Source organism: Parambassis ranga, chromosome 12, assembly GCF_900634625.1.
Source record: "Parambassis ranga chromosome 12, fParRan2.1, whole genome shotgun sequence".
In the NCBI taxonomy this organism is placed as follows: Eukaryota; Metazoa; Chordata; class Actinopteri; family Ambassidae; genus Parambassis; species Parambassis ranga.
This window is the reverse complement of record NC_041032.1, coordinates 11,390,435-11,452,353: the sequence shown is the minus strand read 5'-3', so window position 1 is coordinate 11,452,353 and position 61,919 is coordinate 11,390,435. Positions and strand designations below refer to the sequence as shown.

At 41.1% G+C, this 61,919-nt stretch overlaps 4 protein-coding genes and 1 long non-coding RNA gene across 11 annotated transcripts in view; 2 read left to right on the top strand and 3 right to left on the bottom strand.

The window, feature by feature from the left end:
* The window catches only part of LOC114444248 (uncharacterized), a 5,335-nt gene extending 5,103 nt beyond the window's left edge, over nucleotides 1–232 (bottom strand). The window contains exon 1 of the long non-coding RNA XR_003671531.1: nucleotides 107–232. This is a non-coding gene — a long non-coding RNA (uncharacterized LOC114444248). The remainder of the gene's footprint in view (nucleotides 1–106) is intronic.
* An 11,428-nt stretch (nucleotides 233–11,660) lies between these two features.
* On the bottom strand, nucleotides 11,661–43,824 carry arhgef28a (Rho guanine nucleotide exchange factor (GEF) 28a). Of its 6 annotated transcripts, none has more exons than XM_028418616.1 (37): nucleotides 43,502–43,824; nucleotides 41,555–41,609; nucleotides 37,547–37,685; nucleotides 37,109–37,471; nucleotides 33,830–34,019; nucleotides 33,132–33,321; nucleotides 32,842–32,902; nucleotides 31,529–31,566; nucleotides 31,281–31,356; nucleotides 29,252–29,335; nucleotides 28,696–28,802; nucleotides 28,365–28,621; nucleotides 28,110–28,290; nucleotides 27,904–28,018; nucleotides 27,189–27,275; nucleotides 26,408–26,453; nucleotides 25,614–25,715; nucleotides 24,821–24,944; nucleotides 24,126–24,261; nucleotides 23,999–24,054; nucleotides 23,858–23,918; nucleotides 23,614–23,743; nucleotides 23,398–23,513; nucleotides 22,695–22,835; nucleotides 22,316–22,566; nucleotides 22,120–22,245; nucleotides 21,924–22,041; nucleotides 21,600–21,854; nucleotides 21,428–21,504; nucleotides 21,144–21,322; nucleotides 20,979–21,070; nucleotides 20,722–20,907; nucleotides 20,377–20,594; nucleotides 19,717–19,764; nucleotides 18,587–19,105; nucleotides 16,580–16,862; nucleotides 11,661–13,201 (listed from the first exon to the last, which is right to left on the bottom strand). In XM_028418616.1, exons 2-37 carry the CDS (start codon nucleotides 41,585–41,587, stop codon nucleotides 13,035–13,037), a joined length of 5,352 nt encoding a protein of 1,783 aa, XP_028274417.1. In that variant the 5' UTR covers nucleotides 41,588–41,609; nucleotides 43,502–43,824; the 3' UTR covers nucleotides 11,661–13,034. The 6 variants fall into 6 exon arrangements, with proteins under 6 accessions (XP_028274417.1, XP_028274418.1, XP_028274420.1 ...); XM_028418617.1 differs by lacking the exon at nucleotides 43,502–43,824 and adding an exon at nucleotides 42,621–42,717; XM_028418619.1 differs by lacking the exon at nucleotides 27,189–27,275 and having other exon boundaries at nucleotides 43,502–43,823.
* Nucleotides 43,825–46,440: 2,616 nt separating this feature from the next.
* Nucleotides 46,441–49,380, top strand: ankra2 (ankyrin repeat, family A (RFXANK-like), 2). The gene is made up of 9 exons (XM_028418622.1): nucleotides 46,441–46,533; nucleotides 46,795–47,150; nucleotides 47,235–47,393; nucleotides 47,477–47,542; nucleotides 47,642–47,739; nucleotides 47,832–47,957; nucleotides 48,032–48,098; nucleotides 48,228–48,308; nucleotides 48,502–49,380. The coding sequence occupies exons 2-9, from the start codon at nucleotides 46,850–46,852 to the stop codon at nucleotides 48,555–48,557; spliced, it is 954 nt and encodes a 317-aa protein (XP_028274423.1). The 5' UTR covers nucleotides 46,441–46,533; nucleotides 46,795–46,849; the 3' UTR covers nucleotides 48,558–49,380.
* Nucleotides 49,381–49,597: 217 nt separating this feature from the next.
* Nucleotides 49,598–53,125, bottom strand: btf3 (basic transcription factor 3). Of its 2 annotated transcripts, none has more exons than XM_028418624.1 (6): nucleotides 53,037–53,125; nucleotides 51,967–52,035; nucleotides 51,418–51,531; nucleotides 51,131–51,332; nucleotides 50,924–50,980; nucleotides 49,598–50,124 (listed from the first exon to the last, which is right to left on the bottom strand). In XM_028418624.1, exons 2-6 carry the CDS (start codon nucleotides 52,033–52,035, stop codon nucleotides 50,078–50,080), a joined length of 489 nt encoding a protein of 162 aa, XP_028274425.1. In that variant the 5' UTR covers nucleotides 53,037–53,125; the 3' UTR covers nucleotides 49,598–50,077. The 2 variants fall into 2 exon arrangements, with proteins under 2 accessions (XP_028274425.1, XP_028274424.1); XM_028418623.1 differs by having other exon boundaries at nucleotides 52,974–53,113.
* Nucleotides 53,126–57,132: 4,007 nt separating this feature from the next.
* foxd1 (forkhead box D1) lies at nucleotides 57,133–58,725 on the top strand. Its single transcript, XM_028418129.1, has one exon. It carries the CDS (start codon nucleotides 57,363–57,365, stop codon nucleotides 58,413–58,415), a length of 1,053 nt encoding a protein of 350 aa, XP_028273930.1. The 5' UTR covers nucleotides 57,133–57,362; the 3' UTR covers nucleotides 58,416–58,725.
* The last annotated feature ends 3,194 nt before the right edge of the window (nucleotides 58,726–61,919 follow it).

Below are 61,919 nucleotides of genomic sequence, written 5' to 3'. Positions count from 1 at the left end.
TTTTCTTCACATGCACAAGAAGCAGAAACATGTAATGTGTGCCAGGTGTGGCACGTCCACACACAAACACACCCTCAAAGGCACAAATGCTATTGGATTTCCATACCTTCCTCTGGTGTAATGAAATGCAGATGCTCTTTTGTGCTCCAGACAGTGTTGCTTTCTAGCATGCAATCACCGGATTACCATGCCCTGCATGACGCCGCTGCATAACTGGGTTGTCTCAGCTGGGACTGTTGAACAACAACAACATTTGATGCAATTATAACTTGTGACTCAAAATTCCTGCCTCTGAGAAAGACAATTTTACTTATTCTTTACATGACTGTTAGGAATAAAACCCAAAATATCAGCTGTTAATCACTCAAGTGCTTTTATTCCTGCAGGAAGTAGCAGTCACACAAACAGACAGTAGCCTCTGTAGGAGTGCTCAAGGTCTTTTCAGAGCAGCTCCCTTCTTCTGATTCTCTGTTATCTAACAGACACAGCTTCTCAGAATACACACATCTTAGAATAGGTACAAGCATAATCATATATGACAGTAACATATCATGTATGAGATCATAGGAGTAACATCACGTATATTTCCATAGTAAGACATATGGATAGACTGTCTCCACAAAGTCCAGCAGACCATGCTGCTGACACAGGTTAGGTTGTTTCCAGAATTCTTCCAACAATGACTTTACTGACAATGCTCAGATCAAGCAATTATCTTTTTTCTTTGTTTCTTCTGGGGATGAACTTGTCTTTTAAGAAGCCAGAAATAAGCCATCCATGACTAAGTGGGTGTCCACTTGTTATTAAATGAGGATCTTATGTAAGTGAACCTTAATAGGCTACAACTAGAGCATCAAAGTTACTTCTGTGGTAGTTAAATGCTTTTCCCTCATTAAATGTCAAAAGTTAAGCGTGCATATGCGTCATGCTGGGAGGGTTTCCATCACGTGGGTGTTAAAGTGTTTCAGGCCCTCTTGCGGTAAACACATCTATTTAGAGTCTTAGCTCATTGCCATTAAAAATTCATTAGGAGTCCTGACTCGTACTTTTATAAAATATATGTTATAGAAACAGTGCAGAAATCCGTATCACAGTTCAACTGGCAGATTAATTATCCAAAAAAGAGTGCATTGCAAGCTCTTTCACCTTTGTCACACGCCACTTGTTAGCAAAGAAAAGCCTAACAAGATACTCTTCCACTCCTCTTTCTACAACTAATTGGGCCCCTAAAACCACTGCTTCCCTGGTAATTGTGGCATTGTGTCTGAATTTGCACTTCACTGCTTTACCCCTCTTGAATTAAAATGGATAAAGGGCTCTGGGGTTAGTGGTGTGTCGCACATCCATGTGAGAGGCTGTTCCCTCCCTCTTTCCATCTCACTTGCAGAAAAGCATGCATATGCCTTTTTCCATTCATTACTGGTAAACAGACCGCTCTTACATTCCCCATTTCTGTCTTATTTACCCATTCATGCTACAGCGGTGATGGAGCTTCCATGACACAGGCCTAGCCATCAAGAGTAAATTGGGAATAGTGTCAAATACAAAATGTGCGAAGAGGACCCAGGAAACACACCACTATTCACTACATTTTCCTCAATATAATGTCTGATAAAATTGTAGATAAATCTCTCCTTTAGGGAAAAAGTGTGAACTGGTAACTGTAGCAGTTACTATCTACTTCTTTAATTACCCACTAAGATTTAAATGTTTTTCCACAAGTGTCGGAGGCTGCAGATAAACAAAATGCCAATGCAGAGTGATACGAGTTACATCTGTGCAAACATGTAAATTCATCAGCAGGTGTATTCACAATGATGCCTCAAGATACACATCCTTACACCCACTCCAAACACAACAGATGGATGTTTTTGCAGGGTGGTTATAGAACACATCACATCGCAACAAAGGCACCTAAAATCTGCAGTGGTAGGTGGAGGGGTGGCTCTAACATTTCCATAGTGTTATTTTAAGCATTAAAACTGGTTGATTAGGGGTAAGTTAAGACAGACATGTTTATAACACTAAAGGACCGTCATACTGCAAATGATGATACACCTGGAAATCAAAAACATGCTCTCACAATGTACAGCAAAAGTCCCTAACTGTTTAAAGTACAATAAATATACATTTTTGGACCAATTTATTTAATTCAACTCGCTGTGTCTGCCTTTGTAGGATTTAGTTACACTGCTATCAGCCACTGGCTTACTTCTCACAGTGACCCTGACTGAGAAGGATTCCCACACTTCTTTGGTCATTTGAGTAATGCTCATATCCTGTTAGCTGCTCATCTACTTCTGAAGCCAAAGCTCAGGTTGAGTGTTTATTTTGGCATCCCGCTTGTTGGGAAACAAAGCCAAGCATTGTAAATTCTTCCCTCCCCCACTGTTGCAGGGCAGATTTTTGGAGTGTCTGATTTGCAGCCCTGTAACACAACATTTTGTTTTGATTAAGGACAAGGTTTTCAATCAAAATGCTGCAGGCATTTATAAAGTTGGCCTTGTACATTCAATAAGAGTTGGAACTGTATGGAACAGTGTTCTAAACACTCCATTCACCTAAGGCCAGTAATCCACTGAATTTAAACATTCAGCGTGAAGTGTTCCTCACACATCTGCATTCTATATACTATAATGTTCATCAAAGTGCCAAAAAAATGGGGCCAGCAACTGTAATATTTTGTGTTAGCGAGTGCAGTTACACTCTATGCAGTGGACTTTCACTCAGGAGTCCGAGCTTCAAGTACCCCAGGGTTAGTCTTACCTGTGATTAAGATTCGGTCACTTTGCCTGATTAAGGGTGGGTATTAAAAGCAGAGTAAGTGGATAGTAAAGATCATCTTTGCACACAAATTCATTAAATACATTTTACGCTTACTACTTTACCTATTTATATTTCTAACCTGTCTTTTTTGAGTATACATGGAGCACCTGGAATGAAAGCAATTTCCCCCTGGGATCAATAAAGTATTTCTGATTCTGATTCTGATTTACAAGGAAACACTCCCATTGTGCTGTCAACATTTTCAGCTACCATCATGGTCAACCCCATGAACACAGAGACAAGCAGCTAGGGGAAAAAAAACACGTTCTGTTTTTAAGGGCTTAAATATCATCCTCATGTTACGCTTTCCTGGTTTCATGGTTTCTTCCTGGTCTTATTCACAAGACCAGCAATGGGTGCTGGTCTTTGCAGTCTCTTTCGAAAAAACACTTTCCTGTTCTGATAAGATTAAATGTTCTGCATGACATGTGTCACTTGATAAAGAATATATATGATGATTTATTCATCATAAGATTAAAAAAAAAACAACCAAACGATTGTATTTAATAAATATTTTCAATAATCCAGTGTTGAAAGTACGTGTATATGGAACCTAAAAGAATTTTAAACCTTTGAAACCATAAAGCTAAATGACAGATGATGTAAATCATCACTGCTGAGTGCATGACAACAACTGCTGCCAGCTGACTGACTTATAAATACCAGTCTCAGTACTATATAGCTCCGAAATCTGTTTTTAATTTAAGAGAAATAACATTTGATTATGGCCTCACAGCGCAACACACCAACATCAATCATAAATAGCAGTGTGAACAACAAACACACATTGCGCCTCAGTAGTTCAACTGAGGGGAGGGGAAGGCAAACAGAGAAGCTGTGATTTTAAAGCAATTGTTCTGTGATTGAAGTACTCTGCTCTGCAGCTCCAGGCTATCAAATAAAGTCTGATCCCTCTTCCTCTATATCCTCCAAAATGTTTTAATGAGACCAAATCCTTTTAACTCATGCCCTAACTGCCAGAGTTATGGATATAACTGTGTTTGTATGTGTGTGAGTGTGTGTGTGTGTGTGTGTGGATGAGTTCTGAGCAGTTTTCCTCTGCTGTCAGGGTAGAAAGAGAAGAGCAGCAGTTTCCTTTAGAGGAGAAATCACATTAAAGACATCAAAAGGCCGCCAACGTGCAGCATCAATATCATGCCAAATGTGTATTATCTCACATGACCAACCATGGTCTGTGAACTACTGGCTAGAATAAACCCAACACTGACCATACACTGAGATTATTAATGCTGAACTGCAGTTGAACTCCAAATAAGAAGAAAACCGCATAAGCCACCTGACGGACCTTGGATACAAAACCATGACTGCAATGGGACCATAATATAAAATCTGAGTGTGTTTTATATGAGTTTCCATGCCTATAAGCTTCATTAATAACAAGCAATGCAATTTAACTGCAACAGTAAATTAAGTGCCAGCAACTAAATATATCCTCAGTAAAAGTGTCCGGAATTACCAAGCCACAACATGAACACACATTGATCTGTGTACAAATATGGCTATATAACAAGGAAATGTTTGACCTTTGCCAGATTTAAGTTGGAATTTTCCAAGGAACTGTTGCTGAGCAGGAACTGCAAAGAGGAAGCACATATTTACTGATAGTAAAAATACTTCTGTTATCCAGGATGATAACATGATGATATCATTATCCCAACTTCACTGTCTTGCACTATACATCTTTTGCACTCTTACTGCATTGTGCCTTCATTATGTGCCTTGTATTTTGTGTGTGCCTCATTGTAGGTACATTTTTTTACACTTTATATTTATCTTTAGTTTTTAGTTACATGTTATATGTTGCGGAGTGAAGAGTAATGCAATTTCGATTCTCTGTATGTCCAGCACATATAGCAGAGTTGACAATAAAGCTGACTTTGACTTTTTTTTTTTTAAACATGATGTGCTAAGATCAATGCACTTAACTCAGGCCTCCTTGGGTTCAGACTAAAATGTGTCAACGAGTATCAAATAGATTTTCATGAGGTTGACAATATTAGTTCAGACAGCTGTTTGATATTCAAAATATGAAGACACAAAAACTTTTATGAATACATGTATAATTAAACATCTTTATGTCTGCTATTGACATTTTTATTTTTCAATAAAGTTTGAGCATGATAACTGAAAGGTTAAAAATATTTGAGATGACGATTTGTGCCATATTATTTGAGTAGTTCAGTGTTTAAAGACATCCAAACACACATCATCTTTGCATCCTCATTTTATATGCATGTTAGGAAGAGTTAAGTCAAAACACCATTTGCTTAAACACTAAGCCTTACATCATTCCACTTGCTTTGAAATGCAAACAACATGCAAGCTATCTGTTTAGCATTGACTGCTACTATGAGGTCGTAAAAAATTGTGGACGGTGATTTTTCTGCACGTCACATCTAAATAAGAATGTATTTTATTGTTTCCTACTCCTGTAAGCAATCAAGCAAACAAAACCTGCAGTTTTGCTGTAACTTCTAAAAAAGATCTTTCCATATATTAACAGTTCTGAGAACCATCATTTCCTCCCTGTCACACTTAGGTTGCATGACTACCAGGAAAAGGGAAAGAAAAATGCATGATGACCCCTTTCAGCCATGGGTGTCTAAGCCGTTTAATCTGCTGCTCTTGTAATGAGCATCACTAACTCTAGCCTTCTCCGCTGATCACAAAGATGCTGTCCTTGTGACTAAGAGCCCCTGAAAGCTGTAATTGTCTGTCCTTCTTTCTACACGGGCGGATGGAGGTGTGTACTGACCTTGTTTTCACCTATTTTAATGACTCATTTTGGTTTTCATCTAGGAGAGCCGACATGGTATCCTTTCAAAATACCACCAAATCTGATTCAGGAAGAAGATGATTAAAGGGAAGCAGACCGATTCTGAAGAGTTCCTGGTTGGGTCTCCTTTACAGATGGAAAATACTGAACACATTCCTGTGCACCATCCTGTCTGATCTCAAAATACAAAAACATGCTCACATATGAACACCATAGTAGGTTGATTTTTGACTAGATAAAACCTGGGCATGAGGCTTATATTAAAATTCCAAAAAAGAAGGTTTAGGTTAGATGGTGGACCTACAATCCAATTTTTCCTTTTCCTTGGTTACCAAGGCAACAATTCACAGCAGATACAACAGAGAGGACTTGACATAAACTTATTCATATGACCCCAAGAGGTCACCTCTCTGCTGAATTGATAATAATGGACCTTCTAGTAGAGGTAGAGGAGAGGTGCCTATTAGCCATTATAGCAGAGATAACAACTGACAATGGCTACACAATAAGGAAAAAGATCAGCACTAGTTTTATTTTAAAAAATGACATTATGTCTGCTATAAGTTTATAACCACAGCTTGAGTTACATTAACTCACCCTATGGGTTACAACCCCCACAACACCCTACTTATCAATTATACATATTAGTCAGAATTACACTGCTTCCTGCTCAGACTCACGGCACAGGGACATGAGACAGTTCTCTATAATTTAGAAGGACAAAGGAAGAAAATGAGGGTCCTGCTGAAAAGACTGTGGGTGGGTGTGCACTAATGAGTGAATCTATTGTTAGGGATTTACCGACTGTCACGGTAAAAGATCACAGCGAACAGCTCATCCCCATGCTCTCACGAAGAGCAATGCATGAATGTCTCAGACTCAAATTCTGACAGGTATGGGCCTTTGGCTTGTGTTAGTATGCCACAAAGATCTCTCACCTCCTCCCAGTGCAAAACACAGTGCCATGTCACTATTACAAAAACTCTCTTTCTCTGTCTCTCTGTCTTTTGTGTTTTTTTTTTTATCTGTAAGATGACCAAACCACACAACAAGCTTTCCTCTTCTGGCAAACAGACACATGTTTCTTTTACACTGTTAAGCCAACAACATCACAGAAACAACTGATGACACTGATGACAGAAAGAATGGAGCAGTGCTGACAGGACGGCAGGAGGTGAATACACTTGTATGGAAACAACGCACGATGAAAAATGATACACCATTCATGGCAGAGACGCCTCCAACAGGTGGCATGACAGATGCCGCATGCGTTTGTGTTGGATCTTAGCCCGTGTTCCTTCCTATTCCATCAATGTGGAAATACATTTTAAGGACAAATCATAAAGGACATCACAGCATTAATACAGAGTGTTTCTAAAGCTAAGAGAGATGCTCCTTTTTGTTTGTGACACCTCCCGCATTAATAGGGGAAAGCAGTTACAGATGTGACTTAAATGTACCGCAAAACTGCTCCGTCAGTATTTATCAGATAATTATTACCATGCATTCAATCAGAATGGGTAAAGTTGTTTACTTAAGAGTGCAGATGAGACTTGCTGTGTGTAGACAGCAAAGTCCCATAATAACAATGCTGGCAAGCCTGTTGCATTCACATCACACAGAAGGAACATATTTGACATTTTCCAGCTTATAAAACCAACATCCAAGTCGTAACTCTGACCAGCTCCTTCCCAAAAGTTCTGATATATTCAACTTGGCTTTTCTTAATATGGAAATGAATAAAAAATAATCACAAATGGCTTGTATTAATGAAGCTGGACCATGAGACTTTCTTCCACTGCAGGAACTCAAGGGAAAAGCGAGGTCACAATTTTTTTTACAGTAAGCCTTTCAGCCTTTTGTGTTTCCACTCTTCCACCAATCAAAGGGGTGTTCTAATAAACAGAAATCTCTCTGGACTTCATAAAGAGCCTAATGGGCCAACAAAGCCTGTTTCCTCATCAGCGGATTCCTTCATTTTCCTTTCCATCTCTTTCCTAAGATGCAGAAGTCTCCAGCTGTTTGGTAAAGCAGTCCTATTCATTAGACTTCTTGCAGAGCTTCCAGGAGCATTTCCTGGCCACCAGTGTTGATAAAGGACACTACAGTTGAACTAAAAAAAAACTAAAATTAAACAAAGAAAGACAGAAACAGTGAAAATGGACCATCGATGAGTAAGGACTGAACAGCTTATTATGATGCAGGTCAGTTATTCAGAAGTAACTGAGGTGCTTTTTTGCTCCTATGAAAACAGTCCTACATGAGTGCCAGCTGGGCATCTTCCTGCAGATACAATACACACAAAAGCATGAGCCACCCACAATTTCCTGAGGTATAAAAACTCAACTGAAAACTAATAATTTCCTATTTATGAACTATGATAGTATTCTTTTTAGTCAGACCAGTGTATCATAGTATTCAGACCAGACACTGGTCTGACTAAAAAGAATACTATCATAGTTCATAAATAGGTGAAGACCAAATGAACCTTGTCGTAATAATTTCCTAGTTTTTCAACAAATTCCACAAATGTAAATGTATTAGCATTTCGATATTAAGACTAAATAAGATCAGCAAAGGGTTGAGCTTCTAATTTTCATGTAATAGCCATCAAGAAATGGATCTAAGGTTTTCAATAACAATGGATGCCTAGAAACACTGTAGCCTTTTGCTGCCATAATGCCTAAAGTGGAAGCATTAAAAACAATGGCAGACCTGACCCGCATGCCTTTGTTTTGAGGCTTGGAAGTAGTGGCTGTGACACTGAAGCTGTCTAATGTGTAAGTGCTGTAATTAGCATTTATTTTGGGGTAAACAGCTCTGCACTTGGCTTTGACACAGCCGCAGGACATGACCGTGACTTTAAAGGGACGTCATGAGTGAGACCAATTAAAAGCAGGGTCAGAAGTAAAGATCAAGGCATGTGTCACTTAAAATGTCACTTCGAAAACAACTCTGCATTCTCCGCAGAGAGATCTGCTTCCAACAAATTCACTGATAAGAAAACGCAGGAACCTAATGAAAGTCAAATACACATTAGGCTGTTACAGCCATAGATTTTACCCTCTAGGCACATACTTGTGAATGGTCTATATATATATATATAAATATATACACTGAGTCAAGCCTGTCACTGTATTTCACCCTAAGAGAAATCTAATAACCTGTACTGTATATATGCTGTATATTGTTCAGGTTTCTCATAAAAGCATCCCTCACTGGGATAAGCTTTAATGGCTGTTATTTATATTTGGGCCAGGCAGGTTTACTCTGCACAGCTACAGAAATCATTACACCCTCTCTTGGGAAAAGCTGCAGCAACGCGTGTTTCACCCTGGCAGACGACTCAGCGATAATACATTTCCCCTTTAACGTGTTTTTTTTTCCCCTTTGGTGTTATTGGTTACCTTCCACAGGGGTCATTAAAAAACAAGTAGGGGGGAAACAGACAAAGGCCATGTTACTGGGGTTTCTTCACAGTGTAATGAGAAAAGGAGCAACTTTTAATTATTGAATCCACACAAGCGAGGGAAGCCAGAGGAGCAAGGCACTTAAGACCTATTAGGAATTTAACACAATTTCAGGTGAATGTTTGAGAGGAAATTTCACTTTGTTCAAAGGCTTCCAAAGACTCCTCGGAAATGAAAAGCCTTTGTAATGTTATTAGGGAATAATATCAGACACCGTTAGCTGAATGAGAAATGGCCAGATGGCTGATTGACACTTATATCACAGTGCAAGCACACGTGGCTGTATACAATAACACCAAGTACATTCACGGGCACATCTCCATGACATGCACAGAAAATACATAAAAATACACCATTCCTTGTCACTATCACAAACAGTCAACAACAACTGCTCAAGCCACCTTCAACAATAACACTAAAAGCTGCCGAAGCATATGAAACATCTGGATTACATACCTATATGGTCCATAAAATGATTGGAGAAGCTACTGCTCACTGAAGCGCGCAAAGTGTTTTCAAAACTAATTAGGTGAGGTATTTCAATAAGGAAGTGAGCGTGACCTGCGTTTCAAAAGCTAAAAGGTAGACATTAAAAGGAATGACATGTTCAGAAAACAAACATAATGGTTTGAAAATATTTAAAAACATATAAACATAGCCAAAGGAGGTAAGAGTTATAGTGTGGTTTCAGTGCAAAAATAGCCTAGAATTGAGTAAGGCTGTGGTAAAAAAGCAAAACATTGATTTAGAGGAGGTTAGATTTGGAGCAGACCTCAGATCCTCCAGTAGCTTGTTCCAGATTTGCGGTGCAGAGAAACTACAGCCTGATGCTCTATTAGATTTTGTTTTTAAAACTGGGAGGCAAAACTGTCCCAGGTGACCTGAAAGACCTGGAGGGTTATTTATTCGGGAGTGTTTCTGCTCTTAAAACAGATCAATCTGTTTACTCAAAAGAACAAAGAAGCAGCATGGGGGAGGAAAAAAACTAGCTTGGAAAGATACAAGAAAGTCTGATACATCAGTCAGATGTTTTCTTTTCAAGCTGCTGCCTTTTTGGTGAGATATATTCACTGACCAAAGGACGTTTGTTGTGTTCACATTATTCCAACATCTTTTGTGATCTCAGAAAGAGGACCCTGAACGCGTCTCATGGACCAGGTGGTAAAACGTGGCTTGTTAGCAGTTTGCCGTTTAGAAAACGTAAATACAGACTTTATAGTCATGACGCTGCTCATGATGGCTCATGTGCACTTACTTTTATTACTTGTGATGGTAGCTGCTCCGCTCTTTTCTGGCGAATGCTAGGCACCACCTGTCACGGTGCTAATCATTAAAACGCCTGTGCGCATGCGTGCCATCGTATCCCGCATGCGCACTTCACATTGCTAGCTTATTTTTTTTAATTTATTTACAACCAATTAATTAAAACTTAAACTGTCAAAAAATACGATTTAAATGAAGCATTCGTAAATTATAAATAATGATAATAAATATAAAAAAAATTAATGAAACAACTTACTTACACAAAGTAGAAGATAGAGCTGTGCCCACATGCAGGAAATAAACCTTCACTGTCGTTTTGTTTTATTTTGTTTGTTTATATGTTCTGACAACTCTATAAGCTGTCAGCAAGCTTATATAACCGAGCCGGAGGTGATCTCTAAGCGTTTTACAACTGTCAAATAAATCTTAAAAATAAAAACAAATCTCTGTTGTTGTTTTGACTTCTGCAGCCCTTACTTGTAGCTTTTGCATCAAAGAGGGAAAACGTTTTAAATAATTATAAAGGAAAATTACATTTGTTTCTCAGAACAGCTTGTTCATCAACTCTAACCTCCTTAATTGTACTGAAGTTGCAAAGGGGCTGATTAAATCAGAAGCACTAATCAAGTTTAATTCTTCATAGAGGGCAATTAATATGCATCATGACTTATGATTTCCCCGAAAACAATCTTTAGTAAAGAAATGTAATAAGGCAGACAATGGCTGCAGCTGCCGCAAGGAGGGATGAAGTGGGGTTTTTTTTTAATGCAGCACTGTGAGTGAAATAAAAAATAAGGTGTATAAATTGAGGGTAGAGCAGGGACCCTGTGGATCTCAGATGTCAGCTCTTCTGTCTAAAATGAAGACAGTAGCATAGGCGGAGCATGTGAAACCACATGCTCCCTGTTGCCAGGGAAAATCTGGAAGCTCTGGGTAAAGGGGGGTTCTGTTCCATATTTACATTAATTAAAAATGAGACATTTTGCTCACTGAAATATATTGTTTGCTGAACATTTTCAGTTTATCCAGCGCTGATGGGGTTTCTATATGTTTGTAATTCGGAGGGTGCACTCATACAGAAAATCATTGGCACACATACACATGGTCTGCCACCTGTCACTGCTGGCAACTGAACGGGGAGCTCACTTGCTCACTCACTCACACATCTGTTTGTACTGCTGGAAAAAAAACTGCAAGGACATAAAAGTGAAGTGATGCTTATACCCACGGTTAGGTGTGCCACCAAACAGAAAACACAAGCTTCAGGTTCATTAAAGGTAATTTTTATGTCATGAATACAACACAAGCTTCAAACACATCTATGTACAACAGGACCCTTCACAAAACAAAATAAAACATGAAATCTCTTCTGTAATAAATAAATAAAAGCACAAATATGCTGTATATACATGATACTAATATCATCATCAAAATACTGCCATTGCATTTCGTCCTAATAGAAAATCACAATAAACGAATTTATCTTTTATGGTGTCTGTTTTTTATGGTGTCTGTAAAAAAAAAAAAAGGAGACAGATAAAGCATTGGCACAGGGAGTCTTTTATATAAAAATGCTCATGAGAGAAACAGCATGCTATTTGATATGCATGTAGCATATTTATGAATATACATATGAATGTATGTTTGCTGTGTCAGATCAGCATTAAACAGAACATTCAGGCAAAGAGGATGAGCTGAGGGATTGAACAAAATCAAATGTGACAGATGACAAGTTAAAGGATCACCACACTTACTACAACATCTCCTGAGGGGGTTTATTAATGTTTTAGTTTTAATTTCATTCAAAACCACAAATATCAAACAGGTTTTATCCTCAGGGGGACCATAAGTCTTTTTTATTTTTCAAAATTGAATGTCAATCCATTCAATTTTGACTTTTTTTCTTAAAGATATTTCAGTCAAAGACAAAGTGTTGTACTGATCAACCACTGAATAAACAAGAGCTTGAGGCAGCGTGCCTTTCACTCTTAAATTATACTGATAAAACTGACATTTTACCATGAACATCCCTCTTTAAAAATATATCTGTGCTTGTTTTTTGTGCTCCAGAGAAAAACAAATTGCTACAGGCAGAAGTCTGAAAAACATGGGATTGACGCTGTCTCGCCTCATCTTTCAATTCCATCTCTTTGTGCTCCACATTATGCTCAGCTTGTAAATATACAGCGCCCATCTGATAAATTGAAAGAGGGACAGTTTACTCCTCTGCAAGACAATCACCCGCTGGAGAGAGATGGAGGCTGATGTTGCACTGATATGGGGTATATGCTTTTTCACCCTCAGTGCAAATTCAATAAATATAGAGCTTGAAGGACGAGATATGTAGGAGCCCAGGAATGCAAGGAGGGAGAGACAGTAAAAAGCAGAGAGAGAGAGAGATGGAGAGAGGGAGGAAAAGTTGTGGCTGCAGGGGATGAGGCAGTCAATATGTGACCACACACACAGAAAAATAAAGCAGAAAAGAAGGACATTGAACACCCAGTGGTGCCTCGAGCTAAGGTGCATGACAGTCTGTTTCTTTATCTCTGTTTCCAGTAACTTAAAAAAGTTTGACAAATGTAAGAAAAAAAAACAAGAAATGCTTTTTGAAGGCGACTTCATGATCGTCTCTCACCAAGTGCTGCAGCTTTTCAGAGTCTCAAATTTTATATCAACATTCAGAGGTACACAATGGTTTCCTCCCTGCCATCCTCCCCATCACTGTCAGTCTCCAAGGAAACTAGCGCACTGAGGTCCAGCTGAGGGTCACTGGGATGCGGGAGCATCGGATACGGGTCGGCTCCGCTTGCTGTTGACGACCAGGTCTCCCCATTGTAAGTGTGATCTGAGTGGGCACAGATAAATAAATACATAACAGAGTATTAAGTGTACAAATAAAAAGGAAACACACTTCACTTCATGAGACTTCATCATTTAGTAACCACTGATAAATAATCACCAGGATGGGACATGTAGCCACATGTTTAATGAGCTCAGTCTAATTGTTCAGGCCACTTATCTAATCACCAACAGCATACAGATCAACCACAGCTGCTGCAGCTCAGCCTGCTGCTCCTTCCTATGCCTGAGCATGGGACTGAAAATTAAAAACAAAAAGGATTTTCTAGCTATCCATCACTCCCCCTCAACTCAAGAGTTGTCATTTTTATCATTATCTTTGTCAACATAATCAATCGCCAGGATTCAGTGACACCTGCTTTCTTACACGTGACAGCTGACAAGGAGAAATGAGGAATGGAAATGATGAACAACCAGACTGGGGATGACAAGATTTTAACAAGCATTCAAACCCTTTAGATGGCAAACATAGTGTCTGTTGAAGTTTGAAATAAGATATTGTATCTCTACATTCCTGTACCACCTGATATTGAAGGGTAATATAATTATTAATATTACTCTATTATTGGTGGTATGTATCTAGACGTGTGTCTGCGTCCATTCTTACATTTGTGTGCACTGTGGGTGCTGTCTAGCATTAGGGCAGGTGTGCTGTCATGGTAACAGATGGCGTGAACTATAAATTGCCTCATTGTGTCCCTGTAGGAAAGTGTCTCTGTTTGATTAATTATATAAGAGTCTGTTGGAGTAGCTCTGTTAGCCACCATATAGGCGCAGCCTCTGATAGATGAGACATGAGCAGTGCAGTCAGACCCCGAAAACAGTCCATCTCTGTCTTAGAGCTTTAATAATATGTTACTGCACAGACAGCAACTGCATGCAATTTAAAGAAAGTAACAGATTTATTATTTTTGGGGGTGTCTGCATAATATTTTTTATTGTATTAATATTATCTGTCTATATCAGACAGGTTAGAAAAGCTAATGGTGGCATTTTATGGATAGAATACATATGATTATTGTGATGTTGTGGAGGTACATACAAATACATTTACTCATTCACTTTAACTTTATTTGGTGGAGTGTTTTGTGATTATTTTTCCAAGTTAGAACTGTGTAAATCTAGCTGCATGCTAATCAATGTCAATAAACTAGTTTTATGTGTTTTTAAATCACACAGATAAATTGCCATCTCTTGCACCATGTAATCAATCTGGGGTCGTAAAAAGAGAACTCCGCTGCTTGTGCATGGCACTGCTTTAACACTGTTGGACAGTTTACTGAAAATAAATGAAGCAGAACCTGAAAGTTTGCCTTTCTTTTTTTTAGACTGCCAACAACTGGCAGGCTCCAGAAAAAAAATCATTATAAGTGTCTAGAAACATTCACTCACAACTGACTGAATTTCTTAGGTACTGGTAATGTTGTTAACCAGTGAAACACTCCTTCCCGTTAGAAGGTGAATATGTGTGTATAAAGTAATAGTTTATTTGCAATGAAGCTCCATCAACACCAGACTACACTGACAAAACCATGTCTATTGATACTTTAATCGGTTAATATAGTGTTATAGGGTAATATTGGTGTGTTAGCCTGGATCCAAATTAACCCACTGAAATAAAAGACAGGAGTCAATGGAGTCTTGCAGCCTTATGAACAGAGATATAACAGGTTCAGTTACCTGTTAGAAAAGGCTGTCTGACAGCGAGTGCCCAGCATTTGAATAAATTATGTATAACTCATACAATATTACTTCAAAGAAGCTGATCTGTCTCTTTGATCCTTTAATTCTACACCTTTGACAAACAAAAAATGACAACATAATGTTCACATGAATCGTAAAAAAAAAAGTTGTCCCTTAAAGGGAAGAAATTAGATCTCACTAAAAAAGGTAGTCAAGCCTTTACAGTACACCCGGATGCTTTGTTGTGAAGCCACAAAGCAGGTTTGTGCATCACGCAGCATACTATACAAGGTCTGACTCAATCTACATGCTATACAGTGCACCAGTGTCATCTTCCTTTCTTCCTTAACTGACTCACAATGTTCTCATCCTTTGTATGAAAAAGGTGAGCGACAAAAACGCGATACGACTCATCAGATGAAATGTCACTTCAAAGAATTCCATCCAACTGGTTCCACGAGATATTATTGTGCAGAAACAAATTATGAAAATCCACGGGAATAAAGAGGGTGTGCATGAGGAGAAATCTTCACACGCTCAGGTGAGGAGGAGAAGGAAGACATATTTGGATCCATGTGACTGACAGCACAATGGAGAATTTGCATTTGAAAGACACATTACAAAAAGAGACACCAGGTTCTTCCACATACCAGGTATGGCGTGTGATCCGCATAAAACCGAAGCTCTTAAAATATGACACTGAAAAACAAAGTGAAGATTTGAAACTGTATCCAATGTCGAAGAATATTTGACTTCAGGCCATTATGGGACCCGCTGAAGACCCACACTGTGACTCAATGTCATCTTGAATGCAGCACCCCGTAGACTGTGGCCAAGCATCCACCCCAGGCTTGTTAACAAGTGACTCAGGTTTCACCGGGGCTAGTGTGTGCTCAATAATGAGGAAAGGTTAATAAGCTGATCAATGTGGGAGAGACTGTGCGGCCTGCTATTTTCTGGTAAACAACACTAGCCACAGTTAACACTGACCCCATCATTATACGGGCTGAGGGACAGGTTGAACATAAACTGTAATTTCCCCTGCCTCCTGTGAATATTACAGCGTGCATTAATGGATTAGGAATGGGGATAGGCTAAAGGGAGAGTGTAACCGACACCTCCCGAGCTAAACGCAGATTAATTTGTGCCTGAATCTCTGATTCCTTCGCTCGCACCTCCTCCCCTTTTTGCCTGATGCGATGACAAGTCATGCTGTAATGAGTTTTGTAAAGATTTTTTTTTAGATCGATGTCCCAATCAGTCAGCCATCGCCTGTGAACTGTGATTCACATGCTGTTGTCTGCGCTGCCAGTCAATAGATAGAAAAACTATTGATTTTCTTTTCTTTCAGCAGGCGAGGGGCCTGGCCTGGCTTCTGGTGGAGGTGGACGTGCAGGTGCTGGAGATGAAGGACAGACACAGCCTCACCAGGCAAACAGCCTTGAGAGCATAGTGTGCTTGTGTGCTCTCACACAGATGAGTGAAACCAGTGCAAGCAGAGGGCTTGTTTACATTCACACAGGTAGCAAATTTCTCATTTATGTTGACGGTATGATAACACAGCCCACTGCAGTTTGATACAAGACCTGTGTAATATTACACCATTGGCACTTATTATGTAACATCTGATTCTTTAGTCTGCAGCTTACACTATATAAGAGACAAAAAAGAATGTTCTTACCACTTGTTGTGTGCTGTAGGCCGAGCCTTGCTGCAGGGTTGTAGAGGTACCCTGTCCCCATCACCCATCCCTGGGAGTGTTGCAAGCCGTGGGGAGTTTTCGCCACAGGAGGCTGTCTGCTGTTGGATCGGGCCAGCAGGGTGTTGAGGCAATTGTGCGTACTGGGGTCATTTCTTTTGTGGTGGACGTGCCGGTTGTTGATGCTACCGCCGGCCAATGCAGCCTCATTCACAAACACTGAGCCGTTGCCAGCGTGGTCTCTGGGCTGACTTGGTGCTGAGTCCTGAAGGAAAGAGGACATGTCAAGGTTACTTTCAGAGCAGAGATGAATACGAAGAAGAACATAAAAGTGCACTCTAATCATGCTGACTAATGGATCTAAAAACATATAAAACACACACAACCACAACACCCTTTAATTTCTAATTTAAGTTCTTCTTCTATACAGTGAATACATGGTTAAAATAAACTTGCAAGGTAATGGCAAAATAATAGCCTTTATAAATCTTCTTTGTTCAAAGTGATTACTTGTTTGTAAGATTTACGTGTTATATGCTTTGAGAAACTAATTTCTCTCCAGAGATCATCGGCTCAATCTGCCCAGCTGAAAACTTCTAAAAAAGAACAACAAGGACGGTGATGGTTGGGTGGCGTCCCGTCCACACCTGTAAAATCTTTCAACAATGCTTCTTTTGAAATGCAGTCATGCATTTGCATGAGGGATCAGGAAGCACATTTGATAATATAACTGACAAATTCGACTATAAAAACAACCTGAGAACAATTTCTGAAGAACTGAACGACGATTAAAAAAAAAAAACGTAATCTTTATACTTATCTGTTCTTTATCAGGTAGTCAGCTGTAAATTTTAAGGAGCTTTGATTACCACTGAATGACTGACTGAATGTACAATAACCTGAGTGGACACAATTAGGGTAATTTACGTGACCTGACCCTTGAATATCTGTTTGAGAGGGACACTGCTGGTTGCTTCATGCTGCTGTCCTCGCCTACCCCTCCTCTCTCTCTCGTCCCTTCTTCACATCAACATGGCCTTTCCTTTGCTGAGTGGTGGCAGTGCAGCTAATTAGATGTGACCTGTGAGCAGATGTGTGTATGTGTGTGTGTGTGTCTGTGTGTGTACGTCATTTGATCTGTGTCTGACCCTGTGAACTGCTCTGGCTAAAACATTAACAGGAGAACATTAGGAACTCAACTGCCTATGCACGCATTTATCAGACCAATGTTAATGTTAAAGGTAGCCACTGCACAGACTAAAATAAATGAATGGAAATAAATATGTCTGCAAAAAAATAAAGCCAGGGGAGCTTTATCACATGGAGCCTGCAGGAGCCCGGGGTGGCTTGCAAATTAATGAGGGAGAGAGGGAATATTGTAACCGACTCTGCTCATTTGTCTGTCCATTCGGGCGCTCTTTGAAATAGTCACACCTGCTGAACTGAGCAGAGGCTTACATAGTTATATGTGCTCCATTAGCTTCACCAATGCTTCAGTTCCATGTGAGCTACATGTAGACTTACTGGAAACAGTGCACTCTTTATCCTGTGTGCCTTCCAGCTGTGGGGCACATTTCCCTGTAGTGCTTTTCAAACAAAGTGTCAATAGTTAAAAGTCCTTTTGGTCACAATTGATTGGTTTCTTGGGTTTCTTGCCTCTGGTTTTAATTATTTTGTCGGAGCTTTTATTTGCAACGGTTTAATTATCATCAATCATTGGGATGTTTATTGGTTAGTGGAGCTGGTGGAGCACTAAGACAAACGATGCTGAAATTGCTCTCATTATTGCAGGTCGTACATCAGGAGGAGATTGAGCTGCTGTGTAAATGTAACTCAGGCTGATAGCTGTCCGAGAAACACTTCCCATTAATGATCTCAGCTGAGAAATACTCCATAAACGTTGCATATCTACCTCACACTCCTGTCAGGGTCAAGTGCTTTAGTGAGGAAGCCTCGGCTGCTGCCTCACATTCAACAACAGATGCCTACCTGCTGCCCATCTAGAGGGATGACCATGTGAGGCATCACAGTGGGCAGGCTGCTCTGCCTCCCATGGTTCCAGGTCTGGAGCAGCTTTTGCTGGTTTTCCAGACGCTCGCGCTCCTTCTCCACACTTCTCTGGCCCTCGCGGAGACGCTCCAGGCTCTGCTGATATTCCTCCAGCTGTTCATCCAGCTCTTCCCTCTCCTTCCTAAGCCTCTCAGCCTCCAGCTGGCACTGCCTCTCCCTCTCCTCCAGCCTGCTCTCCTGCTCCCCCTGCTGGCATTCCCTTGCCTGACACTCGCGCTCCCAACGTTCCTTCTCCTGTCGCAGTCGGTCCTGAAGCCGCTGAGTCGCTGCCACCTCCTCTTTGCGCTTCTCCAGGTTGCGCTGCTTTTCCTGTTCCTGCAGGGTGTTGGCACGCATGCTTGGAAGGTGCAGGCGCTGAGTACGGGGAGAGGGGCGCCCACTTTCTTGGAGGATGAGCTTCTGGACCTCATAGCAGCTGTCCTGGATAGTCACTGCAGCCTGGCACAAAGAGGGAGATAGGGATCATGAAAATGCATTTTGCATTTTAAACATCCTCACAACAGGCAGCCCATGATTTGAATGGCAAAATTCAACGGAAATCAGGATAGGGCCTAACATATGTTGCGGCCACAGCATCTCCTTGCACTGGGGACAGGATCCCACTGCTACTGGCAAAACTGTGGTTTTCAAGTTCATACACAAGAAGGGATATAAAACTTTGAATATGAAAATTCACATTGCGATCAAAACCTCAAACCTAAACAAAGAGTGCAGGAGAGTGCAGATACACAAGAAAACATGCAAATATACACACACATGCTCTCTCTAAACAAATTTCCATCTTTTACCAGCAAGCAGAAACAAAAGACCCTGCTATGTCTCTGAGCAGAAAAAAGATCAGTGGGACGAGCACCTGCAGCTTGCTACCTTTGGCTTCAAACAGTGCTTTGGTTCTGTGTACTGAGTGCCACAGGCATATTAAAGCCTGTGGCACTAATATAGAATCTGTTCATGTTGACTGCAGCAGAGGTTTGTTTGCTTGTTGACTTAATATAGATGTGAGCTGTGAGAAAGAAGAAAGAAAAACTGCCATGGATTGATGCTCTTACCTGCAAACTATACAGTAACCGGGTCAGGTATTGGACACTCTGTGCAACCTGTTAATAGACACAAAATGATCCCATGTAAATGTCTCTTCTTTAAACCAAATTACTTTCTTTCATTGTGGACAGACTGAATTTTAAGTTACTTCCATGCAGCGCTTGCGCCCCCTTGAGGCTGCATGGTGCACTATTCACTATCACACAGTCTTATTGGTGTAATTTACCTCACAGGTCACGAAAAGCTGCAAACAGTAGCACAAACGTGGCACAGTAATTGGAATAAGTCTCGATATCCATTTTTAATGCCGCAATACCTTTCAGAACTAAATGGACTTCCTTTATTATTGGCTTATCAATGATTCATTACATTAAGACTGAAATGTAATTCTAATAGACTGTACTGAATTATTAACACAACTGTTGGCAATCTTGAGACACACATCTGTAAAGACATGGAAAGAGGTGACGTTCAGAGTCCGCCTGTAGGAGACCATAATGACCTATAATACCTCTGTCCCTTCACCATCTTAGCTACAGTAATGGGAAAGCATTACACCTATATGGTGCAATTCTGCATCAATATTTAACCCATTTAATATGTAATCTCTTTTTATACCATACAAGATTTGTACGAGCTAAATGCATTATAGATACCAGGGTTAGTACCTTGAAGTCAATGTCATTCATAGTGTCAGGGGGAGACTGAAGAGCGAAGGAGTCAGACCAGCTCCCCTCGCTGCCCTCAGGGTTTTCAGGTGAGGGCTCAGAGGAGGAGGTGGCTTCTACAGCAGGGCTCACAGGAAACACAGAGTCTATGTCCGAGTCTTGGCTGGAACTCAGTGGAGAACAGGCCTTGGAGGACAATGTGGTTTTCAGGTTTTCAGCTGCAAAAGGAACACAATAAGAGGTTCTATTCCAATTTCACATGTTAGAAAACAACATTATCTGACATATAACTTGTCAAAAAATAAAAAAATAAATAAAGCATACAGTGTAAAAAGTGTTTGTCACCTTCTTGCAGAGCTGCAGCAAGCAGCACAGCTGCCTGTGGCGGCTCCTCTGAGTGCGGCTGGACCAGCAGGCGCGGTTCGACCAGAGAAGGATCCGTCCTCCCACTCAGAGCAGAGAGATCTGCATAGATCTGCAGCTTCTCCTCCAGGCTGGAGCAGATCTGCTGGTCGTGGCTCATCAGACTCTCTGATACACAAGTACATATGGTTCAAGAATTGCAAAACCTCAGGAGTTATATTGGTTAGGTTTCCATATACCTTGCAGTTTGTGTATCTTCTGGAAACGAGCCTCAGCGGCTCGCTTCTCCTCCTCAGATTCACTTGTGTATTCCTCTTCTTCCTCCGGACAGCTGAGCAGAGGTGACAGTGAATCACTATTGATCTTTCCCTTAATTTATACATGAAGAATAAACAGATACACACCTTTCCACAGCTTCTCTAATGAGCCTCATCCAGGTGTTGCGTTCCTCTTTGGATGATGTATGAACCTCGTACATTTCTGGGCCGGCAGCAGAGGCACTGATCAAAAACATCCCTCTCTCCTCATTTGCTACTTCTCGAACTATTAACTTCTGCAGTGCAATGACTGGAGGCTTCTGGTCCTGAAGCACATTCAAGGTGGGGAAACATATTGTTTTAGCTCATGTAGTTATAAAGACCGGCCTACTTTCATCTGTGTATTTGTATGGTTCATTTTTTGTGCTTACCACAGTGGCAAATGTGTACTTCTGGTCCTTCTCTTGCAGGAAGATGAGTGTGTCAGTGAGAAGAAGAGCCAGAATATCTGTGGAATACCAAACCAGAAGGAACATCAATCAGTTACTTATTTCATTTAGAAAGGATGAATTAACACCACACTAAACAGTACAGAAACCTCACCTTTAAGTCGACCGGTGGCAGTCTTTAAGAGGAGCAGGCCCTGGTGTTTGAGTGTTTGCCCTGGCCTCATCATGTCCTGCTTGCGGAATGTGTGCCCGTTCTTTAGCTTGGCTGTGCTGCGGTTCTCCATGCGGTTCCACACTTCCTGTAACCTCTGGTGCCGCTCATATTCACTGACCCTCAGGTCCACAGCTGCTAACACCTCTCGAATCTGGGCCAGGGCTTTTGAGAGGTCTGCATGCTCCTCTGTTTCCTCTGAAAGATATTTTTGGTTTGCTTTCTGCAGGCAACCATTTAGCCAGCAGAGGGCAGCAGATTACTCACCTTGAGTATATTGTAGGATCCTCTCAAGCAGCACTGGGTACTTTGTGATCCTTTGGGTTACAAGCAAGATGCACTCTGGGATCTCCCTCCGTCGCACCAAAGAGTTATTTCCTTGTAGCTTTAAAGAGTATTATAAATATTATGATATAGATTGACAATCTTGATGTCGTTTCATTTTAAAGGTCATGTTAAATACCTTAATGAAGCTCTGAAATCTCTTGTTATGCTGCTGGAGCTCTTTGAAAATGTTCACTGCTTCATTGTGATGACTGCAAAATTCTCCATATATTTGCTTCATTTTCTCTCCATTCTCATCTGAAAACTGAATAAAATACCATGAGTGACTTGTTCTTAGTCCTCAGACAAAGGAGGTCCAAATAGGCCCAGCTTACCTGCTGGAGCAGTACATCTCCTATTTGCTGGATGAGGTAGTTTCTATGTCCCTGGGGTTGGGCGGAGCTATGTCGCCGTTCCTTCATGGCAGCAAAGAAGGCGTGGTGGAAAGTAAGCAGCTGATCCAAACAGGGGAAGACCCGCTCCACCGCTTCACCGTCTAGCTGCACTTCTTCCCTCATACCTCGCCGGAAGACCTCGGCCATGATGTGCAGAGTCTGCAGGTGGTGAAGCTCGGTCTGCATCAGCTCTGCAAAAGAATGATGTACATTAAAATCACCAACAAATAAACAAGTGGTTACTGCAGTTTTACATGTGAAATACTGCAGAAATGACGCATCCCAGTGGCCCTCTTTCACAACACAAACATCTGCTTACCATAGATAACATCCTGCCTCTTCACAGCGCGTTTGTCCTGCTTCTTGCAGAACTTGTGCTCTACTATGAGACTCCACGACTCTGCCTCGTAATCCACAGAATCAGATGAGATATCAGGGTGGACATACGAGTCCATGCAGTCTGTTGAGAAAAAGATGTTCAGCTTCATGTTTTCTCTCTGCTTTTACCCATCTCATCTTCCAAGTTACATTGTGTGAGGAAAAACTGGAGAAACAAATTCCCTGAACTTTCAACACATGCAAGAGAATTTCACAAATAAATGCTCACTACTTGATAAATATCAGTATTGTGAATCATCTATCTAAATGCAGTTGCCTTTGAAAAGCTACATGCGCACATGAAAGTCTAAAATTAAGCAGAATCAATAAATTGATCTTTCTTTCAAATGCAGGCTGAAAACAAGTTTTTTGTTTTACATTAAAGTTCAATGACATGCTGCTTCATCAATATTTATGTTAAATCCTCAGACCAGCATGAAGGAATGTGTGGGGGGAAGGAGGGGGTGAATGACCATCATTCCTTATTTGTCACTACTTTTATGACTTCTTTCAAAATCAAGCCAAACTTTCCGAAACATTTCCTGTCGCAGCGCCTTGAGGGTGGATCATCATGTTCTCACAACAGAAAGGTCAACACTGGGACTTAAAATCCAATGTAAAAATAGTCCCTATTATTCTCATACCCTCTCCGAAAGATGAGTCAGTGGAAGTGGAGGACACTGGAGTTGGCAGGAGTTCTTCTGATTGGCTGGCCAGCTTCAGGGCCTCAGATTCTGTTTCTGAACTCTCGCTGAGCCGACTGTCACAGATCAAAAACAAGCAAACATTAATACCTTTTATATGTTTACTAATGTCACTGTATCATGTTATACAACTTATAAAGGTATGTGATTATTAACCTGTCGCTGTTGGGAAAACCTCCTGAGGGAGAGCACGACCGTGATTCCTTCTTATCCTTGGGGGCCATGACAGGAAGAGACGTTGAAACGGGGATCACAGACAATGGAGAACTGTCTCTCACTGTGAAGTCTGAGGAAAAATACAAAGAAAACAAACAACTAATTCTCTCACACTGAAATGTAATATACGTAAAATTTAATGTGGCTACAGTCGTTGGCGTTGACCTGAGGGTCATGAACTCACTCTGTGGGAGGGATGCTGTTCTGTTCTTCACCACGCTCACTGCATATTTATCGTGAAGTTTCTAAGTAATACAAATGACAGAGTTAGAGAGTATAAACAATAGGAAGCGGCTGCAGTGGAGACACAATGTTCTGATCTCACCTTCAAACATGGGGGGAGAGATTCCTTACATCCCTTATGGACAATAGCAGTACAACCTGGGAAAGAGAGATATGATATTTTATTTGTCGCAGGAACCAAATGTACAAAAATGTAAACTTTTACCCACCAGAGCAATGCAGGAGGTCCTTTCCAGAAGCTGGTTTGTCACACACCACGCAGACTGTGGGGCCTAAACAGTTGCCCGTGGCAAAGCGATGTCCATTCAGCTGCCTGTCCTTGGCTTCTTTGTCCTTCCCTTTCGCCTTAGAAAACCATGCCAGAGACACAGGCGTCAACAAGGACGCCATGTAGACAACTACACCGACAATCTCAAAACAATGCAGGCTTTAAGTGAGGTTTCTATAAACCAGGATGAGGATCTTTCAAAGTTTCTATTTGCTGAGTAAACTCTCCCGCATGTGAGTAGATAACTGAGAAGCTGGAAGGAAACCCTGCCCGCGTTTTTTCCAAACCGCAAGAAAGTCCACTGACATGAAAACGTAACCTAGCATAAACAACAGCAAGACTGAGAGGGCTTCCAGTCTCTGTGCTGACTTAACAACAGGGGATTAATCATTAAAAGGAAAAGGGCCAATCACCATGTTTGGTCTGTCACTCCGACCTTGAGTTATTCCCAGAAACGTTTCCTGGTTGTGTCTCCCACAGAGGAGAAAGGCACATATTGCATACCTAAGTCTGGACCTGGAAATTTCACACTACCAAAAAATAATAGTAAAATGCATCCTTCCATTTCAAAAGGCTGGCTTTAATGAACACATACAACAAACAAAACTTCCTGGTCTGTTTGTGGTTTGGGTTTACCTTTGTCTTGTTGCGTGTGCTGGACATCCGGCTCTTGAGGAAACTAAAAGTGCGAATGACTTTGTACTTCTCAGACTCTGCCTTGGTTGGGATGTTGTATTTATCCAGCTCCTCCTCTTCGATTCTTCAGAAAAACAAATGTTAGAATTCAATGCAATGTATCGTTAAAAAATAATAATGCTATAATATAATGCTAATTCACTTCCTACAGAGGCAACATGACAACAAAAACAAGCATGACAGACTTGTGGAGTTGCAGGAGGTGGCTGGTGTAAGATGTGCAATTGATAAGTTCATGGTCTTAGGTAAAAGCAGGAAATATCAGGGCACACTATATTGCCATATTTAACTCCTTAATGTTCCACTGACCAACTGAATATAATTCATCTCCTTCTACCAAAGGCCAGAATTGCATCAATCACCTCATACACAGCTGAATATTCACATAAACATCAACATAAATAACTGTTTGACATGCTCTGTGGTTACAAATGGCAACATCCAGAAATAAAATATCATCTGCAACTGGAATGAATCACAAAAATATTAGTTAAGTTAGTCACTAAAATGTGTTCTATCACTGCGACCTTGTGCTGTGAAAGCAATTAAAAATTAGTAGAACTGTTACAGACATGCAAAAAATTTCCAAAAAGACAGGTTTTTGGTGCATATTGTTAAAAGACAATACAAGTTAATTATTGCTCTGCTGTTAAAGAGAGGTGGTTTGTTGGAGGGGAGGGTAAGGAAGCTCAAATTGGCTGACGGAGGTCCATCCCTTCCCCCTCACACGTACTCTTTGAGAAACTCAGACAGGGTGAGATGTTGGAGGGACTCAGCCAGCTCCATGCTGCCCTCATCGTCAGCAGACTGGGCACGTTTACGGAACCTAATCTCCCTGTAATCAACAGCCCACACACACGGAAATACACACACACACGCACACACAGACTGTGATGTTTTATTGCTGATCAGAATCCAGGTTAAAGGAGACATGCAACAATTAAGTATTGCAAATCTGCTTGTTCATACCTGCGTCAAAGCACACAATCATAAATAATATAGGTCTACCTTACAGCATTTTTTTGCCCGGAGTCTGACTTCCACTAGAGGGAGCTACTGAGATGTAGCAGTACAATTAGGAAATAAAAGTGAAATCCTTTTTTCAGTTAAATCATGGACCATAATTTAACATACATCCATGTCAACAATGAGGCCTGTCTTGTTTAAAAATGTAACATATATGTAAATATATGTAACATATAACATGTAAACAACATGTAATACAAAATCAGAGTGAACGCAGAGTCATACTGATATCTGAACATCACCACCTCTGTTAAAAGGGTCAAAAAACATCAGACGCACACACACAGCATAGGGACAAAGGAGCTTCAGCAAACTTCACAGAGTGCCGTGCTGCGGTCACCGAGCAACCTGGTTGTCATGGATACCCACATGTTACCCTTGGCAGTGGTGGTGGTTACATATTTGATGAAACATTTCAATTAGAGAGCCCAGTGAGGCAGGCTGAGTCATCAGAAATGAAATGCATCATTAAAAAAAAAATAAGACTCGAAGAGTAAATACCTTTTTTCGTGTGACTGTTGTTCGGATATACTGGAGGCTCTTTGTTCTGTTGACATAAAAAACGAGAAGAAGCTGTTCAAGTAAATGTACACAAATATGTCTAAAATTTATTTGATTTAATTTGTAATTTCAGACAATTTCAGAGTGAAAGCATTGAAGAAAAAACACCATGCTGGCGGAGCTGTCAAAGAGTCATACATGATCCGCGACTTTGACAGACACACACACATAAAGCAGACGGACATAAGGTGCTGACCCCTCTGAGACCTCGATGTGTCTCACAGGGCTGCAAAGAAATCCGTCATCTTTTGATTTCATCGCTGCAAACCTGATTTCCTCGTGCACACCCGAAACCATACACAGACACAACATAACCCAGTGCTGTGACTCTAATTTGGTTTCTTTTTAGGTTTTATTGAATTATTTCAGATAAAGAGGAGTGAAAATGGCTCTTAGCCTTCAACTTTCTTTTGTTTTTCAGCACAAAAAATGAGCCTGCCTCAGAAAAATAAGATTAAAGTGGACCAAAACATGAATAACCAACTATAAAAGAAGCTGAAACATGCATAAAGCTGCAGAGCTGGCTGAGCTATGGACAACACGTTTCACAGCCATGCAATATTTTGAGCTAATTTTCATGTTCAACAGTTTACCATAACAACATTGATCCATTGCCCACACACACAAACAAAAGCACACAGAGGCGCTGACAGCGACAGTGGCATGGCAGCTATGCTGGGCCTTAAGCGCAGTGTGACGGCTGCGGGTGTCCAGTACTTACTACCAGGGTGGAGCAGAGACAGAGATTTAGACAGAGAGAGGGCCAGAAGGAGAGATCGGCTGTGGCTGACACTGTGGAGCACGGCATCTACAGGGCACAGTGGACAGGGTGCTGCTCACACATCAGCTACAGAGAGGATCACCACGAACAGTCAACTCTGAGTGAGAGCTGTTTAAAAAAAATTCTGTCGACTTATTGTGATTTTTTTTTCCCTCTCCGTTAAAGGAATGGTTGATTTTAGCTTCCTTGATTGATGCCACTCTCTAACTGTGCAGACAGCATGAAGCTGTAGCCACTGTAAATAGCTAGCTTGTGTCTGTTGTGAATTATTCAGTATGTGTCTGTCTGTTCTAGGCTTTTCTAAACCACCAAAATACATCAAACTCTATTGGTGTATAACAAAGAGAGACTGAGAAAGTGCAGTGTTGAGTTTCTGTGTGTGTTGCACCAGTGTCTGCTGTGTAAGGGTCTAAATGCTACGTCTGGGCCTGAGATGGCTGACCACACAAACACTATCCTCCAAACTTTCTTTCTTTATGCTATGCTAACCAATAGCAAAAAAAGGAGAGCATATTTCCCTGTATGTCAAACTATTGTTTTCCTCATCATGTGAGGCTACCCCACTGGTGTTGGACAAAACTGGTGAAGTTAGTAGGAAATATTGTTAGTTATATGTTAGGCTGAACTGTGTGTGTGGCTGCAGAGCTTTACTGACCAGGGCTGATATCTGCAGGATTGTCTCGAGCAAAACGAGCAGGACGTAAACTACTGATTTTTGGAGAAGAGTAGGAATAGGAGCGCAATCGAATCCCCTGGTCACCACCCATGCCCTACAGAGGGAGAAAAAAAATAACATAAGACTTCAAAAAACTGCAAATAAATGTAAATATTTGAGGAAGTTGTGTGTAACAGCTGTTTTACTTTTGTTGAGGCTTCACACGCTGAGGCAGACTGGCTGCGAGTGCAAGTAAGATCAGGAGAGGGACGAATGGTTTCTGTTTTGTCTTCATTTTTCTCCACATCTGATGAAAGCGGGGAAAGTGGAGACTTTCGCTCAGTGCTCTCTTCTTCACTGTCCACTTCCAAAGCCACTAAACTAGGACTGGAGGAGTAGATGATGCATTAGTTATACACAGAGGCATGTGAAATACAGAAGAATATAATCATATTTAGTACCTGAGGTCACAGGTGTCCATTGGCGGACTGTCTCTTTGACTGTTCTGCTCAGAGGAGGCAGGACGGTTCAGCCTGTCCAGGGCCTGGTCAACAGGTGAGAGAACAGGAGAGCCTGGCGCAGAGGGAGGGTATAAGTCCTCTGAAAAGGGTGGAGGGGTGTCGGTAGCTAAAAGAAGATCCTCTGAACCACATAAACCACCATCTGTCCCAGTGCTGTCCCTCGTCACTCCACTGAGTGTGTACTTAATGTCATCCACCTGAGGTGAAAAATAAATAATCTAAATGCAGGAAACCAAAAAGAGTAGGTTTAAAGAGACAAGATGACTCCTACCTGCGTCCACTGTGTGAGGGTCTGATCATCACTGAAGGGCAGAGGGTCTGGAGCATGCTGGGTGAACTGGTTCTGGACTTCACTGTACTGCACGGGAGGCTCATTCACTGTGATAAACACACAGCACCATCTCAGGATAGCTTCACTATGGTTTATAATAATTCAAACGGATTGCTTCTCCTCGTCTCCCTCTTCATTTCCCTGCGCGACACTTTTATTTTTACAGTGCAGAATGTCTTATCATCAGCCAACACAGCGAGACACTTTCGATTACCATAATTCATCAGCTACATACTGAAGTGTCTAGTTGAATAAAGATAGCAGTACAAAATCATTTACTAATCTAGACAACAGCTTTCATAACAAAAAAAACATATTACCCAAACTTTACAGTGGCTTGCCAAATATGTCATAATATTGGACCGTTCAGTCATATTTATTCACTCCTGCGTCAGTTGGAATTTTTTTTTTTTTTTTCCGTAATGCATTCATCTTCCATTGCTTTAATGTCAAGGCTTAGAGTGAAGAAAGGAAAATGCGATGAGACACTGCATACCTACTCCTGTGTGACCTTTAGAGGGGCTGTTTTCATAGAAACCTCCACTTTTCATCATTGTCTGCAGGCTGTCTGTTTTGTTTTCTGGGGAAAAAGTGGATTATTGACTGATTGATTTTTAAGTCACACTCCTGTTTGTGTGCCATGTTGGCTCAGGGTCTTATTTTTCTATATGATGATCCATCTATTAGTTTTTCAATCTGCTTTAACCGTGTTTACAGCCAGCTTATATTAGCAGATTAAAGCAAGATGTGACCTTTTGAGATTATGCTAATGTTAGCATTTAACTTTAAATAAAAAAACAAGCTTGATGTGTTGCTAGTTAGTTGTTTAATACACTGAATATAATATTCCTCCCCAAAACATACAGTGCCTGAGTAAAGTAAATGTGTGCTGTGTAACCACTGCTGTGTATTATAGGAGTGGTGGATGGTATTTGCACTATAACAATGTGGAAAATTGCCTCCCTTGATGAAGGGGCTCTCCACCCAGACTTTGATGTCTGGAGCAGCCACGGCTGCACTAATGTAAGGGAAATCCTGGGCATCACAGAGGCATTTCCTCTTTGCTGCTCTCACACAGTGAAGACATTAACATCGAGCCCAAACATACAAAGGCAGACCTTTTATGTCCAACCATCTCTTTTTCTCTATACATTTCTATCTGCCTGCACTTGTGTCTTCACATCAAACTTCATCCACAGACACAGACGTTAACTAACTTAGAAAAAATGGTGGCAGATGGAGGCAATACCAATAGCAGCCGGTAGACTAATTGTCAGGTCGACTAGCTCCAACAATAACTGACACTGCTGAGTTATGTGACAGTGAAACCAGAGTTGTGATCATTTCAGCAGATCTGGAAAAAAAACAATAACTCTGGATGACAATTTTGCACCACAGCAGCCTCAAGGTGCGGCCATCACAACAGAAGCATTCAGCTCAACTGTGAGTCTGATAACTAGAGCAACACAGAAGAGGTCTGCCCATGTGTTTTCACTCAACACTACTTCGCAATGACACACTATCTTATACACGCTTCAGTTTATGGATACAGCGTTTACAAGCTCCCATCCCAATCTTCCACAGCAACACACAGGAAATTAGCATTTACAGTAACCGGGGTAACACCAGAAACACTCCTCAAACTTTTTACTAGGCAGCACTCGTTTACGCTTGCTAAGCTTAAACAACCTCATGTGTTTAAAGGGAATTCAAGGTTAATGCATGTGTCTCGTCCAAAATGTCAGCTTTTGTAAGCTGAGGACATTTTAGCTTGTTAACATTCCACCTCTTGTCTCAAGTACACAGCTCTGCTGTTCGACCCAGGAGAGTCGGGGGGAGGGATAACAGGGCGACAAGCCAGAGGGGGGGCATCTCCCGCTTAGACAAAGTTTGAGTGACCCCATTCCTGTCTTTGTTCCAATGACAGGGCAGATTCCTGGACTGAGTCATTGTGGTGGCAAAGGCAGATTCCTGAAGGGATAATTTATCAGTTTAATGAAAGAAAACTGCTCCTATACTTCAAACAGAAGTGAAGCAGTAATAGTATTGATTTCCAATGATGTGATTCAAAACAGAGATTTGAATCTAGTGCCAGCACCACAACAGAAACAATTCATCCTTCAGGCCTCTCAACCAACTTATTGTGTGTTGTTCCCACACCCTGCTGTTCAGTGTAGCCACAAATATGTTGTTCTGTTTTTTCTATGGATTACCCATTCATCATCTAAGCCAGATGCTACAGTGTTATTGCCATAATATTAAAATGGAAAAAGTAGTTTGGTCTGGATAAGTTGCTATTGTGTTTGCAGAGCCAAAATGTCGAGCAAGCAAAACCTTGAGAGGTAGATATATTGATCATGAGAGAAGAGAAGAGAAGAGAAGAGAAGAGAAGAGAAGAGAAGAGAAGAGAAGAGAAGAGAAGAGAAGAGAAGAGAAGAGAAGAGAAGAGAAGAGAAGAGAAGAGAAGAGAAGAGAAGAGAGAGAAGAGAAGAGAAGAGAAGAGAAGAGAAGAGAAGAGAAGTTACCAGAGGATGAGGATGGGTACTCTTCTTCTTCATCGTCATCATCATCCAAAGACAGAACAAGCTGTTCTTCAAAAACCTTTAAACAAACCAGAAAAAAACACACAAAACAGATATGCCTCTTAGGAAAATGAAGCATTGTTTACTTGAAAACAACACAAACACTCATGGGGTTGCATGCAGAAAGCGGAACATTTACAGTACACAACACACTCTGTAATACAGAATAACATACATCTGTGTGTACTTACACTGTCCAACAGCACATTCTCTTCCTCCTTGCTGATGCCTGTACAAAAGAAAAATACAAAAGTTGATCCATGCCACACCAAGTGCCTCCTCCTACTTCTCCAAAGGATGAGTCGTGTGGACGGCACAACATCAGCTTCTTTGAATGTGACTCCTCTATCCAGGAACGGAAATCCAACCAATAAGACGTTGTGTTCATCCAAACCAGCAGGTCTCAGAGACACAGAGCACACACTCCCTACTGTGAAGCTGTTATTTCGAGAGGATTAATAGACATCTGCTGAAGTCGGGACAGGTCAATACCGAGGTACACTTCCTGCTTCCCTTTATGAGTCGATACTGCTGCCTGCCATCTCTATGGTTACCACAAAAGACTGGCCACCAGGTTAAGTGACAGACCCAGAATGTGTGTGTGTGAGACAAGAGAGACAGACAGAACAATTAGTATCAGCATTAAAGATCTGCTTTCTCTGTGTGGTTGCATGCCAGCCCGAGCATGTCACCCCAGAAAAGAAAAAGAAAAAAAACAACCCGCTCCTTAAGTTTTCTCTGTATGAAGAGCAAACACACATGAACAGGAGAGCGTGCCTTTTATGGAGCCTGCTGGAAGTTTTTTCACAGTCTCTTTAGGTTGGAAGTGATGGATGTCTGACTGTACCACTGTTTGTTCAAGTGAATCTTTGGCTGTTCATTTTCCACTGCAGCACCAAACTTAAATACCGCCACACACGTGCAACATACAGGAGCTGCTTGTGCATGCACAGACAGACCTGCACGACGGCTGTCCTTCTGCTGAAACTCATCATAATCCTTTGATTATTACTGTGTGAGAACGTGTGGGAAGCTGCTTCACAAACAAATAAAAATGTGGTTTAAATTTATGTTTATATGTTTTAATTCTCCTTATTTATGTGTACAGCACTTTATCTTGGCCACAAGGTTGTTTTGAAAGTGCTTCATAAATAAAGTTGAGTGGAGTGGAGATACATTTGATTGCAAGTTAATTAATATTGTGTCAGCACTAATCTATCCATCACTTTTTAATATCACTGTGTTCGTGTGTGTGTCCATACATGTGCGTCTGTTTTTGTTTTTCCCCAGCTCCTATTACAGAGTTGGAACATCTATATAACAGGTACCATGTGCCGAGTGGAGTACAAACACAGATGCACGTGCACACCAGGACCAGGCTACGCTATCTGAGTTCAGACCTGAAATGTTACCTGAAACTTCGCCAGGTTTGCTGCTGGGATTTTTTTAAGGAAATCTCAAGTCTAAAGGTTATAAATGGCTATGGCAAACATGGTTATCTTACCTTCATCACTTTGAAGGGCTTCCTGTTCGTCCACCTCAGTATCAGCTCTGAGCACATTGATCTGGAACAGAAACAAAGACATTTTCATGTGTTACCTGCAGTGCTAGTTATTATTTACTTACTTGAGTCTTATCAAAATGTCTGATGGCAATTAAGGATCTGCTGTTTACACAAGCCAGAATCAAACCTATGTAAATCTCTATATCTCGACTCATTACATCATTACGCGCAAGACACATGGGAATACCACTCCTGTAAACATAACGTTGCTTGCTGTGGTGGGATCTCACCAGCTTGAGGACACCGTGGTCTCCTTGTTTTCCTCGAAGGACCATGATGCTGTTCTGAGGGGTGCTACTGGGGGGCTGCCGTACAGTGAGGGTTAGGGAGTCCGTCCCAGGACAAAACCTCAACATGCAGGAGCTGTCCGACCACACACACCACACACCGGGAACGGGGCCGACAGCAGGGCCAGGAGGACTGCAGGCGAGCAAGAAAAAGCACAAAAGGCCAATTTAATTAGAACATCAAGGAGCCTAGTTAGGAGTCAGTCTAATCTTGTTTTCATTAGTTATCAGGTTTGCTTTGTCTGGTCTAACAAGTTCTCAGGATCTAACTGTGACTTTATCGCTGCAGGTGGAAATGTTGAGGTATTATTGCAGATTTAAGTCATTTGAGTGCTCACTGACTATTATGCAGCTCCTCCTCATATGTTTAAGTGACCTCTTGTCACACCTGCAGCCACTCTGCTGTCTATAAACAATAGCAGTGCTGCTTGAGTAGGATTCAGTGTGTGGTTTCAAGTTTAATGTTTTCTTTTCCTGGTTGAGTAATAACTGTGAATATGTTATTTTAACAAAGCGAAACAACAGATTTCCCTGCAAGAATGTGGTTATGTAAGGTCGCACAACGACATTTAGAATATTCTATTGAAGTTCAATAGCTTCTGGTGGTATTTAACAACAGCAAACAGTGATAATAGCCTTACGCTGCCAGCACCCTGAACATGGCATGCTGTGCGTCCCTCTGAGCCAGCTGGAGGGGTGTGTCTCCCTCCAGGTTGGGTAAGGTCAACGCCCTCTGCCCTCTCGGTTGGTGAATCAAGAAGCGAGCGAGGTGAGCCAAACCCAGACGCACGGCAAGGTGAAGGAGGGTTTCTTTGGGGTGATGATCAACCACTAGAGAAAAAGAGACAAAGAATTTCTTTAGGTTGATCTATTATTAAAGGAGAATCCCAATATATACTACACTTTACTCAGGTTAAGTTCCTTCAAACAGATCACAACACTACCGTCAGAAATACAAGTCATCTGCTGCGTATGTACAGAATGCAACACACCACGTAGATGAAGGAATGAATGACAAAGTTGTGCAATGTTCGCAGTATATCAACAATATCACCAGCTTGAAAAACTGGATCTTTTACTGGTGAAACACCTGCTGCCTCCCATGCTGCATTCGCCAGAGCATAAACAATACGTATAAGGGTACATCAACCATCCATGTTTTAACCTGCACTGCACAGGGCAGCAACCGCTTAGTACACCTTTCATTCAGTTTATTCCCACTGTTACAAAATAGTCTTAGTTGTGCTGTTAACACCGCCACACTTAACTTGACAGCATTCCCTGGTTATAATACTGCAATACAATAACATTTTTTAAGAGATGCTGCAATAATACTGTCATCATGTGTTTTATTTGCCCTCTCAGTTATGTAGTGAGTCTGACAGCCCTCATACCAAAATCCAGAAACAGCATTTAGGATTTCATTGCTTTTCCCTCCAGTTTCCAGCTGAAGCCCTAAAATGAACCCAGCCGGCCCACCACCTCCACAATGGTGCCATTAATTGTGACCCACTTTGGACAAACCAAAGGGGAGCATGCTCTTCATGCAAAGTTCAACAAACAAGAATGTCTTATCTGTCCTTCAAGGAGTGCAGACGTGTTTCTGACTGCTCCCGCTCTGCTCTGCTCTGCTCTCCTCTCTCTTGTCCTGTCCTGTGATTTTTGTGACTTTTTATTCCCTGAACACCCTGCTTTGCTATCCTTGGGATAATTTTTTGACATGGAGCTAATAATTTGGTCGCTCAGTGCATTGGACAATATTTTCTCACAAAGGAAGACATCACTGGGAGAACCTGCTTGCTGGTGGATATGTCCGTGATTCCTGGGAAACCTGGCGTCTGGTATGTCTCCAGCCACTGACCCTAGAAGATGTGGAGGATCTATTCATCTATTGGACATTGGTAGTAGGCATACTTCTGAATTGCAAGCTGTCCTGTCCTGCTGTACCGAAAAGTTGGAAAAGCCGCTGCTGGCAAATTGGCACTACCACTAAGCGTGGACACAAAACAAAACCCTGGGATCATGGGACCGCGGAACTCAGAATTACATCAGAAGATGGACCGGATGGATGGGCTGATTTGCAACATCTCAGCCCGCTCCGGAGAGGGCTGGAAGCAGGTGGACAACATCGGAAGACAGTCCGACCAGTTGAGGATCTCAATGGAAGGAATATCTGTCAAGCTGAAAGAGATGTCGAAGGTTCTCCATGCACCTGCAAGGGACGAATGAGCACTGAGGCCAGACTGACCTATTGATCACTGATCTGGGCAAATTAATTACAGATCGAAAATTGTTGTTATGATTTTGGTTGATTTTCTGTCTGTCCCTCTCCCCTCCCTCCCTCTCCCGGCCCTGAAGTATAGCCCAGCAGCTGTGCTCCTATCCCGTCAAGGACAACTGGTGAACTGCCTGTAAACATCTTGGCGGTCTCAGTCATACTATCGCACACACTTCTCATGGAACTGACGGACATACATTCCCCTCCCTACCCCTCCCTTCCTTCTCGTCTGCCTCCGTATCTGTTGTTTTCTCCCCCCATCCTCTATGTCTAAGAAAAAATCCCATCACGTTACCACGTGTACTGTAATCAAGGGTCAATGTCATTATGTGATTGTATTGTTTGTATGTACCACAATCTGCAAATTTATTTTCGAGAGCCAAAAACGGCGCCTTGAATGGTCGCCCTGGTGCTTTTAGTGCACTCTTGCACTAGACACTAAGGCATAATCCTAGTAATGTGTTTTTCACTTACATGGCAATAAACTCGATTCTGATTCTGATTCTGATTCTGAAATTGTTGTTTCTGAAATTGGTGCACTGAAGGGCTTGGGAGCAGAGAGCTGCTTTACATATGCACCTTGCATGTGCTTTGCATGGACATTTGCTTTTTTCTAAACAAAGCACGGCTATACTCTACATACAGTGCTGTGCAACAAGGGGACACACACTCAGACTGTATGTGGCCTTCTGCAAGACATGTGCATTGGCTTCACTTGGCTCCACTCTGTCTGTACTCGCACTTCCCTTTTCTGCCCAAGCTGAACATAAACAGTCTGGATCTGTAGGGAGGCCATGAAGTATCTGAACCTACTGTATCAGTATCTCAGTCATATATTGTGTATCACACTGCTGAGTGTTTTAACCTCATTTTTCTTAATAATACTAAGAGTTCACTGCTGTAAAATAACCAAACATCATAAATAACTAAATCTGAGGCCGGGTGCCAGAAACAGCTCTGACACAGCTGTGTGTGTGTGTGGTGCAGAGGAGGACTGTGGGAGTTGAATTAGCAGACACATAGATCTGCAAGACAACTCTAATCTGAGCGAGTAGGAATAATGGCAGTAATTGCTCCGTCTTTGGAGCACACCGGCCTCTCTGCGTGGCTGGCTGGCTGGTCCTGCAGCATCATGTGATGTGAGAGGTGGACTGCACAGTCAGATCATATTGGGTTTGAAACTGTTGAACATCACAGCACCCCTGCAATGATGTTTACCTGAAGGACTAGTATTGGTTTTGTGGTATTTAAATGCTATGGGAACCCTTTTCTGTATCAGCATCATCTTTCTAGAAATGACCTTCCTGTTCTAGGATAATCTGCAGATGTCAGTATGACAACTTTCTGTTGAAGAAGTTGTCTTTATGAGAATGCTCTCATGAAGTGCAAAATGCAAAACTTTCTAATAATAAGTCCTTGGGAACTTGCAGCGTTTGTGAAAAGATTTCCTCATCTTTGCTGAGAAAGGGGGAATCCCTGACATTTGACCCCTGCGATCCAGGAAAATAAACTGGGACAGTCCAATTGTGGCTTCCTGTATTTGAGGCCCTGACTCTTCTTCTGTCATACATGAGTTAACTCATTCAGGAACTGCCCCCCCTAATCTGTGTGACAGACATTTGTTAATCAGTTTACAGTTTACCTTCTCTTGGCTGACTGGGAGGGTCTTTCCACTGCGGAGGGTAATCCATGTTAGCCAGAGCCTGTGTGATGTTCTCATCCAGTGGCCTCAAACCAGCTCCATGGTCATAGCTTTGCACCTTCTCCTCGCTGCTGCCTAATTGTCCAACACAGAGCTCTTCATCAGCTGCCTGCATAGAAAGCCACTTCAGGACATCCAGGTAGCTCTGGGGGCCAAGCTGGTCCTTGTTTGCACTCATGTACTCTGCTGCTTCCTGGGCAACGTCTCTGAGGTACTCCAGAGAGGCTTCTCCTTCACATGGCTCGACTCTGTCCTCTGTGTAAACGTAGGGTGTGACAGAGACAACTTCTGCGAGGTCATGACCTGTGGGAGAAAAATAAAATCTTAAAAGATCTCCTGGTCCAGTGTGATCATGACAGAGCCTGCTGTTAGACCAACCTGGAACTGTGAAGCAAAGCCCTTCTTCGTCTTGTTTTGCTGCAGTCACATGTGTCAGTCTGGAGCCTTTGACAGCAACATAAAACTCTGTATTTTCAGGAGCTCTGGTTTGTAACCTCACATGGCACTCCACCTGCCCCTGTGAGATGGAAAAAAGGAGTCTTCCACTTATTTGAGGAGGTACAATGTGTCATTTAATGTCAAACTGCAGTTCAGTGACCTCTGTTTTGAACAGAAAGTAAAAGAGGAAAAAGAAGGAAGAAACATATTTTTTCCCAGCGTGACCATGAGTTAGACCCCACTGTTTACAGGAAGAAAGACTGCTGTCCTCCTTTATCACTGATACCGCCTTTAATATGTCAAACACTGCAAATTACAAGGTTAAGTTCACCTCCTCTGTATTATTTTCATCCAGAGATTGAACCTTCCTAGAAATCTGGGATCACATTCTCACACTTACACGCAATATCCTTATCTTCTATTTTCTTGTGCTCAGCTTTGGGTTTTATCACTTCATTTATGATAGCATCCTTTATTTACTCCTATTTTCACGTTTTAATGTATTTTTAGCGACACACAAGCTCAACTTTAAACTACAGAATGTAATGCTTTTAGGCCTTCTCAGTTCCGTCACTATCCGAAAAAAAAACTCAAATGGAAGTTTTTTCCATTCATTCTTTAACCTAGTTAGTTGATTAGGGTTGGGTATTTTAATAGTCAAAACAGACACTTTAATGTCTAGTAGCCTCCTCCTAGGGAATCCTAAACCATTCCCAGTTAGCGAGCAGATATAGTTCCTCTACAATGTCCACACAAGGTCAGCTGTGTAGCATCCAACCCTGCTGGCCATGTCTGGAAGAAGAACCCAGGGGCCATCCTCTCAAAGTGGACTTAACTGAACCTCAGAGAGGAAGCCCAGACACCCTAGTGGTGCTGATAATAGTGCTACAATTTCAACCATTTTTTAACTCTCAGAGATGTCAACAGTTGCTACTTGACCCCAACGAGCAGCAGCTCAGACGTAGAGATGTACCTGACCTCCTGTGTGAGCAGTCAATTGGTTTGGACTGATAATGATATCTGACCCAAGCTGCAGTTTCTCAACTGAGTGGTTTGCTGCAGTACTACTTAATGCACACTTCTCTTATCTCTGATTGTTTTTCCACAGAACAAAAAGATAAGGCCAGGGCTCTGTGGTTTGAGCAGGCTTCCTGCCTTTTATTGTTAAAGGGCAAAATGGGTGCTTATTTATATTTACGAACTAAGCACTGACATTTTCTTTAAGCTGTCCTGCAGCTATTCATTTGAAATGTTTCTTTCTTATATGTTTTGATATAATTGTCGCTCCTCAGAGGAGGCCCTGGTTTCTAATTTATGTCCTCAGAAGCCTCAGACGATATTGCTTTACAGACAACAATCAGATCAAGCAGAATTTGCTTGATCTGAACTGTCCATATTGAGCCTCAGGGAAGAGGACAGAGGAAGGCCGGGTACTGATAAGATGTCACGACTGATGTGATCTATGGCCCTCTCTCCAGTGTTATCATGATCATGGATCACAAACCTGATCCAGTAACAATAAAATATTCAACACCTTGTGGTTTCACCTCACGCCTCCCATATGGGCAGTTTTCAGGACTCTCATAAAGTAATTATGAAATATAAACAAGATAGGGTTTATTATATGTGATAGATCAAATCAATGAGGCTCTAATAGGACATCAACTGGCTCTAATATTTGTTTTTAATAAGGTGCTAAATCCAGACACACTATTGACATGATTTTCTAATCTCCTCGTGTTGTTGTCTGTTCAGTAGGGAAAACATCCTCAGATCTGCTGCCTGGTCTCCAGGAAACCAGTAGTCATCAGCTCTAGAGCTCTTTGCCATGATCTCCTGAGTGCAATACGTATGTAGGTGACGTCAAGGGGAGAAAGATCATTGCCGCTGCAACAACAAAAACAGCTCCAATAACAGTCACTTCTCTTCAGTAAGAATACAGCCTGACGTCAGCTTTTCACAGCGTAGTATTTCAGTTATGGACACGATCTGTCTCATTAAAAAAAAAAAGCAGCGCCCCACATCAAAGTTAGCTATAATCCTTCTTTACTTTGATCAAAAAAAATTGAAAAAAGGGAAGGTAGAAAATGTACATGCTTTTAAGTGAAGCATTTGTCAAAGGGAGTGTTACAACGTCAACAATAGCTGAGTGACATTTAAAGCTACGCACATCTGAGCTGCTGTAGGCCTTTTCTCATACTCAGCTGACACATACCTCTGATTTAATCAGCTGTGCTGATGGGACACTAATAACTATTCTCCATGTCAGTAAGACTGGTGTGATCCCCTTTTTCACTCTTCACACTCACTGTTACATAATCACACCAAGAAGTGTGTTTATCATAACTAATAATTGATGTTTTAGGTTTTCCTCGTCTGAGAACGTGTAGTGTATTTTTTTTTTCTTTTTCCTTTATGACTGACCGGTGTTATCAGGCTCAATAAACACAGTGATAGTTTCTGTTGGTTTCACTTGTGAAAAGCAAAGCAAACACAACAGCACTTAAGCCATAACTCAGGGAGAACTGTGATAGCAAACACTATCAAACTGCACTGGTGATTGAACAAACAGGGCGACAAGGATACACCTAATCCATCTCCATTTGCGAGGATCTAGCTGTACTGCACTGAGATAATAGCTGCTATAAAGAAACTTAGGGCAAAGACGCTTCATGAATAAGGTGATGTATTCTTCACTCAGTCACTTCCTGTATCTTTTTTTGTTTCAATGTAAGTTCATTCTCTGAGAAACAGGAATAAACCAAATTTTTGGCAATCCACTGGCAAGGTCTAATATATCAGGTTCAACCACCGAGCACAGGTAGAGCCTAAATCTACGAAACATGTGTGGGCACACAGTCAGGCACACCTGGACTGACAAAAATCACTTTGACATGAGGTGTGGCTCAATAAAACCTCCTTAAACACAGGAACTCCAACACGTTCTGCCTGCAATTCAATGCAGCCATTTATCCATTGATCTTTCCTAACAGTATCTGCTGTGGGTCCTGACACTATGTCGCATGTGTGGAGGTGCACCATAAAACTTAACTGGGTGTGTTACAATAGCAGCCTTTATATCACAGCAGTGTGCCACGGCTTGTCCACACAAAGCCCAGCATTGAAATCTGGATCTCATTCAGCAGTGAGAGTTGCTCCTGTTGAGCTGTGTGACCTTAGAGGGTGGAGACGCCACTTCCTCTTAATGGAGAGGTGTATGTGTAAGTGGGAGAGCCCATAATGACTCACATGTCTGGCTTTTTCAAAACGGCCCTCCATCAGCCTCTATATGAAGGAGTGGAAGGCCCCCACCACCACCACCACCACCTCTCTCTGAAACTGGTGACACAGCAAAACAAGCAGACACTCTGCTTACCAGAAATCTGGCAACGCTTCAGTGACTGGCCCACCCAGGCTTCCACACTAACACAAGAGAAAAGGAGCAAGAAGGAGACAACAAGAAAAAAAGAGGGAGACATAGCAGATATGAAAGGGTCGGGTTGGAGGGTGGGGGTGGGGGTGGGGGTCAGTAGTAAAGAGAAACAAAGTTCTACTATGTCAAACAATAATCTAAACACACCTGTGCAACCTAACACATGTCCAAGTGAAAAATGTGTATTTATTTAGTTCATAAAATGAGCCATGTAAAACCCTTAAATAGACCCAAATCGCTACATTAGTTCCCATGCTGGGAAGCCATGCTTTCAGACAGCCCTGTCATTTGGTGAGCAGGTTGTGTAAAGGCCTGGCTTCTCCCAGGGGACTGAAACCCTGCTGGTTTGGGTTTCACCTGCGACACAAGGCCTAGCAGTCAACCAGTGCACAGAGGGAGAGTCAGGAAAAGGGATGGCTGGAGGGGAAAGACAAGAGTGCTCTACTTCTGGTGAAAGGAAAAAAAAACAATACCGAAACAGACCGCTCTATTACCAGACCACCAACGACACTTACATATAAAGGCACCACTCTTCTGTTCACCTCCATTTTGTCTGCATCCACCAGATACCTGCAGAGAAAACAGGTCGGGTTATTAGCACCACAAAATGCTGGAAGAAGAAGGAAAGCGTCAGATCACTATGTGTAGATAAAGCTATAGAAGCTGCCACCTCTAAGATAGGATGCAGCAGCACTGGAGAAAATGGTAATTGTATCATCAGCACACACACCTGATCCTCTCTGACTTCACGCTTAGCTGTGAATAGTGCATGACTTCAAAGCTGCACAGCAGTGTCAGCTCTGCACTTTGTCTAGACACTCATCTGCATCAGCTGGAGCCACTCCAGCGAACCGTTTCAGTCTGAGCCTGTGGCTCAGCAGGTTGTTGCATGTTTTCTGTACATTTAAAAACCAACTTTAACTTCATTCCAAACAGGTCTGCAACTATTCTCTCTTAATAATATTTTGGTGCACATCACACAACAACCATCCATTATCAAATTTACATCTGCAAGCAGCTAACAATCTTCAATAAACCTGAGGGTTGACTGACTGCTAAGCTTAGTGAGAAAAACAGGCTGACAAAAGCAGTTCCTCTAGTGGCCAAATGAGCCTGGCCAATTCCCACAGGCCCCACTATATAGTTTATCCCATGTTGTAATTGATTTATATTTAATATAAATAAACTTGTAAAATAACACAGCAGATCAACAACAGAACAGCATCAAGGTCCAGTCACAGTCACACACTGACTGCCGTCCTGAGGGTTTTATCTAACAATAATATCACTATCGCGTTGTACCCAAAGAACACTTTATCAATAGCAGTGAGTAACACCACAGGCCTGGGAGCGTCTATTTCTTTTGTTAATCCCACTCATATCAATGGTTTTACACTATTGTGAGGTGAAACTAGAGAAGGTTTAAGTATCATATTGTAGAGTAAACATTGCCCTAAGTCAGATGGTTGTACCCCGTTTACGGATCTAAATCCACACATTCAAGATCCATCAACCTCAAAACAATTTTGGAATCGTCCACGACAGGCAACCAAAAAGAAGGGGAAAAAAGAGGCACAGCACCTGTAAGAGATGAACCCTAAATCCAAGGTTTGTACTGGAGTTTTTCAAATCTATCAAAGAATGTGTGTCTGTCATTGTCCTCAGCCTGACTTCAGCTGCTGACATGTTCAATGTGAAGTCGAAACCTGACCTGGCTCCAGGCCACACAATCCAGAACAGAGCGTGAGAAAAGAGATTACACATAACAAGAGAACCAATGCTGTCAAAAAGCATTTGGAACATTTGTTGACATCTGTAAATGCTACGCAAATATTTGTCTTTACTTTTTTTTTTTGTCCGGTGATGCATGATTGAACAAATTAATTCCTCTCACATGACAAGCTGCAATCATAGGCTGAATGAAAAGATGAAGTTTTATACTCTGCACTCTTTCATACACATTTCCAATGTGGTGATGAGGAAACAGATCGTATTGCAATAAACAGTGAAGCCATTGTGTCACTTTACAGACAAAAAAAACAATAACAAAAACCTACATTGGAATAACATGTTTATATTTCTTTGCATTGGAAGTACAACCAAACAAAGAAAACAGGCTTTCCAATTTCCCAGCACTCAAACGTCTCATTCAAGAACAATAAACGACATCTACTACTTTCAGCTAGAAGTGAAACCTCAGATCAGAAAACACATCCATAAAGATATCTGTAAGATCACACACAGCCTGAACAGCCACTCGTTTTTACCTTTTACCTGTGAACGCACCAGCGTTTTGACAAATCAATGAACCCGACAGACAGAATGACACGTCAAAATCCATGTAAACACTATCACTGAATCACATGGAACGCGCAGCAAAGCTTCATTTCTCCATAACTTTAACACACAGAGCAGCTTTAAGCAGAACTTTCCCTGCACACGGTGAATCCGCTTGCCATTACCTGCTGTCGTCTGTCTCTCGGTGCTCCTCCGCCCGATCACTCGCATGAATTTATATTTTAAAAAGTGTTTTTCGTCTCTTGCTTTCTTTGCCGTTTATAGATAAAGATACTTCCCATGCCTTTATTATTCCATATTCCAGCTTCATGCGTCTCTTTTCGCTTCGGAAAGGACTCAGTCGGTGAGGAGTTTGTTTGCAGGTGTCGCCAAAATTGTTTCTCTCCTCTGCAGCCTGCTTTTCTGGTCCAGCCCCCCTCACACACACACACACACACACACACACACACACACACACTGGGCAGCAAGAGTGAAGCCTCTCAAGAGAGGCAGGCGGATGTTTATATTATATTATACATAAGTTGTGTAGTGAGCTTGAATTGACTTTTAATGTTTTATATCCCGTAATTTAAAAGGATGCATTTGATGTAAGGGATGACAGGTTTCAATTTCCTCCAATCAGAGAAAAGTTGTGATGTCACTGTGTTTGCTCTGCTTGCACATAAAGTAAACAGCACACTTATACATACGCATATTTTATGCCACAAATTCTTTCTGACTAATTAAAAATGACACGCACATAACTCTGTTTATATTTCATCAACAAATGAAATAGGCCTATATAAGCTTTTATAGATCACATGCAATTCTGAAGTATTATTCTTTCATTAGATGTATTATCATTATCATTTGATGTTGGGTTAACACCAGACCAACGAGCTGAACTTTAATTTGTATGGGCCCCTTTAAGACCTTTGGCAAGCACTCTGCTGCAGTAGTGAGTTAACTCACATATTTTATTTTGTCAAATGCATAATGAAAATATGCATCTCTACAGAAAAGTGAATTTCAGCAAGAAGAAGAGGACCTCAGTTTGACAGATAATATTAAACACTGGCATTTGCTGGCCAAATGTTTTGATCAAAACTACTTTAGCCCCATTATAATCGTGACTGTACTTGTGCTAGAGACATTCAGTGGAGCTAGTCACATTCACAGTCATTTTGCTATTTGGGACACAAGGTTTTAAGTCTCACTGAAAGAACATTTGCATGAAGGGTGACAATTTCATATCAGTGGTCAATTTGCATGGGATTCTTTGCTTCCTTATATTCTTCACTTGTTCACTTATCAGTGGGATTTTATGGCCAGACGTTCACATGGACATATTGCATTAATGAGAGACCCGAGGAAGACTTTCCCACCATTCCTTTCCCACCCAGAGTTATCCCACTGACTGATAATGAGCAACAGATTAAATGAAATGAGGCCGTTGCTGACGGGATAGAACAATACTGTCTTACTTTTAACACAGTCAGCAATCTCAGTTAATTTTACTGTGTCCTTTAGAAACTGCGGTCTTGCTTAATTAGGGAGATGAAAGGATTGTAGGTCGTTTGGGAAGAGAACAAAGCAACACTGACAAGGCTGTCATGTCAATAACGGTGATACTGTGGCGCCATCTGTTGGATAAAGTGTTGAGGTACATAGACATTCAACAAACCACTGCACTGCCCTTTTGTGGAGGTTTTCCAAATAACATGCATAGACTGATTGGATTTAAAATATTGCAAAAATAGGAAAGCTATAAAGACGTCTAGTGGATTTTCTAGTCAGTGCATGTGATCCATGTGTCCTGTAGATGGCAGCGTATGATTATGCACTCATGGTGGGAGTTGCATGTGATCTGCAGCTCCTCAATGCAACTGACCTGGAAGCCTTGACCTCCTCATTAGAGACTCAGAAAAACAAACATTGGTAAGCAGTGGTAACAATGACACAAAAAGGCCTCAGGGCAAACATCTTTCTGTGTATGATGGAAAACAAAAAACACTAAAGAACCAAAAGGGTTTTTGCAGAGCTCAGCACAGCCAATGTCAAACTGTTTTATGTCTAAAAAGGAATTTCATATTCCGTCCAACAAAAACAGCTTATCAAACATTATGTGGTATTTTTTTCACTTGAACAAATTCACCCTCTAAAGCCCCTCATGATCTCTTGAGCACACTATTCCAAATCAGACCTTTAATTTAGATGGAGGGATTTGAGTTTTGCAACATAACCTGCGGTCAAGGCACGATTTAAATTCTTTCTCTCAGAAAAATATCAGTGTGTTTCTTAAAAGTTGTGAAAAAAGTAATGGGTGAGTCACACTGCATACTGCAGAGTGAAGGAAGAGAGGTCAAGATACAGACAACACACAGAAAAAGTTGGCACAGAGATGAAATGAGCCAACATTATAAAATAATAATAATAATAAATTAAGCATTTGATTTAGGACCAGTGAATGGGATAAATACTCCAGGGGCTTGAACGTTGTTTATCCTAATCCTAATCACACCATTAAGAAATCTCTACTAAACAAACAAAGAAAGTCAAATCTCACACTTGCTGACACACAAAACACACACACACACACACACATAAAACTGGAAGATGGAAAATCAGATAGATATAGATAGATAAATTCTAATGAGGTTTACAAAACATCAATAGACATAGACACGATGAAAATGAAAGGCTATTATTTTATGTTTATGGTTCAAGGATTTGACAGATTCTGAAGAAATAGTCTTACTATAACCCCTAAATCAGATTAATGTGGTGTAAGTTGACCATGCAGTGAAGGGAATAGAAAGAATATTATCAGTCGTTATGTGATAAACCCTTCAAAAACTATTAACGTGCTTATAATCTTTCTGTTGTGTTGAATTTTCTTTGGTAAGTCACTTGTGGAGAGTATTATTTGGTTCATATGTTCATTAACAGGCCAAGAATCAGGAACCCTGCTTACACGGACTATTGTCAATTCAAAGACATTAATTGCACTGACAAAAGTGTCAGAGTTTGTCTGAGGTTCATGTCTGCAAGTGTGCAAATCACATTTTCTGTGGGCCGGAACCAAAAAAGGGGGACGTTAACAGCAGATACACCTCGTTTTACTAACGGTTCAAAGTGCGCATGCGCAGATCTATCAAAACACCGACGAAGAGAAATGGCTGTGTGAGATTATTACAGAAAAACAATGTTTTATCAAGTAAGAAATGTTTATTTTTTATAGAAATATTATTTGTCACGTTTGCGCTCAATACGTTTCCATTTTGTAAAGTCTTATTCCCACACAGTGCGACTAATGGAAGGTTACGATAACAATAGTTAGCATGCTAACTTGCTAACAGAAACACATTGTGGGTAATTAACGTTTATTGAACAGTAAAGTGTACATAGCGATAACTTTGGGGCTAAATGGCATTTGGTGTAAGTTTGTGATTTTAACATATATTCTTCACATTTTCAGGCGTGCGGGGACTTCAGTTTAATCTCGGTGTGACAGTTCAGTGAGTGATCAGAAGATGGACAACGTTACCGTGTCTGCCTCAGACGGGACCGCGGAATGTCCTCTCGTCTCAGAGGACATGGAGGGGATCTGTGTTATGCCTGATTTGGGTGCCATAAAGACTGAGCAGTCGGTGGTTGCAAACCCAGATGACCCAAATAGTCAAAATGTGGCCATGGGCATTAAGTTCATCCTGCCAAACCGCTTTGATATGAATGTTTGCTCAAGATTTGTCAAGTCGCTCAACGAGGAGGACAGCAAGAACATCCAAGACCAAGTGAACTCTGACCTGGAGGTGGCTTCTGTTTTATTCAAAGGTAAAAAGGACGAACTGAGTGTTGATTTCCCTAAAGTGCCCCGTTTAGCTAGTGCTTATATATCATTTATTTTCCTTCTTTCAGCTGAGTGTAACATCCAGACTTCACCTTCACCTGGTATACAAGTACGTCATGTGTACACACCGTCCACCACCAAACATTTCTCCCCCATCAAACAGTCCACCACACTCACCAACAAACACCGTGGCAATGAGGTTTCCTCCACACCTCTTTTGGTGCATTGTAAGTACCACAGATTTATTTATTTATGTATAACAACAGTTTATATCGGCATTTTAATCATACCTGCATTTTATTCCTTTCAGCTTTGTCCATACATCAACTAGCAGCTCAAGGAGAAATGGTGTTTTTGGCCAGCAGGATTGAACAAGGTAAACAGCTCACCCAGGTCGTCGAAGGAGTGATTTTTTTTTTTGATAGTTATATGTTGTGATATTTATAGTTGGTATTTTTTTCTTTGTCTTTGATAGAAGCTGTGATCAACCTCCAGGATGAGGAAGGTTTTACCCCCCTGATGTGGGCTGCTGCACATGGACAAATTGCTGTTGTTGAGTTTCTGTTACAAAATGTATGTATCTGTGTATTTTACGTTTAACTAAGATTTCATGGTTGTATTATATTAGAGTGAGCCCTCGTCTAACTTTGATTGTTTTGGCACAGGGTGCTGACCCCAACCTCCTAGCCAAAGGAAGGGAAAGTGCTTTGTCCTTGGCTTGCAGTAAAGGATACACAGATATTGTGAAGATGCTAATAGACTGTGGAGTGGATGTCAATGAGTATGACTGGGTAAGAATTCTAAAGGAGATCCTTCATTCAGTTTGTGCCTGAGGTTTAACATTGGTAAATGTTGTATGTTTCAGAATGGAGGAGCCCCCTTACTGTATGCTGTCCATGGCAACCATGTACGCTGTGTTGAACTCTTATTAGGTGAGAAAAAATACTTGTTGTCAGACATGTTATAATAATAATAATGTGCTGGGTTTAGTAAATGTTACATGTTATATCTAACATTACCATAACAAATAACTGGATTTTATTATGATTCTTGTCTTCCAGAGAGTGGTGCTGATCCTACCATAGAGTCCGATTCTGGCTTCAATGCTATGGACATGGCTGTAGCTATGGGCCATCGAAATGGTGCGTAAAAAGAAGTCTAAAAGATAGGCACACACAATCTAAGAAAAGTTTTCAACTGTCCCATGATTGCTCTTCTACCTTTGATCCATCACAGAAATGTCATAATTTTAGATGTTATTTAGTTGTACATTTTCAATACCGTACTTGTAGAAAGCTATAAATCAAAATTAATCCAAAATGTTTCCCTGTTTAGTTCAACAGGTGATGGAGGCACACCTACTGAAGTTACTGATGGGAATCAGAGAGTGAACTGTTGCACTTGAGGGGAACACTGGAACCTGTTGGGCAATAGACAATCACAGTAGCATGCCCAGGCTGTCGACCTACAGGAGGACCTTGTTTCCTTAAGAGATTGCGCTGCATTACATTATTTATATCATTTTGTGGATTTGATGCACACAAAGGTGTGTGCTGTGTCAATTTTAACCCCTTGAAACTGTCATAGTCTGCACTTTACATTGACTGTGGAGTTGTCACAATCATGATACACCGACTGCTTTTCAAAGGAAAGAGATGTGATGCTTCTCACTACAACCAAGTCTACACCACACTCCACATGTAGCATGCTGCCAAATGTGTGGTGCAGTGTAGGCTTGATTCTTGCCATTCATCGGTCTTTCAACAATGTTCACCCAGCATTTTTTTAAACTAACCTATTAACCACAATAATTACCTGTTTTTAAGAGGTGAAGAATTTTAATGTTGAATTGACTCATGTCTGGTCTTCATAGTGAGCGCATTTCTGAGGCAGAGACTGTGATTTTATGATAATGCCAAGGCGGTTTGCCGTTTGTTTACTTAAGATCTTTGTGTTGATTGTGATGGATTTATTTATTTAAATTTAGACTGTTATGAAGTCTGTTTTTTTTTCTCTGTGTAGTGATAAAATTGGATGTGTTATGAATTTCAAAAGACCTCATACTGCAAGTTAATATCCCATGAGGATTCTGTGGTGCTGTTTGCCATTGTATAAAGATACATCATATTGAGTGCTGTATCAGTCGTCTTTATGTACAGATATTTATCCGACTGCAAATGTTAAACCACTGTCACTGAAATGAAGCTGTTTAATTAAAATATCAGACAAACATCTTTCCCCATAGGTTTTGTGGGTTATGTTATTTTGTCTCACTTAAAGGGCCCGTATTATACCCCTTATAACTTAATTACCACACTGTTCATTCAACCATGCCTGTATATTCTTTGTTTAGCCTGTTTTAGAAGCTAGTAGTCAATATTCAGATTTCAGTGTTTCAGCTGTGAAATATAATTCCAAGGGGGAAAACAAATTCATTGACAGTAGCAAAGGTTTATTCCAGATATGATGGTTTTATAGGGAGGCCACAGAATTAAGGTTCAGTAACATGGAGGAAATGACAGGAGTCTTTAACACCACATTTCACACACACTCTCTCACTCTTAACTCGACATACAGACCACTGAGCACAACAAGCATTTGGAAAGTCCGGTGGCAAAGAAGAGGCGGAATTAGTACTAAAATACCTTACACTTGAATACTGCTACCCCAGTTTTAAAGAGTACTATTCTAAAAAAAAGTACTGAAAAATATTTCACTTAAGAGTATGCCAGTACTTTGTTCAGGTGTTGCACATTTAACAGAAGACTCACAGAAAAAAAGTTGACACACAATTCATCTTCTCAGGTATTTGAACTGTTAACAATCCACCCTTAAAAAAGACATCAGAACACCTTGTGCACCACATGGTCCTGTCAAGTTTTTGACGCTTCGGGGAGAATGCCATTTTCTTCTAGTTGGCCTCATCCTTGGATGCTTCATCAAAATTCTCCACCAGATCTGAAACAACAAAAGATTGAGCGGTGAATTGACCGTGTAGGGAAGAAAGGCATGTCCATCTGCATGAATGACTCTCAGAGGTGCCGGAGGACCAGTTCAGGAAAAGTGTGTTTATCTGAAACATGATACTCTTGCAATGCTTTGCTCATCTCTCCTATAGAGACTGCAATGTGCACAACATATGAGGCCCTCACAACTACTGAAAGCAGCTGTGAAAATTGTAGCAAAGAGCATCAAAAAGTTGGCTTCAATGGTTCCATGAAATGTGAGAAAACTGCCCATCTAAGTCATGGCTCAAAGGGTCGAGTGTTGAAATGGAAACAATTCAAAAGGTCTGGAAAAATATGTTCCTACGGAAAATAAAAGGGAAACTTAAATCCAATAACAATGTGATGGCAATGGGCTGTTAACCTCAGTGCCATCAGGCTTCAACATTGCAATCGCTGAATACATATGTAATCGTTTGTTATATTAGCGAGGGCTCGAGCTGGAGGGAGAGAAGTCCTGGGAAAAGCTGAGATTATTGTAATGGCAACCTCATGTGTTTGGCCCATTTTCTTCCCAAAGAAAAGCAAACGGAATCTTACAATCTTATAAACAATGAACACGAGATTTAAACACACATGAATCCCCTTTGTGTGACCCCTTTCACAAGCCAAAAGAAAAGCAAACCTGCCACGGTTATTTAACTGGAGGAAGAAGCCCTGTTGTGGTAATGGACAAGTGTACTACAACACTTCCAAATAAGAGGAAACATGATGGAGCAGACTGCTTTACATGAAAATATTTCAGCCCTCACCTGGAACATCATCATCTTCTTCTTCTACTGCTGCAATTGGCGCTTTTCCATCTGCAGCTGTAAGAAGAGAACAGGGGGGTTACATCCTAAGGGCAAGACAGGCTGTGGAGGAGACATCCTGAGTCTGTTTCTTTTCCCTGGTGTGGCTGAACACCTGGGAATCCACAGTGTGTGATGTATGCTACATTATAACTTGGGGTTACTGACCCTGTTTGGGCAGGGCCTCAGCGAGTCTCCTGAGGCTTGTCAGGCTGTCAGCTCCCAACTGGTTGAGGATGCCGGGGAGCATCTCAGTCAGCTGCTTGGTCTCCGCATGGCCAGTGATGGTGAAGGTGTTGGCTGCGAGGGAGGCCTGAACTTTGGGGTTGTTGAAGTGAATGACTGTTCCTTGATTTGTAAACATGTTGACCTTAAAAAGAACAAAAAACATACACTGTTAACTGGCACAATTTCATATTAAATGGCACTAATCTAAGATGAAGCTCCATGCCTACCTCTTCAATACCAGAGATGTTGTTGACACCAAGTTTCTTTAAGGAGAACTGGAGCTTCTTGTCATCGGCGGTTGCCGTTCTGTGTACGACCTTCTTCTTTCTGCGAGCGCTACCCTGTAGGGACATCCATGAAAACATGTTTCTAGTGCTTTAGAATAATGCATCATCTTCAATAGCAAAAATAACCTGTAGGTTGAACGTGGGAGTTAACAAGAATGAGAGAGTAGGTATTTGATGTCTGTTATTTGATGTCTGTGATATATATATATACACACACACACACACACACACACACACACACACACACACACACACACACACACACACAGTGCAGCTTAAAATCACTGCTGCTATGCGACAAACCTCTAGATAAAACTCTTGGTTGTCATAGAAACTACAGTTTTTAAGAGCATACGACGCTACACCGCACAGCATGTGCACTCCTAAGATATGTATTTATGGCTCTTACTGCCATTGTTACTTGATAGATTCATATCTTTTATCTAAAAAACTGCATGTCCCCAAAACCCCATTTGAGTGACTGATTACCTTTCCACCGATGCGCACTTGCGCTTGTAGTTTTGCAAGTTTTTCTTGATTCATAGTTGCTTCTTTCATCTGCAGAAAGAGAGAGGATTACATATGATTATGTTGGTGTTGTTTTTATACAGACTGACCCAAATCAAACAAAAAGGGTTCAAGAAGGCAAAACAGAACAAAAAAACAGACAATAGGCACAGACAATAGGACACAAAGCACACCATGCATCAGACTGAGGTGCATCGAGAATAAGACTTTGCACCCTTTGTGCTAAATAAATGAAATTAACTCTTTAGAGTAATACTACATTCGGAACCATTACAACACCCTATTTGAACCTTGGACTTCAACAAAATGATATCAATATATTTAGGACTGAGTGAGCTCTAAGGCGTTTATTGCTACAAGACAGTTGTTTCAACACCTGCGGATGTTCCACAACGTTATCAGCCACAAATATGCACACCTAGACTATATCAGAAGTCATTAGAAATTCACATGAGCACTTTCTAATCGTCAGAAATGAGAGAAAATCCCACACAGGTACACACACACATGCAGAGTGCTGCAGTGTGGGTGTGGTACTGGGCGTTAGGATCACATTCAAAAGGGTTCAGGCAATAAAAAACAAAAAGACATGAGCTGTCAGTGTAACAATCATCCATGTTAATAAGTTAATTAGCTACAGAAAGCTAATGATTTTCCGTATCTGCTGTCTGTTTTTTTTATAAACACCCACACACTGATAAATAAATGGGATAATATTAATCAAAAAGGCAAAATCAACGCATTTAACACCAGGTCGCTTTTAGCTGAGTATCACTGTGCAGAAACAAGGTGTGGTTTAGCTTTTGTGCAACAACTTGCAGGCTAACTTTAGCTAGCTTCTAAGCTAACTGGGAGACAGTGGAGTGGACGGCCCGTCACTCTCTCACTTGCCACGCAAAAACGTCAGTATCGTTAGGATCAAACTCCGGCAGATTTCAGCCATCTAGTCAGAAAAGGTTTTCGTTTACCTCTTGCAGTCGGATCGGGGGGAAACAGTGCAGAGAAGAAGGTATTTAAAGCTCCTCACTGACCTGTAAACTAACAGCAGACACATGCGGGGAGCAAGATGGAAGCGAGAGAGGAGGGAGGAAGTGACGTACGCCAAGAAGTGCAGTCACTCCTGGGTCTTCTCTGCCCCGAGCTGAGCTTTGTAGGTTGAAGGTTAGACCCCTTGAAGAGGTTAAGACAGTTGAATTGATGTTTGAAACGTGTTTTTAAAAAACAATTCAGCGACAACAATTGGCCTGGTGAGTGAGCTGATTGTTTACTTGAGATATTCTAGACAAAATGAGTGATCATGATCCCTGCTTTCCTCAGGTTTACCTACAACATTAAAGGAGTAGAACACACTAAAAAAAGTTGCACAACCAAGACAGGACGTGAGTTTGAAGGAGTGGTTCTCAGGTGATGGGATGTTATCGTGGCATCAATATTAGGATCAAATCTGACATTAAAAAAATCTTGGCATTTTGGCTTTTTGACATGTAGAATATATTGTCGTTCTGTGCTCAGGGAAAAGCATCGCCCTTTGTCTAAGGTGTGATTTAACTAAGATTTAGTTAAATTTGTGTCTAAAAACTGGTTAAAGCAGGAAAGCCAAACACCCCTGGATTTACCCAGCTGTATAAGATGCTGTAGTGCATTTTTAAAAATGTTTCAAGGAACTAGCTGTGTTGACTTATTTTGTCTGAAAATGCCAAATGTGAAAATATATCCATGATGAACACCAGTTATAAAGATAAATCCTGATCTGGTCTTTTTATGTTCAAATATGGATTACACAGGCCTGCATGCACAATTCTCCTTTCTTTGACTGGACGAATCACCAGCTCAGAAGTTCAGAATTAAGGTTTTTCCTCTAATAACTTCAAGACACTGCCTGAATGATAGGACAGCATCAGTATTTTACAACAAAATAAAGAATACTTAGAATGTTAAGTTGCACCCTTTATATATCTGGAGTATCTATTCCTTTAAGTTTAACAGAAAAAAAATCAGCAAGACATTGATCCTTATTGATGGATACATAACAACAATAAAGTGCACCCCCATAATAATCACGTGACCTGTCTCACGTTGGGAAACTTTGGAATACTTTGGGACTTTTATGTATTTAAAATTAGGCCTACCCATCCATCCATCCATCTTCTGAACCCGCTTTGTAGTACTGGGCCAGGGGCAAATTACTATACTGGGGGTCTATACTGAAATAAAATAGGAGAAAACTCTGACACTTCTGGTGTTTTCCTTCATTTCATGTCAGATATTTGATTTTTAATAAACAACAAGGTTTGTTTCGTATCATTTTACGCGCAATTGGAGAAATAGAAGCCACAATAACCAAATTATGAGACACGTGCTGCTATATAAATGATCTAACCATTTGAGGTTTTCTTAAATTAAGAAACTTTTTTTAAGTATTTTACCTTATTAGTCTTTGCCTGGTGCTCCATGCGTGTACAGACACACATGTGCAGGCTCTGTTGTCTTCCTTTAACTCCTCCGCACGCACTGAGTCTTTGCTGATACCTATTTTTTCTGCATGTGATCCACATGAGTCCACCCCAGTACAGACCCCTCTCATGCAGCACGGAGCGTTTTGGTGACACACTGGGGTTTTGTCAGAGCACGCAGGCATCGCGTTTAAACAGTAAAACACTTAAGTGTTTTCCTGGTGCTCCGTGGCACGGAGACACCCTCGCGTCGCAGAGGGGGAATTGAATTAGAAACACTTCAGAGGTGGTTTACCACACATGCGAGTGCTGCTGTGGTTTCTTCTGTTAGGTCAAGCAGAATAAAAAAAGTCTCCAATCATTTCATTTCTGATAGGAAATGCATTCATCCAACATGTTTCTGGATCCTCTGACTTTATTGAGCTAATTTTGGCCAAATTTGTAATAGCTCATAAATAAACGGACTCACGGTGTGTAGACTTAAGAGCTTCTGTAATAAAAGTGAACTTCTTTTTTTATATATATATTTCCTAATGTTAGTGCGTCATTATTCACCACATCGTCTGTGCATCTGGATTTAAATGCAATAAGTGATTTTTACAAAGTGGCACATTGACATCAATAAGAATAAGGAGGATTTAGTTAAAACGACATAATGACACTATATATATATATATATATATATATATATATACACATATGTATCAATAAATTAATATATATATATTGGTATTTATAGTGGTAAATGGCTTAAAGTCATACTCTTCTAAGAAACATCATGAAAAATGTTCGATTCATATTTAATTATTCATGCAAAGTCCGAGTTTGTTGTGTATTCAGCCTTCTCTGTTGTAAGGTGCCAGACTGATCTTCCATTTAAATGTATGAGGTGGTAGATGTGATGAATGTTGCTAATCGATTGTTAACAACAGAAGTGATCAGCAGAAATAATAAGGTTTTTAGGCCTTTTCCACTTTAAACATTCTAACAGCTCATATTGTTTGCAACCAAATCCATGTACTTGCTGGATTTAATCTCAATCTTAATGTCAGCATAAATCATCTGTTTGTAAGTCTTTTCTAAAAAAAATAAAAAATACGTGAGTTGGTTGTAAATGTATGTGTCATGGATGTAACAGCTGTATAAAGTTGCATCTGTCACAACTTCACCGCTAGATGGCGCTGGACAAATGAGAACGTTTAAAAGTTACAAGGGGGGGCCACACAGCAAATGACACCTCTGCCATTGACATGTGTGTATTATAAATTCAGTTGTATTTGATTTTTTTTTAGTCAACATACATTTATGGAACTTTGCTTCCAAGTTTTTTGTGTGATGTAGGACAGGAAATATGAGGAGCACAACACACACTTTGTTATTTCTATATTGATAATCTGATTAGACTCTGCAGAGTGTAGTGTTTTTGTAAAAGTGTTAAAATTCACAAAAATGTCAAGTGTCAAGAAAAATTTCTCACTTTTTGAAGGCAAAGCTGGGCGATGACCAGGGCTAAAACTGAATAAAATAAAGTGTTTGCACTCACAGAGTAATTTGTATTTATTCTAATGGCTGCCTAAAGTGACCCATGCACCAAAACAAACTCTGCAAACTGTCAAAACATAGATATCAAAAACTTACCATGCATATATATTAATATACAAACACATGTTTTAATTTAATAAGCACCACAGGAAATTAGGATGGAGCTATAACTTATTATGTGATCATGCTCTTAATAGGCTTACACACAATGCGTAATTCTCTTTGCACTAAGGGAAGATTAACACTTCCTTAACACATTTTCTATCAGTATGAAACTTAAGATTTTTTTCTGTTTTTAAACCAACGGAGCACATTCAAAAAAATAATATCATAAAATACATTGAAATTAACAGAGATGTCCACACACACTACGCTGCACACACCATTATGCTCCAGACGCACGGCAGAGGCCTTATATCTGGGGCTTGCATGCTCTGCGTGACCCGTGACTGATTCGAGTTAACAGCTGACTCTTTTCCATTACAAATGGCTCGCGGATAATCTAGATAACTACCGGATCACGCAAACTGAGCTGCCTGGATATGGTGCACAGGTCTCCGGCATGGAAGCTATATTTCACAAGACATTCTTGAAAATCATCCCAATATCATCTAGCTCTTAAATATTATTTCTCCATATAACGTGCTTCTGAATCCAAACAGTATGAGGATGAGGATTAATTCAAAATCTAAATGATCTTTTGCGTCAGTCATGTGTCACATTAATGGTCTACAGCCCTCATAATTATAAATATTGTCAAAATATCCGCTTCGACCTCAGCAGAGACCACACTAGCAATCTGGCTTTCTTAAAGACCTTTTTATCTTCTCTAAATCTATTTTTGCGCAAAACCTTACGTGAAATAGAAGCTTTAGATTAGTCATATTTGGACTGTAGGCCACCATGAATGACCACTAGAAAGGATTTAGGCCACACCAAACTTTTTTTTTCCAAAAACCACTCACAGTTAATTTTCAAAGACCCTTTTTGTTATTTCATTTTTTTCTTCCTCTCTTTTCATTTGCCTGTGTGACGTTTCCTCACCATGTGATCAGCGCGGTGGTATAAATAAGGAGTGAAGATCCGCCCCCTGTGTGATTCAGGTTTGGCCCTTTTGCAGGTTTCCCCGTCTTCTAGTTCTCAGTCTGGCATCGACTGGGTCGCTCTCCTCAGTTATAGCGACAAAAACCTAAAAAACATATGGAAATAGCCAGAAAACTGCGGGACGTTTTTCACCACGTGCTCCTCTCCTCTCCCCCTCCTCCTCCTCCTCATATGAGTTTTTGAAGAGGGAGGGCAGGGCAGCTTGTGCATCATCGTCTTCCTCATCTGGCGTCGGAGGGCACAGCGGTGTTGTGAGCCATGACTCTGAGCTCAGAGATGTCGGATGCCTCCATCCTTTCGGAAGAGACTGACATAGATGTGGTCGGTGAAGGCGAGGATGGCGACAACCAGACGCGTTCCTACGTGGATGAGGTGGCGCAGATGCACGATGGCATCCTCCTGGCCGGCTCTCCTCCTCCGTGCCTGGACAGCTCCACCTCCTCAAGGGATACCTACAAGCCGACGGGCAAGAACACCCTGGTGAAGCCTCCTTATTCCTACATCGCCTTAATCACCATGGCCATCCTGCAGAGTCCCAAAAAGAGGCTTACTCTCAGCGAGATCTGCGACTTCATCAGCAACCGCTTCCCTTACTACAGAGAGAAGTTCCCGGCCTGGCAGAACTCCATCAGACACAACTTATCTCTCAATGACTGTTTCGTTAAGATACCGAGGGAGCCCGGGAACCCTGGGAAAGGCAACTACTGGACCTTGGACCCGGAGTCGGCTGATATGTTTGACAACGGGAGCTTTCTGAGGCGGAGGAAACGCTTCAAGCGGCAGCAGACGCAGGACTTGCTGCGGGAGCATAACAGTTTTATCCCCGCCGCTGCTGCGTATGGGTACGGACCGTACGGCTGCGGTGGATACGGCATCCAGCTCCAGTCCTACCACACACACTCTGCGCTTTTTGCTTTCCAACAGCAGCACCAGCAGCACTCCAGGCACTCACATTCACACACGGGAACCATTATCCCCTCTCCGTCTTTGATGCCCACCACCACCACCAGCACCACCACCACGGACTTAGCCAGGAGTAGGTTTTATCCACAGCTCAGCTCCAGTCTGGGTTCAGCCAGCGTGCAGACTGCGTCCCCGGTGCAGAAGTCAAGCTCTCCCGTGCAGCGGTCCCCTTTCTCCATAGAGAGTATCATCGGAGGGTCGCTGAGCCCCTCCAGGACTTCTCCGGTCGTTGTCCCAGTCTTAGCATCCTCTCTGGGGCCTCCAGCGGCCGGCGTACACCCCGGAGCTGTTTTACACCCGGTTGAAAACTTTCCGAACAGAGTCGTGAGCGGCACTAGCGCCTGTTAAATGTCTTAACAACAAACTTTTCAAGAAACTAAAAAAAAAAAAAAATCAGCCACAAAAACTAAAAAACGCCCCTCTTTGAAGGTAGGATTATTTTTGTATGTTTGTTTGATAGCACGCAGCTGAATGATGGACATACGAAACACTATTTGTGCCTATATTCATGCTGTTTAAGAAGATATATTTATGTTTATTTCTTTTCGGTGTGAATCAGACTTTTTTGACCACAGACTTTCCTTGTTATTTCCTCCATGAAAGTGATTCGTTTTCAGTCACTGTTTAGGGCGTCTCAGGATAATGGACAGCTTATAAATGACCACATGTTATAATAAAAAAAAATAATAATAATAATAGGCTAATAATGTATTTGTGTCAAACACATCTATGTTTTTCCATTAGCAAATCAAAACAAAGTTTGAAGGTTTTGATTTGAATTTTGTATTAAAAAAAACACAGAGCAAAGTCATACATTTATAATAATATGCAGTGTGTGTTTATTTCCGTAATAAAACATTGTACATTTTTGGCAAGTATTGTGTAATTGAAGTGTGATATTTTTACACAGTTTGTTTTTCAACAAGAATAAATTTCGTTTTGCAAAAAAAAAAAGAAGGTAATTTGTTTGGACATATATTTATTAATTAATGCAGAGCTGCCTGGGTCTGTATTGGCTGAGTGTAGACATAGGCTCAATCTTGTTGGCAAAAGGAGATGGAGATGCTTCCTGATCCTTTTTTATGTGTTTGTGCTAATTAATGAGGTCAAACGAGGAGAATCCACATGTAGGAAGGATTTGCTTTGAGTTGGACCTTTTAAAGTGTGTGTGTGCGTGTGTGTGCGTCAGAGGGTGAACATATCTGCAAATATTGTAATTGTTGAGATGTTGCACACTCTAATGTCAGTGTTGGAACATGCGCATGTAGGGCCTGGCGTGTCCATCTGACCTCTCTCACACTCATCCTCGTAATTACGGTGAGCGGACTGGGAGGGTGTCAGAGGGGGTGAGACAGAGGCTGTATTTTTGCCTTTGCTTCAGGTCGGTGATTACACCGGTGCTGATGTCGACAGCTGGCTATGGCTCTTGAGAAAACACTCCTCATCCAATATTTCATTATCTGCTACGTATTTGACACAGTTTCCCCACCACCACCGCAGAGAAAATGAAAATTGTTGCTCCTGAAGTCTCGCCACCAGGTCAACAGGGATCATGGACAGGGGATGTAGCTATTGGAGGTTAAAATCAGCTTAATCCACTCAACGTTTTCAGTGTTTGCTCACCTTTATTTTGGCCCACATATGAGAAGTGTGTGTCACTTGTAACATGCAAGGAACCCCTGACACAGGAAAGGGCCAAACGGAGGCTATTTTTACGCAGACGCACAGATGAATTTGCATTTAATTAAGAGGAGTAAACATCTATTAAAAGATCTCCTAAAACAGGCAGAGCTTAAGAGAAGCAGCACCTGTGTTTTCGTGATGCTGCATGTCAGACCCTTTTATCTTAAATCTTTCATCAGCCTCTGTACAGTTGCCTATACTGTACATCCAAGCTGCTTCCGTGACTGGATGTGTGCAGCCCGTCGGCTGCGTGTGTCTGCCTCCCCGATTCAAAGCAACTGTGTGTGTGTGCGTAGTAGATGGCTAAATTGGTGCAGCGCTTAGAGCCAGTTCACTAGGCCACGAGAGGACAGATATTGCGTGATGATGTAACACGCAATGAGAGACAGACAGGCGCACATACACACAGATACACACTCAGGAGAGAGAGGGAGAGCAGCAGGGAAGGAGGTCAGTTGTACTGTATGGTCTTGTTTACAAATACACGAGGCCAAACAAGGGGACAGGAAGGAAGTGATACAACAAGACAAGTTAGAATAATTCTTGTGTAATAGTGTGTGGGTTTTCCAATCGCTGAGAGTCCTGGATTTGCATCTGATCTGTGGTGAGCAACTGTTTTACACACAATATTCCAGATAGCTAGATAGATTAATGCGCCAATTTGTGCGTAAAGGTTGCGTGTTTTATTGGTTAGTAATCATCCGAACTTATATTTTGTGCTCGGGCTATCACGTATAGACCTACACGTAGCCTTCCACTCTTGGTGTTAGAGTGTGTTTAATGTCTTGTGATATTCTGTAGGATTTATTGTGGGTTATACTCAATTCAGTAGCAACCTTTCGTCTATTGTCTGTGCGTAACTGTCCCGTAATAAAGAACGAGGAATAGTGTATCCATATTAGACGTTCAGGACTCAAATTATTAATCTAAAATTCATTTAGAAACATTGCATTCAAATATTTTATGGCGTGTTTCTGGATTTTAAGCCTCTGCTATTGTGCTATATGATCTGTGCATATAGCAAGTGACACTACAGTGTGGATGGCCTGTCATCCTGCCATTATAGGCCTCTATTGAGACATGGTTACAAGTCTATCTATCTATCTATCTATCTATCTATCTATCTATCTATCTATCTATCTATCTATCTATCTATCTATCTATCTATCTATCTATCTATCTATGATAATAATAATAATAATAATACAATATGCTATGCTCAAACTATATAAACATGTAAACATGACAAAAATAAAACAAAACTGCAAGTATTAAAAATGAGGCTTGTTTTAAATGTGGTTTTGTTAAACAAAGTCAAAATTATTAAAATATATATTTAAATTTGAATTTTTGGACTGGCCAAGTAACTCGTTTAGGGGGGAAAAAAAATCAGTGGTGAGCTATTCATGACATGTCATGGATCATGTGGGCATCAGCCTCCTAGGGCATGACTGAAGCTCAGTTAGCAGTTTATCCTGCTGGGTCACAGGTCATGAGGAGAGGGGATAAAGCACAAACTCAGTCCATAAAAGACGCAGAGCTTTGAGTTAAATGTGTGAAGGCGTTCAAGGTTGTGAGAATAGCACATATTTCAAAGACGTATCGTCGTGACGACTTCCGTTTAAGCTACAGATCGGTGAACTGGTTATTTCGGCGACCTTTGGTCAAAGAAAAGAGTCAGACTGAACTCATAAACTTTGACACAGACGCAGAAGTTTGTTTGAAATAAATTCGACACTGGCACATTTAAGCTTCAAAAAATATGAGGAGATAAGCAAGGGCTACGAGAGGAAGTAGTTTTAAAGATAATATTGATGAGATGTTTCTAATTTAATTTATTTATTTATTTTATTATTATATTTGAAATATTTTTGAGGTAAATACATTTTAAAAAACCATTAAGAGGCGCACTTTAAAAAGCTGTTATAGTTATTCTGTGAGGTCACTTGAATCGAGTTTTGTCTCAATAAAAATATTTTACGAGTTAAGTTAGTTTCTGGTCTCATTGCGCCTTTAGAAAAAATAATTACAATCCCACGTGCAACCAGTGTGACAGGAAGTCCTGGCTCAGGTGAACCGTAGATTATTTATTTTGTTTTAGCAAAAACATTAATGCTGCTGGATTATATGTAAAAATAGCATTTTAATTCCATTTATTTCAAAATAAAA

Excerpts from the sequence above, each read along its gene's own strand:
- arhgef28a (XM_028418616.1), bottom strand. The coding sequence starts at position 41,587 with ATGGAGGTGAACAGAAGAGTGGTGCCTTTATAT. Across the intron at positions 28,622-28,695 it reads CCCTCACACAGTGGACGCAG|GTGGATGACATTAAGTACAC; the intron begins GTAGGAGTCATC and ends TTTTCACCTCAG. Across the intron at positions 25,716-26,407 it reads CAACAGTCACACGAAAAAAG|GGAGATTAGGTTCCGTAAAC; the intron begins GTATTTACTCTT and ends TGTTGATTACAG.
- btf3 (XM_028418624.1), bottom strand. The coding sequence starts at position 52,035 with ATGAAAGAAGCAACTATGAATCAAGAAAAACTTGCAAAACTACAAGCG. Across the intron at positions 51,333-51,417 it reads ACATCTCTGGTATTGAAGAG|GTCAACATGTTTACAAATCA; the intron begins GTAGGCATGGAG and ends GTTCTTTTTAAG. Across the intron at positions 50,125-50,923 it reads AGAAGATGATGATGTTCCAG|ATCTGGTGGAGAATTTTGAT; the intron begins GTGAGGGCTGAA and ends TTGTTGTTTCAG.
- foxd1 (XM_028418129.1), top strand. The coding sequence starts at position 57,363 with ATGACTCTGAGCTCAGAGATGTCGGATGCCTCCATCCTTTCGGAAGAG.
- ankra2 (XM_028418622.1), top strand. The coding sequence starts at position 46,850 with ATGGACAACGTTACCGTGTCTGCCTCAGACGGGACCGCGGAATGTCCT. Across the intron at positions 47,543-47,641 it reads GGCCAGCAGGATTGAACAAG|AAGCTGTGATCAACCTCCAG; the intron begins GTAAACAGCTCA and ends TGTCTTTGATAG. Across the intron at positions 47,740-47,831 it reads TTGAGTTTCTGTTACAAAAT|GGTGCTGACCCCAACCTCCT; the intron begins GTATGTATCTGT and ends GTTTTGGCACAG.